This window comes from Podarcis erhardii (genome assembly GCF_964252035.2).
Source record: "Podarcis erhardii genome assembly, chromosome: 1".
NCBI lineage: Eukaryota > Metazoa > Chordata > Lepidosauria > Squamata > Lacertidae > Podarcis > Podarcis erhardii.
The window spans coordinates 105,158,970-105,230,543 of record NC_138497.1 but is presented as its reverse complement, the minus strand read 5'-3'; the positions used below and the strand labels follow the sequence as shown (position 1 = coordinate 105,230,543).

Below are 71,574 nucleotides of genomic sequence, written 5' to 3'. Positions count from 1 at the left end.
CATCACACACACACACACACATTTATGACTCCAAAAATTTGCTTGGGGGGAGCCAACATCAGTTAAATTGAATGCAAACAAGTCTCAAGCTAGTTTAAAATTGAAATTAGGCTGGCAACTAAATTCTCAAAGTTAAATGCTTTACTGCTGAGTTCCTGGATCTTTTGGATCTTCTTCACTTATCCTACTGGTCATACCTATGGCTGTCTACCTATTCATCCATGCTTAAGTTCCCAGTTCATCCTTTCCTCCCATGCCTGCCCTTTACTAAGATTTGGCCCTCTTGGTCACAATGTGTCCCTACTGTCCACGTTTTGTGCCCAGTCAGGTCCCACATGTGGTTCTTTGGCTGGTTCAGATGCAATGCCTAAACCAGGGATGGATAACCTGTGGTCCTTCAGGTGCTGTTGGATTCCAAATCCCACCAGCTTCGGCTAGCAAAAATAGAGGATTATGACAGCAGGAGTCCAACACTATCTGGAGGTTCCTCATCCCTGGCCTAAACTGTGGTTTGGCATTATTTGAATGAGTCTTCAAGGAGCTTTAGGATATAATGTTCCTTCCTCCACAGTGATTCCTTCCTCCCTTTTTTGATTTGAGGTAAACCATTCTTTGCCACAATGTTTAAACTGGGCAACTCTGGTTTGTACTTGTTCTGCAAAACAGGATTGGCCACGAGGTTTTGTTCATGATTTTTAACCAACAGGCCACATCACACCAATATTTATTTGTTATCTCTACCATCTACTACTTCATCTCTGCCGCTTGCGGCGGTTGCAGGAACAAATTGTAAGATGCCAAAGTGCAAGTTCTACAGCTATTGGAGGAGATGGTTACAGAAAGACAAACTGGTAACAAAATTATGAATGCCTGGGCTAATCTGTTGAAAGAAATTCAAAACAGCCAGCTCGGAATGGCTTAAATACCCATAGATTTGGGATGATCAAACATCTGAATAATGGCATACTTCTATGGAAGCTGGCTTGGAAAATTAATTAGAACTTGTTCCCAAATGAGGCATGCATAGGACTGTAGCCCAAGTAGAATAGGGATTTGGGACATTTGCAGCCAGCGTAATAATGAGAGTTTCACAACTTGAAACCAACATCTTTTTTAAAAAAATCTATTGGATGTTATTGTTGCATATAAAAATGTGTTGTCACAGAAAAAACAGGTAACAGAGGGGGGCTGAAAGGGAGGGAACTAAACAGTATCCAGCAACTTTGATTTAATGAAGGCCTTTAACACTGAATTGTCACTGTTGAGTAATTTTGCCAACACTGATTCACCCCACGAACACCGATTATAATATTAGTACAGGACAAGTCCCTTGCCTAGACCCCCACAAAGACTGGATGATGTAGTATGAAAAACCTTTTTCTTTTCTTTTTTTTGGCAGAAAGGTCAGGTTATTATATTCCCCCCATCTTCTTAAGTTCTTCCAACTTGGCTAATAACAACAAATTTCAGCAAATGTTTATTGCAACAAATATTCCTGAGCCAACGAATCTACGAAACTGGAAGTGGGGGATGTGATTTTTCCTGGCAGCGAGAATCATAAAGTCCATGTATTCAAAAAATGAACAGGCAGATTCCAGTATGCCCCATACCTCTCCTGTGCTTAAGGAAAATTCATTCGATTCACTTATGTATGAATTGAATACTTAAAGCGAGGAATAACACAGTGCATTTGCGAATAGAAGAACCTTGGGGTTTTGTCACTTTTGCTGGCCAGCATTTTACTCATGGCAGCCAAGGACAGAGATTTCTCTACTCCTGCTGGATGAATGAGTTTGTGCCAAGTTTGCCCTACGTTGCACGCGCGCGCGCGCGCACACACACACACATGTGATGCTGTTTGCCACCCCCCAACCTACTTCCCAGGGCACATGCCCCCTTTCATGCCTTGCCATAGTGAGCTCGTGGGACAGCAACTGTAATCTTCCCCACAACAAAGGACCTGCAATAGCTGTCCTAGTTGGAGGAAGAAATCCCTGTTAATTAGCAACTACAGCTAGATATATAGTTGCTGTTGAAGAGTTGTTATTTCACAAGAGAGACATTTGCCTGATGTTGTTTGGCTACCTACAGCAGTAAACCGCTGCGTGGTCCTCCCAGGAGACCAAATGTGCCTGGAAAGGCCCATCAGTGTCACGCTGCTCTCTTGGAACAGCGCAGGGAATGAAATAATAATTCAGCATAAAACACAGATAAACAAAACGAAGCAACAAGACAAGAGCCCCTGGTACACAACTGGTATGAAACACCCTGCGAGAATAGGAGATGGTAGAAAAGAAAGTCAGTTAACAAAAATAGTCGCATGGCAAAGATCTGAATATACATCATGTAATCTAGTAGAAAAGCTTATTAAAAGCTCAAAAGTATTGCTAGGAAGGCAATGATAATTAGGGGAAAATGATTGCTTTCCACATTTAATTTCTTTGGGCAAGTTCCTGGATGCAACACAGGGTATTTTTATTAGTATGTTCTTGTGGGTATTGTTATAATAATATTTTATTGGTGTATCATTGTTCAAAAGTCAACAAGAGAATGTAGGTTTTTCAATCTTAAAACCAAACAAACCCAAAATTATATATTTTAGAATGAACAAGCTGTTCCTGATAGTCTTCTTTGGGATTTTATTTGCAGTTGCTGCAGAAACTACAGCAGTCAGTCTTTCTGACCTGCTCCTGTGGGTGGTCTAGATCTATTGAGAGTAATCAGAAACTTCCATCTCTCTTGCTCTCTTGTAAAAATCATTTTATTGGTATGGACAGGCTTTCAGCATCTGTACTCCGCCTTCTCTCCTCAGTTTTTAAATTAAAAATCCACTGTATATACCAGAAATGGTTAAGCCATGTCCCTCCAGATGTTGTGGGACTCCAGTTCCCACCGGCTCTACTGAAAGACCAGCAACTTTTTGTTCCTTGAAATCCTTCCATTCCAGATGGTCATTACAATAACTCTGTAACCGAGAAAGTGCCTGAGTTTGCTTTTCCTCTCATTCCCACCCATCTCCTTTCCTTTTGTGCCATGCTTTTTTAGATTATAAACTTGGGGGCAGGGGCTGTCTTATTATTAACATTTGCAAACTCCTTGAGGTGCTATTTTTAGTTGAAGAGTAGGATTAAGATGTTTTGAATATTTAAAAAGCCACAATCAGTGGTCACCATTCCCATTTAAAGAGAACGAGGGTGGTGTTCAATGGTGAGTTTTGTCACCTCTTTTTCTAGAAAAATAGCACTGCCCTTGCTGTATATGATGGGGACTTTTTTTTTAAACATAATTGTTATTAAATTTTATACTTTGTCACATACCAACGAAATCATAACATCACTTACATCTTTGCTCATCCTGAGCCTCGACCTCCCCCCTCCCACTCCCTGGCTTTCATAGGTATACCTTTTCATCTTAGTATTCCTATCTCACCCGATTTACCTTCTTTTTATCCTTAAAGAAATTTACGTCCGTATTTGTAAACCAGTTCCACATATCAACATTATAAATATTTTAAGTAAGACCTGCAAACGTTTTCAAATGTTTGCAATGTTCTTTCATATATTGTATAAATTTACTCCAGTCCTTTTCAAACAGCTCGTCATGCTGGTTTTGGATCTTCCCTGTCAGCTTTGCCAGTTTTGCATATTCAATCTTTTTAGTATGCCATTCTTTCAAAGTTGGAAGTTCCTGCTGCTTCCATTTCTGTGCTAAAAGTGTCCTTGCAGCCGTAGTAGCATACAGGGGTACCTCTGGTTAAGAACTTAATTTGTTCTGGAGGTCCGTTCTTAACCTGATACGGAAGGGGGGCCCCCATATATTCTTCACCTTCTTCTTCGCTACAATATATCCATTTATTTCCAAGTCCAATTGTCAATGTCAAAAGGAACTAAAATCTATAAAATTCATAGAAAATCAACGTGCCAATTTGCTCAATTTCTCTAGGACTCCATGACACCTCCCCTGTCCTCCATAATCCCTCAAGCAAGGTTTCAAGACCCTAATCCTATCAAATCACTCTGCCAAGCAAGCCTTCCCTCCGGGCAATGCCAGGTGGCAGACTATGCGTACATGGACCATTGTCTTCTCATCACTGGTACTCAGGATGTGCTTATCTGCGCATATCTCCAGCTCTGCATATTCCCCCTCCCTCCTCCATATGTTAATCCTGTGTAACCCAACCTCTTCTTAATGTATTCATGATGTAATCTGTGTAACCCAAACTCTTCTTAATGTATTCATGATGTAACTGGGATGTATTTTGCACTGAATTCTGGGACATGGAGGGAAGTTTTAAAAGTTCATGTCACCCCTTTCTCACTGTTCAATCTCGCCTTGAACCTGTTGCGCAATAAACTTGGATCTTCTGCAGCTTGCTCCTGTCTCCGGCTGAGCTCATTTTCCTCCGCAGGGACCCGCGGACTTAGTCCGACGAGCTGGCTGGCAGAGCAGCCTCGCACCCAGATTTTACCATAACAACCTGAAACTGTTCTTAACCTGAGGTACCACTTTAGCTAATGGGGCCTCCTGCTGCTGCTGTGCCACAGCTGCGTGATTTCTGAAGAAAAGTTCTTAACCCAAGGTACTATTTCTGAGTTAGCGGAGTCTGTAACCTGACACGTCTGTAACCTGAAGCGTCTGTAACCCAAGGTACCACTGTATGTCTTTTAAAGGAATTTATTCTCCTATTATACCCAGTAAAAATGCCTCTAGTAAAAATACTCTAAAAGTATTTTTAAAGACCTTTTTCAGTTCATTATATATCATGTCCCAGAAGGCTTTAGTCTTAGTACAAGTCCATATGATGGGGACTTTGCATGCTGTGCTGATGCTCCATTTTTCTCTTCTTCCTCTGCCCTACTGAGTAATTGAGAAGATAATGAGTGTTATTTCCTTTCCTAGTAATGCACACAACAGTCTCTGCTTCTTTTCATCTCATTTCTCTAAATATTCTTGAGCCACACTTGACCCCTTTGAAAGCTCCCTAAGGACTCATAGGCCAGTTTCATTTCATGAGCATCCTTAGCTCATCAATACAGACCAGTTTCTATAACTACCCAGAGAGGTGCAGACATTGTAATGGCGGTGGACCCTTCATTGGAAGTCTTTAAGCAGAAGTTGTATGACCATCTGTCATGGATGTTTTAGCTGAGATTCTTGCATTGCCCTCTAGAATCCTTTCTATGATTTTTTGACTGTACCATGGAATTGAGTTGCATGCATTTGCATTGGAGAAATGAGGGGATTAGTGCTGACACCAAAAAGCAGGAAATCCCCCAGCTGGATGCTATTACAATAGCTGTAAAAAGCTGTCCCCTCAAATGGCAGAGGGCTCAGGAAATAATTATCCCTGGGAGTCCTGGACGAAACTCTTGTCAAATGTTCCATGCAGATCACAAGCCCATCTGTGCACTTAGAAATATTTATGCTTGCAGGAGGGAGGGCTGTGTAAATGAATTAAGGCTTGGACATTGAGTTTTTCCACAACAGAAATTTAAACCCTTATTCTATCAGGGGCACCAGAGGTGGGTAGCTCAGAAACACCACCATGGCCTTGCAGCTGGTGGGATAACACACAAAAACTGCTTGCAAAAATGTGTTTATTGGGAGAAATTCAAACTAAACTGAATTTCCATGTGGAAATGTGGAGAACGGAATTTAAGATGGGGGAAAAATGGGAATCTGAAAGACACAAAAATTGGCAGATTCAGTCATCCCAACTCAGGTCTCCCACATTTCCCCTATATCAAACAGTATCAGCAGTATCCCTTGCTTTCTATTCCACTATGTTATTGGATTAAGATGGTAGTTCCAAGGAGTATGGTATTTATTACTGCTGCTCAGCTCTGGAATAATCTGCTGGAGAAGTTATTGGTAATAAATTGCACACAGGGCATACAATATATAGTTTCTGTTCACTTTCAATTGATCCGTTTTTCAGTTAGGCTATTTTTTTTGTTTTTATTTAATTTCAATAGTGTTGATTTGCTATTTTGTTTTATTCCTGGGTCTTTGGTTTTACTTCTGCTTATCCACTTTGAGCCTTTGGAAAAAGTGAACTATAAACAACTGGAATGCATACATATACATACAGCCTGACAACCACCAGGACCCCGTGCTACATGGCCTATTCCTTTTAGTGCCAACACACTGTGTTGTTATCAGAGCAGGACTTCAGGGCAGACATCCACTAGAATGATCAGGAGGATCCTCCCCTAAGCAGCAGGGCAGAGGGATCACACTTTGAAGTATGTGGAATATTTATTAATTTGTGTAACCAAAATGCATGTACTCCTTGATAAGAGAAAAACCTCTGAGTAGTTTGCAAAAAATATAAAATAAAACATTTTTAATTAAAAAAATGAAAGCCAGTATTTGAATCATTCAAAGCATAGTTAAAATCAACAGTAGCTAAAAAGTGATAAAATACATATAACTTCTGAAGGTCTGGATAGGGTTGCCTGAACAATAACAAATATTAAGCAGTTGCCAAGAAGAATATAGGGAAGGCACCTGTCTGATGACTATAGACAAGGAGTTCAAAAGTGTAGGTGCTGCCATGCTAAATGATTGATTTATTGCAAATGTGGACAAGTCTCATGGGGCACTTGTAACAGTGCCCATTATGCAGATCAAAGCAGTCAAACGGGCACATACAAGGTAAGGCAATCTCACAAATAAACTGGTCCCAAGCTGTTAAGGCAGTGGTTTTCAACCAGTGTGCCATGGCATCCTGGGGTGCCTTGAATGATGGCCAGGGGTGCCGCAGGCAACTCTGGCCTCCGTCCCCGCCTCTAGCATCTTTGTCTCACCAAGGCTTGCACAGCTGTTAGTTGCAGCAGCCCCAGCAACAAGCTCCACAGGCAAATGGTGCTTCTGGGGCTGGCCAGGGAGTGCTAGTTACCTGAAGTTACCTGGTGGCCTCGGAGAAAGCAAGCAAGCAGGCAAGGGAGCCCAGCCAGCCAGCCAGTCCACCAGCCCTTGCTGTTGGGCATGGAAGGACAAGTGGGAGACCAGGCAGGTAGGCAGGCACTGCACTGGCCTTTCTTGTGCTTGCTGTGAGCAAGGCCTGCCTGGGAGCCCAGTGCTGAAGGGGAGCCTTTCCGCCATGCAGGCCCTGCAGTACCCACTGCTGCCACTGCTACCTCCCAAGGTAAGGTGCTGGCCTCACATTCACCTTTGGTAAGTTTCCGTTGGGCCACTACGGCTGGGCGCATCCTCTTCCCAATCCCCTGTGGGGCAGTGTGAGGACGTGCTTCTCTTTGGGGCAGGGGGAGGCAGCTCAGAGAACAGGGGCAGTGGTGCCAGCTGCCCAGAGGACTCCCAAGGAGAGGGGAGAGGAGATTAAGCTGAAGGAACACTCCAAAAGGGAGAGCGTTCGGAAAAGGGTGAGAGGCTGCCAGCTCTGCAGGCAAGAGGTGACATAAGTGGGCTCCTGAGCCCCACAGGGGTGCCGCAGGAAGAATACAGTTGGTCAAGGGAGCCATGGACTTAAAAAGGTTGAAAACCGCTGTGTTAAGGGATTTATAGGCTCATAGTAACATACTGAACTTGGCCTAGAAGCAAATGGGACAACCAGTGCAGATCTCTGAGCAGCTTTAAACGTATGGTGTGGATGTCACCTCAGGAAAAAGAATGTGTTAACCCCAGCTAAAATACAATGCAGTTTGACTTCAAAGAAAATGCTGATTTTTCACACAATGCAACTGCTACCCTCAAGAAAGATGTTTGACTCTTGCAAAACTAAGAAATAGGAACTTTGCCTCCCTGCAGTGCCAAGCCTAAGCACAGCACAAAGTTTCATTGTGACCCTGGTTGACAGCATGGTAAAGCCGCACATGCTGTGTTCTCAATTAACACATCCCTTCCTCGGTGCCTGTAATTAAATAAAGCCGGAGTCGCCAATGCGGTACCCAACAGATGTTGTGGACCACAGCTCCCTGCATCCCACTGACCATTCCATCACGCAGGCTGAGGCTGATGGAAACTGTAAGCTAAAGCATCTGGAGGGCGGCACCATGTTGGCCACCCCTGAAATAAAGAGTAAACTGCAATGCGAATTCACAACCAGCATCGTGTGTAGTTAAGGCCTCTATATTGGTTTGTGCACTGGGAATGTATTGTTTCACTCAAGTGTTTTATTGCGCCTTCCTCATCCCCCTGCCGCATTTACAATTCATGAGTAAGATACTCTGACATTCAGGATTTTTCTGCAATCCTCTGACTATATTTCCATCACATATTAGGCGAGGTGTGCTGACTTAAAAACACAGGGCACCTCTCGTGATCCATATTCTGAGCCCTTAAGACACCCTGGTCTATAGTCTGAGCTTTCCCCTTCTCCAAGTACTGACACAGGCACACAGGGAACTATCCTGCAAGTACTCTGTTCCTGCTAGCTCCCCCACAGTAGTGTGCACTGACGTTCAGCTTCCAATGCTGCATATTGATTTCGTTGGGGTTTCAGCATGTCTTTGTTCCTTTGCATACTGCCCAGTATTGTTAGGACCTAGGTATTACTCTACTAGTGTTTCTGAAAGGGCTAGCTAATTTTATGTTAAACATCTAGACACCATAAACAATCAAAAGTTGGTTTGGATAAAAGCAAATGTCACTTCCTGACATCCTGGAGAGCTGCCACCCATTAATGTAGGCAGGGGTTGGGGAACCTATGGCCCTTCTGTTTTCGTTGGGACTACAGATCCCATCATCCCTGGCCATTGAGCATGGGAGTTGGAGTCCAGCAATATTTGGAAGGCTACAGGGTCCTCATTCCTGGTGTACACAGTCCTGAGCTAGATGGAGAAGTGGTCTAACAGGTAGGTCAAAGATAGCTTAAATATGATCTCTGTGCCTTAAGTCCATAATCCACCCACATGTCATGCATGTATTTCTGGGAAGTGGTTTCCAGCAAGTCCAAATGTGCTTCTTAGAATGGTCTTAATCAGGAATGGATTGCGTTCCACTGAAATGCAAGTAACGGAAAGGCTTAATGATCTGCTCTTTAACAAAAACCCCAAAGGGCAAAGAATGGATCTGTCGTGGTCTTGGGTTGTAACACTTAGTGCTCTTTCTTGATCATAAGCTCCTTTGAACTGAGCTGGGCTGAGCGCCGCGCTGGCAAGTTCTAAACATACCCAGGTCATGTACCTGAATGTGTTTTCCACCTCCTCAGACATCACATTTGAAGCACACAGTGTAATACTTGAACCAGCCTCGTAGTTTGACCTTCCTGCACCTTAGCCGGGGGGGGGGGGGACATTTCTTGTAGAACAGCTGTGTTTAAATGGACAAGACTGCCTTTGTTGTTTCATTTGTAAGTAATATCTTGGCCACATGAGACTTTTTCTAGGGTTTCTATGTCAGCTGCCAGAGAATTTACCCGGCTGTGTGCTTCATGGCTAAGAATGCAGCCCTGAGGTCACTATTGGGGCAGCATTTTATTTTGTGGCAAAAAAGATTTCTGCATTGCAGGGGGTTGGACTAGATGACCCTTGGGGGTATCTGCAATTCTATTATTCTGTGCCAGTATAAAGTGGAACTAGATGTTATAGAAGACACAGAGCTATTATTGACAATACTCCACCCCCCTTCTCAAGTTCTCTCCATCCCAATTCTCTATCCATTTCTGGTTCTGCCAAGAGAGACCATTACTGAGATACTGAACAGGCTCCAATCTTTATTTTCCTAAGTAAGATTCAGCTGTTCCGAAATAAGAGGGAAGGCAGGAGGATGCTAGAATAAGTAAGACATAAGAAAGTCAAAAGACAGCAGAACAAAAATGGGATACAGAGAACGGGGAAGTACAACTGCTCTGAAATGTTTTTTAAAACCACTTCGTTCACAATGTATATTTCCCAAAATATCTGTATATGAAGCATCAAGGAATTTCATATATGTACAAGGCAAAGGCTGATATGTATCTTGCACAGCTGTTTCTGTTTAGTTCTCTCTTTCTCTTGCTCTCTCTCTCACACACATTCTCTAGAGGTTTAGCTTTCCATTCATCTCAAGCTTCCAGATAATATCATTCTCCCAGCTCATATTTCTAGGCATTCTTTTTCACAAATGAAATGTCTGCACCACTTTTTTTTAAAAAAGTAAAATAAAGAACATTAAGCCAAAACAATGCAAATGAATTCTTGTTCGGCTGCAGCAAGATGCTGCCTTTAAATCAATGGGACGTGACAACTGAAGCAGTGATTTGGAAAATGTTGTGGGTATCCCTGAAGCCAAGGCTTTGCAAATGGAAACAAATGAACAAACAAAACAAATAAATGAAAAACCTCTTACCTAGCCAGATAGAGTTATGTAGAACTCCGTCCTTGAACCCCCAGCCAGCAGCTGTATCCCACAGCAAGGCAAAGAGAAAAATCAACACAATCATATCTTCTGTTAAGAGTATTTTGCAGTCACTGTTGAAGCGGGTCTGGAAAGACTCCTTCTAGCAGCTGCTGACTTTCTAGTGGAACATCTGGCTGCCAGATCTTATATAGTGTTTTCATCTGTGAGGTCAGCAAGCCTGCTCCAATTGAACATGCTGTAGTATTGCTCACACATTAAAACTTCCCTGATTTTTTTGTAAGTCTGACTCATTTTACGTTTCCCTTACATGAGTCTCCAAAGTCTACAGCATCCAAGTAAAGGTTTAATTCCTCGTTTGCCAAAGCAAGCATATTATTTTCGAACAGTTAAATATCTCTCTTTTTTTTGAACCTCCTTCTTTTGACACTGAAACGGCGATCTGCTTCACACAATTTTGCTCTTTTTACTGTATTTTTTTTAACCTGTTAACTATCTTCTTTCCCTCCCATAACCATCGTCACTTATTTTGATACTCAGACAGCAAGCTGCTCTACACAATTTCGCCTTTGTAAAAGCATAACAACTGAATCCTTTGCAGGATAATTTGACTGTAGGTTCTGTCTGTCGCAGATACGCTTTCATGGAGTGGAAAAGCTTCTAACCCTGAGTAGAGAACCAGAGTGAGAACTTCGCTGCTCTGGCCCGCCATCCAGGTTCCTCGTGCTTGGTGCCCCCTGATAGGGAAGTTAAAACATTTGGCTTGATGGGCTTTCCACCATACAATACAGCTGGTCCGGGGCACTTAAAATGGCCAGCCGCTGGGACATGACTCCTCGCTGCACCTGGAATGGAGGGCATGCCGCAAGGGGCTGCAACTGCCGCCCACCCTGACTGTAGGGTAAGTGGTCATTTTGGAATAACCAAGATGTAGGAATCTACAGCTATTGCTTTCATTTTTAGACACCTTCAGATCACTAATTTTAGGATAATAAATTCATTTTTTAACCCCACTAACTTTTAAGTTAGAAAGAGATACAAAGCACACAACGAATTGAGGGAGTTCCTCCATGGCTTTTGTGTTCCAACATGCCTCTTTTGTACTCAGAGTTTCTAACATAAGGCACAGCTATAATATGGCATTGAGGAACCCACTCTTCCAACCAAAAGTTGACGATATTGGCTGTGGAGACCCACTGTGGGCTTTATGTCTGCACATGGAAGGATTTCCCATAGGGCAGAAGCATCTAGGTCTCTTGTCCTCAGCGCTCTCCAAAAGCCACACCCCTCACCTGGCCCACCCCTCTCACCAGCCCTGCTCTGTGCCCTCATTTGTGAGTGCCTTTCCCTAGATGGAATGTGTTTTGAACTGTGTTTTAATGCTTCTTGTCTATGTCTCAAGCAAGATGGAAGCTTAAAAGCTCTTTTTGGGCCAAATATGTGAGGGGTTACCCAGCACAAAAGGAGCTTTTAAACTCTCCGGCTTGCTTGCCAGGCAAGGCATGAGACAGCCCTAGAAGGCTGTGGGAGGCTCTTATGAGATCTTGTGGGGCCATGCACGTTCCCACAGGTTCTTGTGTAAGCATCCCTAGCCTTCCAAAGCTGGCCTGCTGGGTGGGCCTTGCCTCCCAATCAAAGCAGAGACCTTAAAGGCTCCTATCATGCTAGGCAACTCAAGCAAAACCAGCGCAAAAAGAGCTTTTACCCTCTCCACTTTGCTTGCTAGTCAAGTCCTTCTCAGCACACCAGTTCTGGGGTGCTGAGGATGCTCTCTTCCCCAGCTCACCCACTAGTGACGGGGTGGCTCCAAGGGTTAGACTAAACATGGAACCCTTGGCTCCAAACCACTGCATGAGATGTGGGATTACTGTACGTAACTACAGTGAAGAACACACATACAGCACCTCTAGTTGTGGGGTGTAAAGTTCATCTTGCCTTCCCCCAACCCTGCCCTCGTCCCATCTGAGTCATGGTATGACAGATGTCTACTGCTCCTCTCTTGTGGCTTCTGGGAGAGTTGCTGCCTCAGCAGCTGTTTTGGTGGTAGGTGGGTCTAGGGAAGTGAAGTGAACAGAAGTTGGCCTAGAAACATCTCTTCTACCACCACCCTCCCCACCCTCTGAAATATTCTTACAGATGTGAAGGTGGAGTCCGTTTCCTTGATTGCACAAGGGACTTCAGAAAACCATTTATGCAATATCCCTGGGAGAGTGTTAAGGCAATGTAGGAAAACAATTTAGAATGTAGTGACTTGGCCTAACTTGACATAACATGGTAACAAGAACAACAAAAACAAAGTAAATCAAAGCCAAGGAGCTCAGATTCTGTCTCCGTGTTCCTTGCCCTTTGGGTGTGTTGAAGGAGCAAAAGGCAGGCGCAAACAATTACAGTGGTACCTTCCTGTATTGGCAGGAAGGAAGCTAATGACCTATAACATCACAGAACATTGGTCGGAACTCTCAAGAGCAGAAAGAAGCGCCACCTGTTTTTTTAAAAAATAGAGAATCTCAAGCTCCTGAATGAAATAAAGAACAGAGGTAGGCTTCCTGTGAATTTAACCGAGTTAAACAACCAAGCTGCAGCGTACCAAATAACCTGTTTGATCATTTCTGTTGATTAGAAGAACAATTGTCTCCACATTTTATTTTATCTTTTATAATTAAGCTTAAATGTATGAAGCATTGCTCCTTTTAAAAACAGTTTCACGGACAGGTATATGTGTTTGTGTGTTCTATTACTGAAAATTTTTAATTAGAAGGGCATCTCCACAATATCCCCTTGCTCAGTAAGATGAGAGTTCATGGAGTACCCAATAAATATATGGGGAACCGAATGTCTGGGTTTTCTCTGAGAGGATCTATTGACAACAGTTCCATAGGAGGAAGAACACTATGGCTGCAGCTGTCCAGCCAAATGACGTGACCATTTGGCTGGATGTGCTAAGAAAAATCTGGGCTGAGTGGCTCTGTGTGGGCATGGCAAGTGGTTCTGCAACATGCTAAGTTCACATTTATCACAACACTCCTCAGTCTCTTTGTGGCGGTGAAAATACAGGCCATATTATGAACTCGGTGCTTGAATTACTACTTCACTTCACTACAACTCCCATCAGCCTCAGGCAACATATCCAATGGTCAGGGATGATGGGAACTGTAGTCCAGCAACATTTGGAGGGCACTGCATTGGCTACCCCTGTGAATTTCCCCTGCTTCCTATTGGATTCAAACAAGACTTTGTTCTTTTATAGGATAGTAGTGCAGAGTTGTTGGGAGTTGCGTGGGACCAGCTCCTGGTACATATTTATAGTACAGCTGGTGATGCTACATATTGATAGTAGGGCAACTGCAGTGTTCGGGGGTCTCTTTTTTTAATTCCCTGGACCTAGAGGACTTTACCTCGTTGCAAAGCTATTTACCTGCAAGCTATCTTTATGCACAGTTGGTGGTTTTAAAATGAGTGATCCGAAGTCTGAAGGCATGTTCTTCTTTGCAAGAACCAAGAATTGACTCAGACTGCCATTTCCGTATTGCCCCCACTTGTATTGGCAGTACAAGCCGTCCTTGCTCCCTCGTTCTGCACAGTTCTTCACACATGTTCAGCATTCACAAGTGTCTTGGAAGGTGGTTGCTCCACCACAAAGCACACCGAACAATTGGGCTCCTTATCCAGTTCAGAAAGCGCTGGATCATTTCGTTAAATTGCTGCATTCTGGTCCACGCTTATAAAAACTTGTTGGAACCCATTCCTGTTTGTGCAGTGCCCTTAGAACTATTGAGTTCATGGTTTCGCAATTGCTTATTTAATTACCAAAATCTGTGAAGCGAATGGCACATTGTTGGGGGAGAAAATCCAGACATGATTAAATTTATATTTATGTTGGAAAACACCCTTGTGGCATTGGACAAACTGTTTTCTGACCTGGGGTAGCTTGGATTCATCCTGTGTAAAGGTTTTGGCACCTCTTTCTCTATCCACCCCTACATACATATTCAAAGCCCTCCCTCCGATTTGACACTGCCATCAATAAAATGCTTTTTTCTTAGGAAGAGAAGAGTTTCAAGTCACCCCCCCCTGCCCTGAGATGGACTTTGGAGGTTGGGCACAGGAGGAGAAAGAGCTCCATGGGAACAAGGACAACTGAGTCTCTTCGCCCCCCACCTCCAGCAATGATGGCGGCCATAGTAAATCCCCTCAGGGAGAATAAGGGTAATGGATAGGTTTTGATGATAGGGTGTGGAAGGGATAGAGTTTTGTCATGAAATTTCTGTATAAATAACCTGTACATTCTTTATTTGTTTTTGTTTGGTAATTTTTGCCTCAGTAATGGAAGGGTTCCTTCACCCCCACCCCTTCTTGTTTTCAAGACACTCTGGAGTAGACGAGCTACAGGTTTACCAGACATGGCTGGAAAAATACATTTTAATAAAATGCCTGCACTTCAGTTGCAACGACAGGATGTGATGTCACCCCCAACCACAAATTGCCACGATTCCTAGCAAATTTTCACAAACATAATCTAGAGCGACAGTGGAAGGGAAACTTGTATTAGGTGTGTGACATTGATCCTAATTAGTCTTAATATAAGGGAAAGTCAACAGAGACGAATAGTATCTGCTTTGCAGACAGAATCTTAGAAGCCAGGGGCAGGACAAGATGGTGTCCGCTCATCGTTCCATGGTGACCGGAGCAACAGTTGAATCTTTCAACCCTGGCAACGAGACAACAATCTCCACAACAGCTTAGGGAAGCAGGCTCACTGAAGGGGGACAGGCCAGACTACATGGCACACACAGTTCTGCCGTTCAACACCACACCACACCACTGCTAATTGCCCTTGAAGAATCTGCCACCTGAGGCAGCCACCTTATCTGCCTAATGATAGGTCTGTTCCTGATAGAAACAGAGGGTTACAAGGACTTTCGCTACATAAAAAAAAACCCTCTATCAAAAGATTATTACAGCTCCAACTCTATGGATGTGCATTCTTGTACCAAAGCTGAAAGTTATTAATATGCTTTGTCGCAAATCATTTTTCCACATGAAGTGAATCCACATTTATTAATTGATCCCAACAAATGCGTAACCTGCTCCGAAATCCTCTACATGAAGATTTCATCATATCCACGGATAAACTTTCCAGGTTCCTTCATTATTCATGTGATTGGTTCTGCTTCATGCCCAGGCTTAATGTTTTGAATTTCTGCCCATTATTTCTTAGTATCCCCAAAACAGGAAGACAGAACAACTGACCATTGTCCTCTTTCCCCCCTCCTCCTGAAGACTAATTTGGCTCCCTACAACCATCTCTTCTCCAAGCTAAACAAACACAATTTCTTCTATCTTTCTTCGAATGCAAAATTTTCCATACCCACTATTAGTATATTTTTCTTGCTCTTCTTGGAATTCTTTCCAGCTTCTTCATGCCTTGTTTAAAATGGGGAGACCAAAACTGGGCAAAGTACTCCTTCATTATGGCTATGTCTGCAAGAGGGACATGTGTGCTGTACATTCTGTTTCTATCGGTGGGGATAGGATGGATATGGAGGTCACACTCCTAGGAGAAGGGAAGGACCAAACCTTTGCACAAATTCAGCACAGCCAAAAAAATGGCACAGCAGAAAGGAAATGCCAATTTTGGTGAGGGGAACTGGGGGCTACTTCTGGAATTATACCACTTTGGCAAAAACATGGGAGGAAGAAGAGGTGCTCACATACAGGTACATAAACACCAGTTTGTGTGCATGAATGATGAAAGCACAACAAGATGTCCAGGCATGGAGACGAGGCAAGGAAACCAGCCAGGTAATGCTCATTGGGTTACGACATCCCTGCCCAGTTTCTACTCACATGCAGCAGATTTCAATACATATCAAACCATGCTGATGCATACAGCGGAGTGGAAACAGGATTGGAAGCGCAGCAAGAAAAAGCAACCTCGCTTTGTTTTAAGCCAGTATTGTGTAAGGTAAAGGGACCCCTGACCATTAGGTCCAGTCGTGGCCAACTCTGGGGTTGTGGCGCTCATCTCGCTTTATTGGCCAAGGGAGCCGGCGTACAGCTTCTGGGTCTTGTGGCAAATGGGGGGTCCCCCCCCACAACCTCAGTCTGCCCTTAGCCAGTCCCTCACCTGCCTGCCTTCTTAACAACTGGTATGGGGAGATAGCACTGCCTGCCAGCTCCCTTCGTCTCAGTCTCAGCCAACTGATTTCATGCTCTGAGTATGACTAATGATAGCAGCATCCTTGTTTTTTTCATCCTTTATTTTAGGACCAGGGTGGAGAACCTCTAGCCTGTGGGCCAAACTGTCCAGGCCACACTGTCTGGACTCTCAGGATTCTCCCCAGTTGCCTCACCTCTCTAGTTAAGCAAGAATCATGATCACAGTGGAAGGAAGCAAACCAAACAAGCAGAAGCACCCTCCTCTTTTAATACACACCAGCACCACCATGTTCATTCAGGCTGCATTAAACTCAATGGATAAATTTGCTGATCCAGATGAGGATGTATGTTCTCATCTGGTAACTCTGCTCATGCCCAGCACCCATGAAGCAATATGGATCAGGGACAAATATTGTTGCTGGGATAAAGGTTAGTTCTTATAAATGTACATACCTGGTCAGGCTCATGCCAGTTCGCAAACCACCCACTGCAATGATTTCCAAGAGAAACCCACTGGGAATGAGGTTACATTAAATGGAATCACACTGTTTTCACTAATAAGAACTTCCACATATATTCCAGTTGATGAGATGTCTCACATCTGTCCCATATTTATTTAACACATGTTTTGCTGTTTATTTTCCTATCAACACAAGCCAGCAATTATTTCTCTGTAAACCCTAGGACATAAAATTTGTGCTTTGGGTTTTCTTAGGAAAAGAGGGCATATTCTAGTTGAGAGTGCTATTGTCCTCAGGCTTCCCACCGACATCAGGTTGGCCACTGTGAGAACAGGATGCTGGACTAGATGGGCCTGATCCAGAAGGCTTTGTTATGTATTGGAGGACTGCTATCCCATTTAGAATCACCAGTTTGGGAACAGAATATTTTCTCCTATCAGTGAAAGAAGCAGACTTGAAGTAGGGCGGCGGCATGCACAGGATGGACATATGGTTCTGCATCATACACATGGGGATCTCTGGATTGGGACCCTTCCATCTCTTTCATATAACACAGGAATGGTCAATGACTACATTCCTGGAGGGCCACTCTGTTCTCAAAAGACAAAATCCCTTTTGCTGCAAACAGATTAAATTGCAAGTGACTGGGCTGCATAACAAAGCACCCCATCTTCATGTTTGCTTGGGCTCTATTGCTTTGTTGCGCCTTCTGACAGCACACTCAGTGCTGAAGGGACTGGAGCCAAAATGGGGCCACTGAGAAAGAAGGGGAAAGTATCAGCATGTTCAGAGGGATCCTGAGGTGTGCAGAAGTGCAGAATCCAATCTATCTATCTATCTATCTATCTATCTATCTATCTATCTATCTATCTATCTCTATTACCCTATAGAGCAAACTTCTCCCCAAACACTTCAATGAGCTCTAAGAGCTATGGAATGCTGAATGTTAGCTAGAAAAGAAAATAGATGTGGGGGCCATAGATTGGCCTGTCTGAGTCTCTGACACCTTAAAAGGTTATGGTTATGGTTGGCTGCAAGAAATAAGGACTCATTGTTACAGGTCCCAATTGCCTAGTGCTAACGGTTTCCCGGTTAAGAAGCCCATGGTCTCATACAATCAAATAAACATGAGCAAACTGTGGTCAAACTTTTAACCAGATCTTGATTAAAAGCAGGAAGTAAGTTCCCATCATTGCAGCATTACAAAGGAAAACAAAGTGACTTCTGAGAAAATACAGACTTGTATTTCATACGAGATGCTTTGGGATTATGAGGGATATTTAGGGACATACTTCCCATAAATTAGATTAGATTAGATTAGATTAGATAAATTTATTGTCATTGTCCGTATATACACAGTATACACAACAACGAAAATCAAACACCCAAGACCGGATTCACATACACATTTGCACGTATCTCCAACACTCTCATCCTATTCAGACATAATCTATTAAAACATACATAATCCAGAATATAACACAACCTATTAGAAGCATAGCAATCACAGGGAAGTTTGCATAGGACTGTAGCCTTAGAGCCAGTGTGGTGTAGTGGTTAAGAGTGGTAGACTAGTAATCTGGTAAACAGGGGTTCGCTTCCCCGCTCCTCCACATGCAGCTGCTGGGTGACCTTGGGCTAGTCACACTTCTCTGAAGTCTCTCAGCCCCACTCACCTCACTGAGTCTTTGTTGTGGGGGAGGAAGGGAAAGGAGACTATTAGCTACTTTGAGACTCCTTAGGGTAGTGATAAAGTGGGATATCAAATCCAAACTCTTCTTCTTCTCTTCTTAGTAGACTCGGATGCTGAACATTGGTCAAATAAATATGCCTCTGATGATTCTAAAAAGGAGGGCATTTGTGAATAAAAGAGATGGACGGCAGTTATTAACTGCTAAATCTTTTCTGCTATCACGATGTCTTTTCCCCCCATTTAACAATCTCAAGCACAGCAAAAGAATTAAAATGTGGGTTATGTTAATACATTTTTTAGAGCAGAATAACTGAAATGCAACAGAACTTGGTCTAAGTTTTGGGCTCCCCCCGCTTTTTTTGCAACCATGCAAACCATATAAATGTCAAAACACATTTCCAAACTGTTACAAAATCAAATTTATGGTCATAACCCAGAAGGCTTACAGTAAGCTTATAAAGCAGCAAGAGCTACAAAATAAATATATATCACAAAGGCACTGGTGGCAAAGGTTTCTCTCCACCCCTCTGCTGCCCCTGTTTTATGGGAAAGTTCTCAAATGGAAAGCTATGGAAGCTCAAACTCACAAAGATAAGAGTGCTTTGAATGTATGGTGTGGACTGCAAAGTAATCACTAAAGATAAATCACACTCTGGCTGGCTAACTCGTGTAGCCATGCCATTTCCATAGAAGATGCCAGTTGACTGGCTAATTGGTTTAGCCCCTTCTGTTACCTGCACACAGGATAGACAACATGAGTTGGATGAGGTGGGTGGGTTAAATGCCTGGGCCCCCTTCTAATTCTTGGAATATCCAGGCTTAGCTTCCTGGTGAGATGGTAGCCAAGGTAATTGGACCATTAAGAGAACAAAGGAACTGGATCTGTGCCAGATAACAAATGGGTTGGCCTCCCTCATTGCTCACCTGGCTGCTTGAATTCTATTTGAATGCAAGGCTGCAGCTATGGGAGAAGGAAGGCCTTCCTGGGGTGAGTACACTGTGAACCTCTCCATCAGGTTGTATGTTTGTATAAATAAACCATATAGCACAAAGACATTGCAGTCTTCGCTGTGCCTCATTCTGAAGGAAGCATGAACCCTGAGTTCATGTTTGGAAACCCTGGAATCTCGCACCACTCAGGGATTGGGGTGACATGCAACACTATCATAACAATATTGAAAAGCAGTATCAGGCTTGAAATGCAGAATTCTGTCATGGATGTGCATACTAAGCTTTCTTATTCTAAGGGAGACTTTTTAAACAATATGTTTAACTTTTAAATTTCTTATTACAAGTAAAAAAATAACAGTCATTTCCAAACCAAAAGTAATCACAAGGTGTTCTACATCCCATCCTCCTCTGAAAGCAGATGGAAGTTTATGGCTAGTCTTCAAAAAGCAAGGTGCAAAATAATGTCCTGAATTAATTTTATGTTTTAACGCTGGTCTACCTTATAGGGATGTCGCTATAATGATGCAAAATGCAAGTGAAGGACTTTGAGGTCATAGGTAAAAAGCACTATGTAACTATTTGTTTCTGATAATGCTGTTACTCATGTTGAAAGTTAGACGGGCCTCACTCTGCTCAGCCTACAATCTTAAAATAATACTCCTTTCACCCAAATAAAAACCAAAGCTGGGTATTGCTGGTATGTCACAATCCCACAGCAGACATTCAAGGTAAGACCTACATAATACATAGAAGCCCAAAAATCAGGCTAAGAAGAAATAATTAATTCCCTTCTTCCCCGCAGTAGTCAACTAATTATAATCGATTACAACAAAGTTTATGAGGAGTCAAACTCAAGATGAAAACCACCATCCAGTTGTGACAAACATCTGTACTTGGAGAATACTAAGCCTAGAAGTCACACCATTTAAGGCAACCTTGTTAAAATGTGTGAGTCTCATAAATACTTTCCCCCTTTATATTTTCGAAACATTCATCACCATTAGTCATGATCACAAGGAACAGAATATCCCAATCGGGGCATAATTGTTATTTCAGACTTGTAAAAATCATTTTATTGCCTCCAAAGAAAGTAATTTTACAAGGATCAAGTTAAACGCTCCAAGCAATAAGCGACTGCATAAGCCTTCAGACAAACACACGAATACCTGACTGTTTGTCTGTTAAATCTTGTGTGTTTTAGGGTAGGGGTGGCTAATCTGCAGCCTTCCAGATGTTCCTGAACTAATCTGATTCCCATCACCTCAGACTATTGATTATGCTGGCTGGTATGTACCATTTGGAGAGGTACGGGTTAGCTACCCCTGTTTTAGGGTACATGTTTCCCCAAGCCATTCTAGGCCATCCAGAGCGCTGCTGGAGCAGCCTCCTGTAGATCCTTTAAAATCACACAGTGAGGTCTAGACGGTGACCCACAGAGGAAACCTGTTTTACTCACACACAACATTTGAAACGCAGCTCACAAACTTGTCTAGCGCCTCACTAATCACCTGCTGAAGCGATCCCTCACTAATCACCTGCTGAAGCGATCCCTCTAATCACTTGCGAAATTTGCGAAAGGGTTCTAGCTTGAACGCCAAACAGGAGGAATGTCTTTCAACACAGTCTCTTTTAACTTTACTGAAGATCAACCCCCCCCCCCTGTGGATATAGGGGAATCCATGGGAAGTAGGATTACAGGCAGGGGAAGGAGTGGAGAAGAGAGAGAGATGGAAGAAACATCTGTGGAGACAGTTGAAATCAGTCTTGTGAAGATTGTGCAGAGTATATGGGTAGAAAGCTGTAAAACAACGTATTCAGAACCACTGTGCTTAAATGCATAAGCTGTAACTGAATCCCTTTCGTTTGCTTAGCGTTGCAGAAGTCTCTTGTTGGACTCTCATATAATTAACATCTGTTAACCATATTGTAAACACCGCTAACAGTGTACACAAAATACTTGTGGCACTTAGTGAAAGAATAGGTAAAGCTATGCATAAATGAACCACATAAACAACAGAGCCTAGGGTCTGCTGATCAGAAGGTCGGCAGTTTGAATACCCGTGACAGGGTGAGCTCCCATTGTTCAGTCCCAGCTCCTGCCCACCTAGCAGTTTGAAAGCACGTCAAAGTACGAGTAGATAAATAGGTACCACTCCGGCGGGAAGGTAAACGGTGTTTCCGTGTGCTGCTCTGGTTCGCCAGAAACGGCTTAGTCATGCTGGCCCCATGACCTGGAAGCTGTCTGCAGACAAACGCCAGCTCCCTCGGCCTCTAGAGCGAGATGAGCACGCAACCCCAGAGTCATCTGCAACTGGACCTAACGGTCAGGGATACCTTTTCCTTTACATTTGATGCATAAATACTTGGTGTTGTCATTTGCAGTGTGTATGTGCTGGTATTAGAATTCTCTGGATCAGGGTACATAGAAATCAACCCGGGGAAGGGGGTGGAATCCAGTACAACCTACAGCGAGTATAAACCCACTTTGTTTTTTTGTTTTTTAAATCAATTTCTGTTTAATAGCATCTTTTCCTGCCCTCCAAACACAGTCATTCATTTCTTGTCTTAGGGTGCAAGCCAAGCCCACTTTATACTGGACTGGGAAGAATTTCCACCTGCAATGAGTTCCTGTTCCACCCACAAAACATGTGGATAAGTGGATGTGTTTGGCGCAGCCAGCAAATGGAGGAGTCTGGGGCAGGGAGGCATTGAGCTGGCCCAGGACCTACTGGATCCTGAGCTGTGACAGAATCAGACTTGATGTGGGTCTGATTAGTGAGCTAGCTCCATGCTGACACAGAGATTTGCCAGCCTTCTCACCCTTCTGCACTGGCTGTCCTACATGGCAGGGCTGTGGGTGCTGCAGTGAACCTGAAAATCCATTAAGCCCTGGTGGGCAGCACCTACTATTTGGAATACGGCTTCAGACTTCTTGACTTGAATCCTAAGTCTTGATGGTCCTCAGCAGTGACAGAAAATGATCTTTCATCCATCACCGACAAGGAGATGTGCCAGCTGAGCTGTCCCTATACTAGGAATTTGTGCAACTCCCGACAGAGATATAAAAACCATTTTTCAGATTTTATGGAGAAGCATGCATGATGAATCATGTGATCACCCTTTCATCTTTGGATCTACATCGTCTAAAGTTGTTTTTGCATGTTCACTCATATGGATGCGTATATACAAACACAGAAATTGGAAAGGACACAAAATCCTGTATGTATGTTGCAGTCTTCAGTATTTTAAAACACTTTTTGTTTAAATCTCCCCTCTTTGAACGCCAGATATCCAGAAATGGTTCTAAACTGAGGGAAAGACTGGTGCTTTAGTTTAGCTGTCTCGGTTACCATTAAGGGGACTGTCATGGAAAGTGGTTATGACCTTTCAAAGGATAGGGATGGGGAAACGGGTCAGTTCAGTTTGTCTTAAGTTCCTCACTTTTCCACAGAAGTTCTGTTCTTCATGCTACCACATCACAGCACAAATTATTTTAAACAAGCCCTCAGGAAATTTCAGAAGCATTTTAGTTTGGATTTTTCCTGATACACACATTGTTCTATGTAATTTTGCCTGGTGTACACATTTTTGCAAAATATGCATTTTGATGTACTCTTTATCCTGGTACAAGCATTTCTGTGCAATTACTTGGCTGGGGAACTGCACTGCAAAATTCAGGGAAGTGTCAATTGAATTTCTTCCCCATACTTATCAAAGGCTCAGGGAATCATTAGTGTCTTTTTAAATAACCCACAAGACTTGGAAATCTCTCTTCTTGTATTTGGAATGTGACAACCTTCAACTAGTAGGAAGGTCACAGAAACCTTGAGCATCAGTTTGGATTTGGACACAGGGAGAGTGTCAGAGACCTGAGAGTTTTTAGCTGGTGATAAAACCCGCCTTGATGTACAGTTGGAAACGACTGCAGTATTTTGCCATCTGTGTCAGGAGCTCATTTGCTCCCAAAAGGAATCTTAACATTAACAAATGTTACAAGAATACGCAAGGTCTCCAGTACTTTCTTGCATCCCAGAGGAACAAAACCCTATAGTGCTGTTTCTGGACATCCTTTACTGTTTGGAAAACCAAAGAATGCCTAACATTACACTCCTTTTCTACTGGTGTAATTGTTTCCAGCAAAGATACTGGTGCAGAATTCAGTTGAGAATAACATTTCCCCCACTATTATCTGGAGTTGTGTTCCTTTCTTTCACCGCAGCAAATACATAGCAGGGGAAGAGTGTCTGGCTAAAGAAGCAGTGCGTAAGCCTAATGAGGTGTGCCAGCCCTCTCTGCTTGGTCCATCAGGCCGTGCCCACCTGTCCATCACTTGACATCATATGAGCCCACCCCTTGCAACCGGGGCTTTACCTTTGACACTGTTTGAGATCAGATGCACTTGGAAGCTGTCACCCTTGGCACTGTTTGACTATGGCATCTTATGTCTCCTCTTCAGTATGGGGTCTACTCTTTAGTATGGCCTAGTTGGGTGTTTATTCTTTGGTTGCTATTTTTTTCTTTGGTTAACAAAGAATAAAGAATTATTGGTGTTTTATTCTTTGGTTAACAGCCTTTCATATTAGTCTACTCTTGGTTCCTCATTCACTTTATCTGGTCACAGAAAGTTCATTCTTCCCATACATAATGACTCACAGGGGCTGATAAAGCTTAAATTAATACGTCACCACGAACGCATTGTATGTGGTGCAGTAAATCCAACAGACAGCTGATGTTATCCACTGCAGATAATATCTCTCAATTTCTTCCTAACCCATTTGTTTTTCTCTCTGTCCTCTCAAAGCAATTCCCAGCACTCATAACAAACAGGTTTCCAGAATTCTTTGAGGAAATGCATGTGGTGGAGACTAAGTCAGTCTACACATTATCCCAACTGCATGGAAGCTGCCAGTGGGAATACTCAGCTTCCTTACTGTAGAGGCTCCGTAAGAGGATACAAGGAAGGCCACTGGTGCTGGCTCAGTCTCACTGGTCATTTGAATATTTCTCCAATTTCCTCGACTCCAGTTACTCTCATATTGGAGCAACCAGAGTGGTGTAATGGTTTGAGTGTCGGGTGAGGACCTGGAAGATCAGGGTTCAAATATCCACTTCGCTCCCAGGAAGCTCACTGAGTGACCTTGGTCCAGCTTTTAGAAAAGGACAATGGAAATTATATGTGAATGCCTTTCTCATAATCCAAGCCATAATGCAATCAAACCATCCAAAAACGCATTCTGAAGTTGTCCATTCACAACAAGCCCCTGATCAAGACCTTTGTGTGGCGGGGGTAAATGACTGTCCCTGCCACTATACTGATCTGACTGGGTGCCACTGAAAGTTTTCCTCCCATTATAAATACAGTGGTACCTTGGGTTAAGTACTTAATTCATTCTGGAGGCCCGTACCTAACCTGAAACTGTTCTTAACCTGAAGCACCACTTTAGCTAATGGGGCCTTCTGCCGCAGCCACGCCGCCGGAGCATGATTTCTGTTCTCATCCTGAAGCAAAGTTCTTAACCCGAGGTACTATTTCTGGGTTAGCGGAGTCTGTAACCTGAAGCGTATGTAACCTGAAGCGTCTGTACCACTGTAGCAGGGAGAGGGAAGGAGGCAATCCTCATGGGGACTGTGGCATGGCAAAGAGGCAATGCCTCCCTCTCTCACACCATATTTCAGCTCCACCTCACATACCCTGCCTATTGGTTGAAAAACCATCAGACATGCAGATACAAACCCATATGAGAAGCATCATGTCTAGGATAGCCATGAACTCATTAATTATCTGATGTTCCTTTTACCACTCTGATTCCACACTTTGAGGTTTAATGCTCCTTTGGGACTGCAAACAGAGGATGTAGAGAGATAAAACAAACCGGAAAGCATGGACTGATTCATTCTTCTAGGATAGCTAAACTCCCTACACAACTTATTCACTAAACTGTCTAGCCGATCAGCTGAGTCAAGGCTACTATTTCCAGTACCCCCGAGTTTATAAAGCCACCAATGATTCAAACTATTGCATGCTTGAATATTTGCCATGAGGAACACCTCCCTGACATGGAACACAAGTATGGGGCATAGCCCTGCACAGGGGTTCTGTCTGAACGTGGATTAACAGCATAGTAGGGGGCCACACGCACCAGCCCTGCCCTCAACACCCCCTCTGCTCCATCCCGACTTTGCCATGTTAAGGTGAAAGGGCTGGAGGGTGAATCTATAATAATAATAATTTATTATTTATATCCTGCCCATCTGGGCTGGGTTTCCCCAGCCATTCTGGGGAAGCACATTCCAAGCACATTCAGCTGATCATGTTTGGGGCATCCTCTCTAGACTTTTAGTATTTTGTAGCAGTGATTCAACCGAATACCATAACTGCAAGTTTGCACAATTAAAGTGCTCTATTCACTTTAAAGGCCTTTTGTGGGTTGGAAAGTGATGGGGAATTGCACTGAAAAGTGTGGGGCCGAACTTTTCTTTCTTTCTTTGGAGATCACTTGTAGCCGAGTAAGATTGTCTTCCATAAACATGGTTTTTACAATGAGTCCGTAAGTGACTGTGGAGGCCAATTCTGGACCCACACATCCTTCCACAGTGGGGACATTGGTTTCCGGACAGGAGGTGATCACGGTGTGGATTTGCCAAGTGTGCCTTCCTCTTAGCACATTTCTTCCTCGCGTCCTGAGTTCAAGTGTCTTCAAAGTCCATGACACCTTTGGTAAAGGCTGTTCTCCAACTGGAGCGCTCGCAGGCCAATGTTTCCCAGTTGTCAGTGTTTATACTACATTTTTTTAGATTTGCTTGAGACAGTCTTTAAACCTCTTTTGTTGACCACCAGCATTACGCTTTCCATTTTTAAGTTCGGAATAGAGTAGTTGCTTTGGAAGACGATCATCAGGCATCCGCACAACATGACCAGTCCAACGAAGCTGATGTTGAAGAATCATTGCTTCAGCACTGGTGATCTTTGCTTCTTCCAGTACACTGATATTAGTGGGACCGAACACACTGGCAGGAGCACCATATTGGCTCAGCAGGTGAGCATCGCCCCTCCGCCTGCAGATAAGCAGCAACTCACATGCCAGCAGGTTAAGTTAGTACCTCTGCCACACCACACTGCCCCCTACTGGAAGACAGGCAAACACCACACAACATATACAATTTGATCTTATTTGTAGGGCGCTCTGTTTTTGTTTTTACGTTCCAGTTTTGTTTTGTCCCATGGGAAAAAAAGAAGAGAGCAAGGCAGGCAAGTCAACTTAATGTTTTATGTAACTTACTTGTTTTAGTATTTTAGAATTGTAGGCTGCCTTGGCAGAAAGGCAGTATATGCATTCAGTCTATCCATCACTCAGTACTGGAGCCATGGAAAGTCCGGTGGAAGCGGGATGAAGCTATGGGAATCTAGAGCTTCCTTATAAGATTTTGATGTCTGTTCTTGCAGTCAACAAGATAAGCCTTTCCAGTTGAAGGAATCCTTGCTGCAGCCTTAGAGGATCTTTTTTTTAAAAGAGAAGTTTTGAGTTTTGCATTGGACCATATTAAAAAGACAGTCATGGTTTTTATAATGATTTAGCCACATGTGGAAAGAACAATTCACATGCCTGTTTTTCTACAGCCTGCAAAATTGCATAATGCTTTTATCATGTGTCATGCATCTTGGGTGTTTCCACACATTTATCGTCCAATTTCCTTCCCATTCACAAATTCTTGATACAGAAGTAAGGTCTATGTTCCTAGATTCCATTACACGTTTACCCCTGAATTGAAGCTCACATCTGCGAATAGGCTGGTTGCATAATAAACTGTTCACTGCAATGGTGTGGTTGGTTTTTGGTTTTTTTTTTTTTTAAAGCATCCAGTACATTTAACTTTTTGGTTGAAATTGTTGTTTTGGATCTGTCAATAGGAAATACACTTTGTAAATGTTATCCTGCAGGTTGTGGACTCTCCTTCCTTGAAGGTTTTTAAGCAGAGGTTGGATGGCCATCTGTCATGGATGCTTTAGCTGAGATTCCTGCATTGCAGGGGGTTGGAATAGAGGACCCTCAGAATCCCTTCCAACTCTGCAATTCTATGATTCTATGAAAAATATGTTGCCTTGGAGCACGATTCTATGCACGTTGACTCAGAAGTAAACTCACTGTATGATAGGGCCTTTGTTGTCAGTTAGTTTCGTAATTTTTTTTAAAAATATATACTTTTACAAAAACAAAACCCACAAACACAAAAAGCACAAAGATTAATTAGAGTAGCAAAGAAGGTTTTGGGTGGGAAATTGCAATTAAGACCAGATAAACAATTGAGAGGGGAGGAACCCAGTGGTGGTGGTAGCAAATTGCCCCAAGATTTGATATCTGTGTTGAAGTAGAACAGTCACTTCTCTTGCAGATAACCGTTTACAGCCAGAGATGGCCGGACTGAAATTTTAATAGCTCAAGTAGTGAAGGAGGGTAGAATGATCAGCTTTAAACAACACATTTTAAAATCAAGAACTTTATGAAGAGTATTGCACAAGACACCATATATATCAGCATCAGAAAAGGGGTGGGGAATGGGGAGGTGATGTGTCACTTATTTCCAGTGACAAATGGGCTAACTATAGCTGTTGACACACAACTGCATTCTGAATTTCTACTGAAAATGATGCACTAGCTGGTTGGTAAAGCTTATTGACTTAGCAACAAAACACTGGAATGTTGGGAAATGTGGGTCCCCTGCAACATGAGCAATTCTTTTGGGACATGGTCTGGATCCTGTGCAACAACTACTAACGGTGCATCTTTCTATTTTTGGAAGCTGCCTTATGCCTAGCCAGATTATTGGTTCATCTTCCATTTTCTACTGATTGGCATCTAGGGTCTCTAGGGTCTCAGGAGGAGATCTTCCAAGTCTTGCTATCAACCTGAGATCCTTTTAATTGGAAATGTTAACTTGGAATTGAGGGATTCAGTTGTTGGTTTCAGTGGTGTTTGCTGACCTGTAGCCTGAAAAACTTTTTAAATATACTTACTTAGGTTGCAATCCTATACGTGCTTACCTGGGAGTAAGACCCACTGACCGCAATAGGGCTTACTTTTCAGTAGATGGATGTAAGATCGCAGAGTTAGCATTTCTGGGCATAATGCAATGCAACGAGAAGCTGACTGCTTACATATAACAGCTACTAGGTAGAGGCCACTTTGGATTACTTGACTGTGAAGCAGGTTTAAGAACAATTCTATAGACACAAAGGCCCAGTTTGCACTCCTCCTTTCTACCATGCAAAGTAGCATTTGAAATGGATATACAATGGTACCTCGGGTTAAGAACTTAATTCGTTCTGGACGTCCGTTTTTAACCTGAAACTGTTCTTAACCTGAGGTACCACTTTAGCTAATGGGGCCTCCCGCTGACGCTGTGCCGCCACCGCACGATTCCTGTTCTCATCCTGAAGCAAAGTTCTCAACCCAAGGTACTATTTCTGGGTTAGCGGAGTCTGTAACCTGAAGCGTATGTAACCTGAAGTGTCTGTAACCCGAGGTACCACTGTATCACACAGATGTCTGATTAAGCTTAACACCCAATTCATGAAATCTCTCCCTCTTAGCCCGATTGTTCTGATTGGCAGCAATTCACCAAAGTCTCAGGTGTGCAAGGTCTTTCCCATCACATAGTACCTGATACTTTTAAAAACTGGAGATGCCAAGCTTTGGATTTAGGATCATCAGCCCAAAAAGCAAGGGCTCAACTACTGAGCTACACAGTTTCTCCTCGTAACATGATGCTGTCATTACAAAAACAACAACCACAGCCCACACCTTCTTTTAATTTATTGTCTTCTATCATGGAACCCAAGGCGACGGCCTTGTGGTTCCCAGGCAGTCATCATTTCATCCAAGCCCTGACCAAACCCAGATCCATCCTGGTGTGCCTTCAGATCATCAAACATGATAAAGGCAGAAGCCAATGGTTTGTATTACTATAAGGCAGATTCCTATGTAGAATTTCTGTTAGGGAAGGGGAGAGGGTGTTAAAAGTTTTCAGTTTAATGTACGTAAAATGCTGTGTTTGAATGCACTGTAGTTAAAATGCTGTAAAGGGAGGCTTACCTTAGACAAAAGGTTCCACTATGGCAAAAGCGTCCGAGAAGGCTGGTATTTCTCCATTTCTGGAAACGTGAGCTGCAGAACTCTCACAGGAGGAAACTGGAACTTGAGAAGCCTTGGGGGTGCTTTTTGGAGATGACTGGTGGTAGTAGCCTTAGCAGGAGCGGTTACAGAGCAGCTCTGCAATGATACACAAGCTTAGGAACTTCCTCTGAGGCCACAGAGAGAGAAAAGTTTATGCATAAAGGACCGAACCCCATTGCTCTTTTGCAATGTGTTGTCACATTTATCAATTCTTGTTCTGCAGTAAAGCTTTGAGACTCATTCCTGTGGTGGGGAGAATTCCTTTCTACACATGGGCCAAAGAAAGGATTCCTAAGAAGCTAATAATCCTATTTGAGTGTGCTTCTGTGTATTTGAACATCGCATAATGGGAAGTCAGGTAAGCACATTCCTTATGTGAATGTCGGGGGGGGGGGCGGCGAGGAGAGAGACCATCTCCCATGCTCTACCTAACAGCTAACACCTCCACCAGTAGAGAAATAAAACCACCACTAATCCAATCTCCCATTTCCTCTGATACGAAAGTCATCGCCTCCGCGACTTATCCCCGCCCTCCCTGCACGTGACTTCCAGTCAAGGGGCTGCAGCTTTCTGCTTTCGTTTCCTGGCGATCCTCCCTTTGCAGCTGGGGATGCAAAGTTCAGCTCCTGTAAGTTGTGTGTCTGTGTGCGAGGAGAAACTTTTGGGACAAGAGCCTGCCGCGTTGTCCCCCGCCCTCCCCATCGCGCCCTGTTTCCTGTAACCCTACCAAGCAAACCCGCTTCGCGGAACTCTTGGTGGTGGTTTGCTTTTTTTACAAAGCGAAACTAAAAGTGGTTTCCTCTCGCAGCAGGACGGTGGGTGCTTCCGGCTTTTTGTTGGTCGATCTCGGGAAATATCTTCAAAATTTGAGAGGTTCCAAGTGCATTTCCCTGTTCTAATTTTACTCGTCTTAACTTTTTTTGGGGGGGGGGGGTCGCTTTCTGCGCTTGAAAGCAACGCAGCTGATCCACAACCCTGGCTGGTGAGGTGGAATCCAAATCCAGCAACTGATCTCTCCTCCCTTCCCGAGCTTTGCAGTAGAGACTAGAAAAGAGGGAGAGGGGGGATCCCCAGACTGGGGCCCCCAATCCTGGAGTGCCGCCTCCGCTGCTGAGCGGGGGGGGGGGCAGGAAAAGCGTGCAAGCGTGGAAAGGTCCTGTAATGAGTAAGAATTATTACCTTGAAACATTTGTTTCCCGCGGGAATGACACACGGTATTCTCAATTTCTACAGTTGGGAAGGTTTTGCAGTAACTATAAAATTATTTTTTGCTACACATAGTACTGTTGTTGTTTTTACGGTAATCTCGGTTTGCTTACAAGAGTGGCTTGGGAAATCCTGCCAGATGGGCGGGGTATAAATGTTGTTGTTGTTGTTATTATTTTTTCATCATCATTATTAACCATGTAAAGGAAGGTGTTATTGCTGCAGGAAAACAAAATGGAGAGAACGACTTGCCTTCCAAAATCACCTACCTAAAGGTTTCAGGGTTGGCAGTGACAATATAGTCATAGAATTAAAAGTTTATGCAATTCAGACAAAAACAAGAAAAGTGACTTGATGATGATGATGATAATTTATTATTTATATGCCGCCCATCTGACTGGGTGGTCCCAGCCACTCTGGGCAGCTCCCAACAAAAAATTGTAAAAGCACAATACAATATCGCATTCTAAAAACTACCCTTCAGATGATGATGAGATATTGCCTCCTATATTAGAGGGCTTCACTCAAGCATCTCATATGTTAAATTCATATGTGAGGGGAGTTTGGGGTTTTTTTTTATGTTGCCCTACCCACACCAGCCATGCCATCACCACACTCCTACTGCTGGCCACACTTTTATTAGCCATGTGAAGGGGCTGTTTACACAGAACAATATTTATTTGAAAGCTTTAAGCTGCATTGTAAATCATTTATGCAGAATAAGCTCTCTGACACACATCTGCACAATTTATTCGGGTTGCAGAATTGGTATTATTCAGGGAGCAGAATTTCTGTTACCTTGTTCAGTATTTGGATTTTCTTCATGTACGGCGCATTCCCAATGAAAGTCTTGCTTTGGCAGATACGGTATATATTTTGGTAAAGGCGGCTCCTCTGAAACACTTTCCAACCTGCAACTGCCTAGCTCTTTCGCCATCCAATTAGCTGTATGGCTGGAATTCACCTCAGGCTCAACTGAGTGGATCACTAATTCCCATGGGTGTACAAAATAAAAATATGCATGATTCTCCCCTCACATGGAGGAGTCCTCTGTGGCTACATCAGTAATCCAATTTAAATAAAAAAAATCATTGATTTTTAGCCACTCTGTCTAATAGCTATGTAAGTACATGTACATTTACAGTCTGCAAATCTCATATTGACCCAGGTTGCATGTGAAGCAGCTAGCTAGATTGATTGTTGCAAGTTAGCCATCTTGCAAGCTAAGGAGTCTCTAAACTCCAGGACTCCCCACCTAAGGAGGCCTGTTTATTCCTTTTGTTGGTCTTTCACAGGGAGCTGAAGGCCTTCTGTAGATGAGCCTTCAGCGATTTGTCTTCAGTCATGCTGATTTCTTATTGGATGATTTTTTAAAAAACAGCAACAAATAAATGCAAACCAGTGCAGATTAATCACAACTCTGTTGGTAGGAAGGGAAACTGGTTGCTACGGTAACTGCTAACGGCGCCTGTTTTTATTTATTAACTTTTTCATATCTGTTTTTGTATTTTTTAATATCGTTATTGTTAGTGAAAGGTGGAACTTATATTGGATTAATAAATAAATAAACACAACATAGCTCTGTGGTATGGGAACATAAACAAATGTGACTGGTAAAGAATATCAGGTGCTTTGACTGAATTGCTATTAAATATTCCGATAGGATGTGTCTTGTTAAAATAAACTTCATGTTCCAGTGGATTTAACACGTCAGACCTGCTCAAATGACAATTGCACTATGAATATGCACTGATGATGTCATCATCCTTGCTATTTAAAAAGTTTTATTTTCAGATGTAGTCTCTCCTCATATTCTTTACATTTATTCTAAAACAAATGTTTGCTTAAGTGTCATGTAGTAGTGGAAGGTGTTTTGAAAAAGGCTGGACAGAGCTTTGGAAATTATTCTGAATGTCCTTAACCGTTACTTACAAGGCAACAGACAGATTACCTCATGAACTTTTCCTGTCTAGGTTTTAATGATTCATATTGAATGAAAATCTATTAATGAATATAGAGAAGGTCTTTTCTCAGCAGATTTGTGTCACTAATCTGTGTTGGTCTCATGTGGATAAGAGCTTTTCAGTATGAATTCAGTACTTAAGATATCCTGAATTAGGGCTACTATAAGAAAAATGTCCACTGAAGGTTATTTTGTCAGAAAAGTGCATAACGAAGTAAAAATTGTGTCAGGGAAAAGGTAGTTTTTAATGTTCTTTTTTAGATGACCAGGGTGCTGCTGGGTTCTGTTCTGGGCCCATTGTTTCTCAGCACCTTTATAAATGACTTGGATGAATGGTATTGAGGGGATGCTTATCAAATTTGCAGATGACATCAAACTTGGAGGGTTTGCCATTACTGTTGAAGACAAAATCAGGTTTGAATATAACCTTAACAGATTGGAGAACTGAGCTCGAACTAACAAAATGAATTTCAGTTGTGACTAATGTAAGGTTCTGCACTTAGGCCAGAATAATCAGCTGCACAGATATAAAATGGAGGACACCTGGATTGCCAGTAATACATATGGAAAGGATCTAGGAGTCTTAGTATACCACAAGCTTAACATCAGTATGATGCAGCAGCAAAAAAAAAAAAAAGTGAATGGGATGCCCAATGTATGTCAAGGAAGTAAGAACATACACTAATGAATTGTCTAGGATTGGTTCTTCAGAAGCAAACTACAATATTTATTTAACTTCTGGCATTCATTGTAATACACAGGCATCCCTTTATTGAGTAGTCTTCTAGTTAAAAGGTTAAGGTTTGCCCCACCCTTTTCCATAATATGTATTTCTGACTGTGTTTGTAGAATATGGAGGAAAGTGAGATTACAGGAGCACTTGTAAATGAGACGGAGAATGTTAAAGAACCAGATAAATTAAAGGTAAGTTCTTGAAGTGCCAATGCAGTTCCATTTAAATAGCTTAAAGCTTGCAGCCCAGATATTTACAGAGGGTATAATTGTGTATTTGTACCGTTTCACAGAGTATGGAGAATGGTGAGCCTCCAGGCGCACTTGGGAATGAAACAAAGCACCTTGGAGAACAGGAAAAAGACAAAGTAAGTTCTGTCGCTGGTCCTTGTGCAGTTCCATTAAATAAAGATTATAGTTTTAATTTGTAGGTGTCTCCCACTGGATGGAAGTGAGAATTAAACCGGACTTATTGCTTTAATGGATGGATAGATTTGGTTCTGATTATCTTTTGTTTTGTAGACTACTGAGGAAGGCCAAGTTGAAGACCAGCGTGTCACAGAGGCGGAAAGGGAACGGCAAGAATGGGAGGTAAATCTCTGTAGGTTTTTGTGCCATTCAAAGATGGCAGCATGAACCTAATGCATAGGCTATGTGGAACCCTTTTCCAGCCCTTGGGTTGGGTTTCATTTCCATGTGAAGAGCCAGGGGCTGCATGTCACTGGTGGGAGGAGCTGTAAGCAAAAATGGGCAAGACCTGGGGCAAAAATGGGCGGAGCAATAGGTGTGACTCTTGCCTTTGTAGAGCAGGCTACATTCCAGCCCCACAGAAGCCAGAGGGTTCTATTCACCTCCATTCTTCTTCTAGGCAAGCAAAGAGTCATTACAATACTATAATAATATATTCCAGCCAGGCAAAAGCATTCAAGGAGGGTGAAGAGCAGAGCCCTATGACAGGTATGGCCCATGGCCAAAGGCTGGATAGAGAGCCCTGGAGGACGAGGGACCCAGCCCCCCCAGACCTGAGGTTCCCCACCTTTGCTGCCTGCGGCAAGCAACCACATTTGTTTACAAAGCCTTCCGCTGAAACCGTCTTGACTTCTCTTGCATTGCAAAGGAGAAGGTTGCCAAAGCTGAAAAGGAAAAGGCCGAAGCGCTTCTTTCAAAACTTGCTGCTGATGAGAAGAGGTCCCGCTGCCAAGAGGAGTTCACAAAGCTAAAGGATCAGGAAAACGAGGCACTGAGGGAAAGAATGATGGTGAAGGAGAAGCATCAGGTAATATAGATTTGTATTAGTTAGCTGCGTTTTTGCATCCCTATCCTGAGGTGGTGGTGTTAGTGTTAGACAAAATGTTGCAGTGGGGAGTGCTTCCTGCTGTGGATTAAAGCAGGTCAGCAGCAAATGTTACAAATTCAAAATATAGCAGAGTGAAAGATAGAGGCGGCTGCTCACATCGTCATTTTGGCCCCTTCCCATCAAGTAACGAGAGAGCCTATTTGTACTGCCACTATTTTAAGCAAATAGCCAAATAGTCGATATGGGGAGCCTCAATCCTGCAGCTTTCTGTGGCTTGAAAGCCCAGCATTTGGGGGCTGGTTCTGGCTAGTTTGCAGTGAAGGAAAGTTACTCTGCACATGCTTAGGAGTACAGTGGTACTTTGGGTTACAGATGCTTCAGGTTACAGATGCTTCAGGTTACAGACTCTGCTAACCCAGAAATAGTTAAGAACTTTGCTTCAGGATGAGAACAGAAATTGTGCTCCGGCGGTGTGGCAGCAGCAGGAGGCCCCATTAGCTAAAGTGGTACCTCAGGTTAAGAACAGTTTCAGGTTAAGAACGGACCTCCAGAACGAATTAAGTTCTTAATCTTGTAGCCTTTTCCCCTTCTGAGCGTTGCCCCAGGGTGAGATGATAGAGGAGTCAATGAACACCAGGATAAGGTTTCACAGAGAAAGAGTTTATTCAACTCTGCGCAGAGGCAGCCAGCGGAATCACTTCCAAAGGCTGGCAGGCCTTACAGCATGTTGGCAAGCCATTTTTATACCCTTCTCATCACCCCATACATCGTCATCCCTTTCCTTATCCGCCATAATGCACAATTCAACTCATTCGCCCTGTTAGCCCTTGTTCATTGGTCCCTGACCCCACCCTCTCTGAACATATGCACTTGCCTAGCTTGCATAGCAAATTCTATATAATCTGTTTAAGGCAGGCACCGCCCATACATGCTTCCGCCCAGGCCATTTTCCTTATCTTCTCTTTGCATGTTCCAAGGAGTGCTCCTGACCTTTATTTCACATTCTTGTGTTCTTCAATCTGAGGTACCACTGTACTCAACTTCGTAAAACTCTTGTTCATGTCCCAAGAGAGGTATTTAAACAGATTTGAGAGCTAATCAAGATCTAGATTAAAAAGAAAACGAAAAGAAAAAGATTTGGGAGTAACATTTTCACTCTCATTAAGATCTGAGTGTTTGTTGTGCGCTGGAATACTTTTTGATTGAGACACAAACTATTTTTAACAAGGACAGAACAACTAAATACAGCAAAAATCAAGCAACAGGGATATTACGACCCATTCATACATTATGGCCACCATGTGGACATTGCTGGAAGTGCTTCCACATGGGTTCTGTAGAGCAGCAACAGAAACAATTGTAATATCTGACTATGACATTTAAAAGGCCTCTATAGTGTTAATTTGGAACAGCCAGCCTCTGTAGTGCTTGGTTTCCTAAAGTTTAAATATAATCAAGGTTTGTCTGTTTGGGCTAGAGCAGTCTTCTCTGTCTTGGTACAATCCAGATGTGGTTGGCTACAATTCTTATCAGCCCCATCCAGCACAATGAATGGTCAGAGGTTATGAGGCTTGTAGTTCAAAACATCTGGAAGGCACCAGATAGGGGAGGCTGCGTTCGGACCTATTCTTGGGGGTGGACAAGAGTCTAGGAAATTAAATCAAGGGAAACTTTTATAGTAAATACTAAGCAATATTTTGCTTACTCTAACTGCTTGGTTGTTGTTGGCATTCAGTAAAACGATTACCTTTGAAAAACCATTTCTACCTCCCAGCATCAGCTACCTCCCACTGACAGATATTTAAATCTTCTCTCACATTCTGCAGGAAGAACTTTCCTTAATAAATTCAAAGAATACTGAGCTGAAAAGGGAAATTCAGATCCTTAAAGCTAGGCTTGCAGAAGAGAAAGCCAAATGTGGAGAGCTTGCACAGAGATATCGGGTAATACTTATATTTCATTGTTTAACCTCCAAAGGGACGTAGTTGTATTCAGGACTGTGGGTGAGATGTTGCTGGAACTGGGCTGCTAAGGCATAAGGGACAATATTTTAAACTATTCCGATTTCAATTTTTCCTGCTTCCTTGGGCAGGCTTTGCAACTCCTCCTTGTATTTCTGAATTTGTAGTTTACTACAAGTTTACTACACCCTCATTACTCCCCCCCCTTGCAACTTCGTTAGGAACAATTACTACTTATGTACTTAAAATTGCCTAACTTTTTACCAGTGCATTGTACAAGTGTGGCCAGTGAGCAAAAGAGCCCAGCTATATCAGACCAAAGGGTTATCTAGCTCAGCATCCTTTTTGCAAAGTGACCAAGCAGATACCTATTGGAAGCCTGCAAGCTGAACAAGACTAGCCACTGGCCAATGTTTCCCGGTCCTGTTAGAAACTTTAGGAATAATAATAATAATAATAAATTTTATTTATATCCCGCCCTTCCCAGCTGAAGCCGGGCTCAGGGCGGCTAACAACAATAAAACAGTACAACAGTACAACACAACACAACACAACACTCTAAAATCATTCATTATAAAATTAATTCAAATCAAACCAATGGCAACCATTGGGCCAGAGCTCCGCGAAGATTGCTGAAGGAGGGAGTCAGGCTGTGCCCTGGCCAAAGGCCTGGTGGAACAACTCTGTCTTGCAGGCCCTTGCAGGAAAGATGTCAAGTCCCGCAGGGCCCTAGTCTCTTGTGACGGAGTGTTCCACCAGATTGGAGCCACAGCCGAAAAAGCCCTGGCTCTAGTTGAGGCTGAACAAGCAGGCACTATGGGGCCTACACGCCTAGTGAAACCTTTCATCCAATAAGTATAGGATTTTGGGTTTTGCTGTGTTTTTAGGAACAACGTCATAAATTGTTTTTATCTTGTCATCTTCTGTTTGGTTTCTAAAATGCCAGCTCAAAAACGACATACCTGAGAAGAAGATGAAGTTTATGCGGCTGGAGAATATCAAGGATGAGAGCATGTATATGAACATAACCTGTCTTTTTCACATAGCGACAAAAATCCCATTCAGGCTAAGCCAAGGAGAAGCTCTCATCACGTTTGAAGAGGAATGTGGTAGGAAATGTGCATTCATATATATGAATGCTAAAAAATTTTTGGATTAAGCAAGCACTTTCATTCTTCTGGCAGGAAAAGCTTAGGACTAATTAATATGTTACCAGTCTGCTACTTATTTCTTCCTTTATGTCAGCCAAGTCCGGGCCAAGACATTGAGCAAACTGACCACATGACCCTGCTGTGAAGATATAACAGTAACCGACACTTGGATGCCATTTAATGGTGCCCCAAATCTGCCACCTTAGGCAGCTGCTTCACTCTTCTTTATAGGGCCAGCAGGATATTCATAGTGTAATGGCTAAGCTTTATGTCAGAACCAGATAAAAAAGCATTGACCTATAAAGTGGTCTGTAAAATTATTTAAAATCAGTACAGTCAAACCTCGGTTCCCAGACGCCTCTGTTTTGGAAAGTTTTGGCTCCCAAATACATGGAAGTAAGTGTTCCGGTTTTCAAATGTTTTTCGGAAGCTCCTGCAGCCAGTCAGAAGCCACGCCTTGGTTGTCAAACGGGAATCTGGAACGGATTACATTCACCTTTTGACATCATGGCATCTCAGCTAGGGACCAACAGGAGGAGTCAATAATTATTTAATAATTGTTTAAATGATATATTTTGCAGAGGGGGGTGGGTGGGGCAGAAAATCTCCTTAGGGGTTGGATATGACCCATAGCCAGCCCTGCCTTTCACACAAACTTCTGTGGCATAGTGCAAGCTAATTCCTCACAATTTTTGATTTCTTGACTCCCGTGAGCTTTTAAAACCAAATGTATATATGGCCAATTTTTATGTATGAATTTGTTCCTTAGTTTTATACTTGGTCATGGAAAGCTATTAACATGTTATCCTTCAGTTGCCCAGGGACTGATCCAAAAACACTGCCATAATGTGAACTTTGAAAGTAAGATGATAGCTATGAAAGCTTTGCCTGTTATCCTGGAGAGGGGAGTAACATTTGAGGTAAGTCAGTGACCGTGGTTTTTAAGTGTTATGTGTTGGTGAGTTGAACTCTGAAACAAAAGTTTTGTTAGTGGTTGCAATTCTATACAGTTACTAAGGGGTAAATCTTTTTGAACTTGGACTTTCAGAAATATGAAGGCCTGAGGAAAACAGGAACATTAATGAGAAATGTCTGGTTCCCCCCCCCTTTCTGTTTTTTAAATGGGAATTGTAAAATGTGTTTTTTAAAAAAAATCCCAGTGAATTTTCATTTTTTTTCTCTGCACATTTCTCAGGACTTGCTTTTGAGTAAATTTTCCACAGAATCAGGTTGTATCATATACATTGCAGACCTGTATATGACTGCTCAGAAGTAATCACAATTGAGTTCAATGTTACTTACTCACACAGAAGCAAATATAGGATTACAGCCCAAATCTTTTAACATATTTTTTTGCATAGTAATACTCTAGTGAAGCAAAATATTGGACCTATTTACTTACAGCCTTCTTAGCTTGATATGTGAGAAATGTATTTAACGCCTGATAGTCACAATGATGTTTGGTAACAAGTATAAGTTCTGCAACCTTCTGCCACTCATAATGTAGCTGATAGGGAGTGTGTTCTTGCCAATGAAACCCATGCTATGGTCATGATATGTTTTGGCCTTTTTGCTGCTATAAATGAACATGGCTACAGTTCTGGATTTTATTTCACACCTGTAATTTTGGATTGTTTTGCAGCTACATGCTAAGATCTCTCGAAAGCAGGTTAATGTTTCTAACATCCCATACCTAAACATCCCTCCGGAATGGATGAGAGATAAGTTGGAACTGAATTTGTACAAAGCTAAACTGGGAGGAGAAGTGCAGAATGTGACCTATGACCAGCAGTCCCAGATGGCCCTCGTTACATTTCTCCAGCCAATAGGTGATTTCTGAAGCATTGTGCAAGTTAACTTTACAAAATCTGATCCCCTTTTAAGTGCATTGCTTTTACTTCGACATTGTTCAGTTGACTGCAGATTTGAGCATCATTTGATTGTTGCAAAACTGATCTAAGATGAATTGACACCAAGTACTATCTCCTGTGTCCCCCCACTGGTAGACTTATAACACAGCCTATTGCAGGATTACTTAGAAGTAGCCCTATTTAGTTCAACTGATATTCCCTACCACATTCATATAGAATTGCAGCCTTAAGAATAAAAAGGATATCTAGCAATGTTACCTGAAATGCATTCAGTTCCAAACCACATTCTTCTGCACTGGTGAATGTTTTTTATTCATCCTAGAAAAGAAAAAGCAGATGTGCATTCCATTTTACATCTTTCTTATTCAGTAGTGCAGCTGTACACATTTTTAACCTCTGCCCTAGCAGTAACCATGTAAAAAATGAAATAAAAAAATTCCTTCCAGTAGCACCTTAAAGACCAACTAAGTTAGTTCTTGGTATGAGCTTTTGTGTGCATGCACACTTCTTCAGATACACTGAAACAGAAGTCACCAGACCCTTCTATATAGTGAGAAGGTGGGGAGGGGTATTACTCAGAAGGGTGGTGGGAATGAGTGATTGGCAGATAGCTGTGATGAGCCTGTTGACGACTCTTAACGACTGCAATAGGTCTTACAGGAAAAAGCAAGGGTTGAGAAGGTGAAAAATGGCTTTGACATGTATAATGAGATAAGAATCCAATGTCTTTGTTCAGACCAGGTCTCTCCATGGTTTTAAGTTTGGTAATAAGTTGCAATTCAGCAGCTTCTCTTTCCAGTCTATTTTTGAAATTCCTTTGTAATAGAACAGCTACTTTGAGATCTTGTATAGAATGTCCTGGGAGATTGAAGTGTTCTCCTACTGGTTTCTCTGTCTTGTGATTCCTGATGTCAGATTTATGTCCGTTTATTCTTTGGCGTAAGGTTTGGCCTGTTTGTCCAATATAGAGAGCTGAAGGACACTGTTGGCATTTGATGGCATACACAATGTTAGACGATGAGCAATTAAATAGTCGAGCAATTAAATAGATGAGCAATTTCAATCTCCCAGGACATTCTGTACAAGATCTCAAAGTAGCTGTTCTATTACAAAGGAATTTCAGAAATAGACTGGAAAGAGAAGCTGCTGAATTGCAACTTATTACCAAACTTAAAACCATGGAGAGACCTGGTCTGAACAAAGACATTGGATTCTTATCTCATTATACATGACAAAGCCATTTTTCACCTTCTCAACCCTTGCTTTTTCCTGTAAGACCTATTGCAGTCGTTAAGAGTCGTCAACAGGCTCATCACAGCTATCTGCCAATCACCCACTCCCACCACCCTTCTGAGTAATACCCCTCCCCACCTTCTCACTATATAGAAGGGTCTGGTGACTTCTGTTTCAGTGTATCTGAAGAAGTGTGCATGCACACGAAAGCTCATACCAAGAACTAACTTAGTTGGTCTTTAAGGTGCTACTGGAAGGATTTTTTTTATTTTGCTTTGACTATGGCAGACCAACACGGCTACCTATCTGTAACATGTAAAAATTATGCTTGGTTTTTATATCACTGTAAACAAGGGGGGGGTGTTTATACCCCAGATATGCTAGAAACTGTTAGAAATGAATAATAAAAAGATATATGTTCACTCAGAAGTAAGTCTTGGTGTGTTTATAGAGCGCTGTATGAATTGTTGTGTCCTTCTTGGGCATATTTCCTAGCAGGGTGGCCAAATAATATATGGAGATAAGTGCTCCTGCATCTTTAATAATGGTGTAGAAGCAGGAATGTCAGCAGTTATCGCTTGTCCCTGAATATCTTCATGATATTTGTTATTCTACACAACTGTTAGTGTAGCATCACTCTCTGGCTACCCTTGTTCCTTCTGATTTCAGGCTGCAGTCGTATTCACACTGAACCTAAGATGAAGTCCCATTGAATTTAGGGGCCTACTTTTGAGTAGACATGACTAAGAGTTCGCTAATGGTGCCTCGTAATGGGACATTTAATCATTATGTTTACCTTACAGTCTTCGTATGCTCAATCCCAGGTAAATATACATAGGGTTACAATATTAGTCACCAATACTGGTTCCGTACAAATAAACAATTGCCCAATTAAAGTACATATTAAAATATTAATTTGGGATTTTATTCTGTATGAAAACAATAGGGTTTTCTCCCCCTCCCCCTGAAGTTCAGTACTTGGGATAAACTGTATTTCTTCATTACATTTCTACTGTTTTTCTCTCCTAGCTGCTAACAACATTGTGAGATATGGAAAATGCCCTTTCCGTACAGGTGAAAGGACTCATTTTGTCCTGGTTTCTCCTATCATAGAGAAGACTCTGAATAGATTTCAGGTAAATGGATCATACCCATGGGGCTGATTGCAGTTAGTAAATGAACGGAGACTTGCAAGCATTGCAAGTATTGTGCCACGATCCCAGTCTTTACTGGCAAGTAAGTCCTACTCAGTTCAGTGGCACTTACTTCCAGGTAACTGTGATTTGTAATTATAATCATAATAGTTAAAGCCTACTTGTCTCACTTTCCAGAGAATCCTTTTCTTCACAGAACTTAACACAAAGAGGCTGTGGTGTCAAGTAATGGGGAGTGAGAATTAAGAGCTTAGAAGCGTTCTGAGAAACAAAGCATAGGTTTGAGACCCTTGGATTTTAGCAACGTTGCCACGCCATGTTTGAGATCCTCAACATCACATGTGCGAATATAAGGAAGTATATATGACACGCCATCCAGAACCTAAAAGGCACTTTCATGATTCTTGGGCTGGCACATTTTTTTTTCTCTTCTGCTTTTAGTGATTTCACCGAGGCCCCACTTGATTTTTCCTAACAGAATTAGGTTGCCATTTTTAACAAGCAGCCAAAATGTGTAAGTACATTTTATTCTGGCTACTTAGCAACCCTACAGGACAACAATTGGTTTACCTTTAAAGTTAGACACAGGCATTACTTGCAGCACTCAAAAAAGACAAAAGAATTTATTATTATTTTTTGCATCAATGGGTACTTGCCTCCCAGTCCAAATAGCTTCAGAAGAATGATTTTTGTCTGGACCAAAGCAGGTGGAGGGGGGAGGGTTAAACCTACTAAATAAACACTCCCACAGAGGCACTACTTACATTTTAAAACATATGAAAGGATGCTTAGAGCAAAGAGCATCTAAAGTGACTATCTTGGCTCTTAAGGACTAAAGCCTAAAGGTTTTGCCTGCATAAGTGGGATTAAATGGGACTGACTTCTGAGCAGACATGGTTAGGATTGTAGCCAAAAGTACAGGTTTATAGTTTGTTTTAAAACATCAAAAAAAAAAAAAAAAAAAGGAAGGAAGGAAGGAACACATGACCTTCTAATACCAGTATTTTCACTCCACCAATTTATATATTCCTTAAATAAATTTGTAGTCACAAGATGTGGTGTGTTTTTCTTTTGTCAGATATATTCAGGGATTTCCAGGAGAACCATACTGCTAACAGGAATCAAGGCAGAAGATGATGATGATGATGAAAGTGTACAAGATATGATTGCGATCCACTTTCAGAAACCTAGAAATGGTGGTGGTGAAGTGGAAAATGTCAAATTCGTTTCACAAGGAGCCAAAGTCGCTTACTTTGAGAATGATGCAGAGAACGTTATATGACAGAGGATGAAGTTGAACTCGACTTTCCATTCTGCGAAGGGCTTCATAGAACAATAAACATGCTCTGTATTTTATTTTATTACACTGGATGGTGTGCCTGCTTTTTTTCTAAATCAAAAGTCATTTTTCACAGATAGGAAGGTTCTCCTCTGATCCAGCAAAAGTAATGACAAACAGTGCAATCCTATCTATGCATGTTTACTTAGAAGTAACTCTCACTGTTTTAAATGGGGTTTACTCTGAAATAAGTGTGCATTGGTTTGCTGCCTATGTTCATCAGACTGTAAAGAAGACATCACTAGGCAAGCACTGATTGATCTTAGCGCCACAATAGGAAACAAGCCCCAACAGAGATGATGGCTGATATAAGATGACCACGAGTCCTTTACAATCTCAGGAAATTCATTATATACTAAGTCTTTAGAGTCGAAGGTTCGTTGCAGATAGCTAATATTGGATCCTAGATTGCTGTTATGGTCAATACAATATAAGTGCTCATAATAAATTGGTGTGTTTCGAATAGATGCCTAGTGTTTTCTTTCTTCCTAGAATCTAATTAATGAACTTGGGACTGGATTAAATTATTTATTTCTCTCTCTGTGTGTGTGTGTGTATGCACATATGATATATGTGATATGATAAGATGTGTGTGTCAAATACATTATCTGTAATAGGATACATGTAGAAAGCAGAATCCAATTAAATTACAAATCATTGTCAGAATAACTTTCATTAGCAAAGGAGAATCCAAACAGCCAAAGTCTGAGTAAAGCCCAACTGAGGTATAAAATTATAAAGGAATAAGTCAACCTGGCCGCCACTGCCTTCCAATGTTTTTAGCCAATCCAAATTTTGATTGATGTGTGAGTTCCTTGGGCCCCAGACTATAGGAACTCCTGGGGTCCTAAAGAACTGTTTCTCTCTCCCCTTTAGTGCACTTTTTCTGCTTCCTTCATTTTTCTAGTCCTTAAAATCCCTTCCTTTCATCTTACCAACCAATACACATCTTTCCTCTGGTAGTTTTTGCCTGAGAGAAGGTACTTCCTACAAGTTATGTTCTGCAAATGCTACTATACAATAAAGGTTATCATCCACACTTTTCCTTGAGCCGTGTTTTGATCGCATTGTGTGCTGAATAATTCCCCAGGGTCTGAGAGCATTTCCTGTCTTTCTGGGGCTGTTCCTTGCTGCTGATGTCTATTTTGTTAACATTTAAAATCTCCAAGGAGCTTGAGGTGATGTCAATAGTTCTCCCCCTGCCCATTTTACCTTTTCAACAACCCTGTGAGGTAGGTTAGGCTGAGTTTGTGCGTGAGGGAAACTGGTTTGATAGACTCAGTCCTGGGACTTCTTGTGGAGAATGAAGGAGTTTTGGATGCAGGGGGTCCACTACACACACACCCATCCTGTGTCTGCTGGAATAAGGAGCTTCTTGTGGGCATACTGGGGTCTTCTACGATGAGGAGACCCTTCTGTCAAATCTAGCCCTGCCCCAGCCAGCAGACCTACAGATTAGAATTGCGCTCTCAAAACATTGCTCCAATTCACCTCTTAATACTTAATGTTTAATACCTCTTGCTTAACATTCCCACAGTTATTCCTATTCCAGTTTTGCATTAAAAAAAGTATTTCCAGAGGAACAAACCTTTGAAGCTTTTATTAAATAACATTTGAAGTGGAGCACACACAGATTTAAGGGACGCGGGTGGCACTGGGTTAAACCACAGAGACTAGGGCTTGCTGATCAGAAGGTTGGTGGTTTGAATCCCCACGATGGGGTGAGCTTCCGTTGCTCAGTCCCTGCTCCTGCCAACCTAGCAGTTCGAAAGCACATCAAAGTGCAAGCAGATAAATAGGTACCGCTCCGGCGGGCTGGTAAACAGCCTTTCCGTGTGCTGCTCTGGTTCACCAGAAGCGGCTTAAGTCATGTTGGCCATATGACCAGCTGTGCACCAGCTCCCTTGGCCAATAAAGTGAGATGAGTGCCACAACCCCAGAGTCGTCCACGACTGGACCTAATGGTCAGGGGTCCCTTTACCTTTACCGAGAGAATTACTGGGATATGTTAAACTGATGTCCATCTCCAACTTCGAATTAAAAGATGTGGAACAGAAATGGCTCATGCAGCAAAGTATTTTAACAACTTTTCTGTGCATGCAGTAATGGAAAAAGCTTGGCTGCTTGGATTTCTTCCTGACAGACTAGACGAGACTGCAAAAGTACCCTAGAATTGCAGAGTTGGAAGAGATCAACACAGGATCTTCGATCCAACCCCCTGCAATGCAGGAATATGCAGCTGTACCATATGGGGACAGAAATCTGCATCCTTGTGTGTTATCAGCAGCATGAGCTAACCAGCTCTTGGAAGATTAAATGAGAATTAAATGACGTTTATTCATTCATTCACATTTATAAATCAAAAGAAGACGCCGATAGGCAACGAATGCTTCCCTCGTCTCTTCTTTTCCTTTCAACGAAAATACAAGACCCCTCAGTTCCCTCATTTAATACAAAAAAGCGAGCGAGGGCTTTTCGACGCCTCTCTGCCCCGCCTGGACAAAGTTGCGTAATGCCTCTCTCGCCTAACTGGAACGAACTACACTTCCCAGCATGCACTCTGCCAGCCCGCCTTCCAGGTTTTCAGGGAAACACTCGGCAGAAACGAAAGCAAATGTTTTAGCGTCGCATCTTCCAGGAGGAACGCTTCGCGAGGCGAGATCTGCGCGACTATGGCAAGTGATTGAGCGTTGCCTTTTTATATCTGCCTTGCTGACGGGGACTCGTGGAGCAAATGCTGGGTCTTCTGAAGCTCCCTAGAAGATGGCTCTTTGGAAAGACGCCGAACCAGGAGCGTTTCCCCGGGGTGGAGTAGTCGCGTCTCTAGCGCCCTCCGATATTTCCCTTCCTCTGTAGCTACACCAAATTGCCAAACAGGTTCTGTGCCCGTGTTTCCCAATTTTCGGTGTTTATACTACATTTTTTTAAAGATTTGCCTTGAGAGAGCCTTTAAACCTCTTTTGTTGACCACCAGCATTACGCTGTCTATTTTTAAGTTCGGAATAGAGTAGTTGCTTTGGAAGACGATAATCGGGCATCCGCACAACATGACCCATCCAACGAAGTGGATGTTGAAGAATTGTTGCTTCGACACTGGTGATCTTTGCTTCTTCCATTACACTGGCATTAGTTCGCCAGTGGGAGATCTCCAGCAAATGCTTAGCAATTTGCAATCTTAGCAAATGCTTGGGTTGGGTTTTTTTAATCACACCTTAGACGCAGATCAGTAGAATGATAATCTGCATCTGCATAAACTAATTTTAAACCTAGATTGTTAAGAAATTTAAGTTAATTTTTCCAGGAGCTCTTGAGCTCCATGTTTTTATGACGTGCACTCAGGAAACTTTGTTTAATGGGCCTCTTTTGGTTTCATGCATTGCCTCTGGTAATTTGATAGGCGCCTTTAGGTACCTTAGCAACTGTTTGTGATCAGTATCGCTTGGTTTTGCACTAGCATGATGAATCAAAAGATCATTGCATATATTTCTGTCCTTGGCTTATACAAAAAGGTTCCATCCCCAGTACCAGGTTAGCTTGGAAAGCACTGCAATAAAACTATGGACATAAGATGAGGGCCCTTTGAGCAGGAGCGCGCACAAGCTAGATAAGGATCTGCAGGGCTTTTCACTAGATTGGTTTCTGACTCCCAATTGTTTAACAATAGCAACAAAAGAAGAAGCCGTTTTTTCACCAGTGGGCATTCTCAGACACATATCAGCAAATTCAAGGCTGCACTGTTAAGAGTTGGAAAAACTGGACAGTTTGCAATAAGGTAATAGATGGGGAAATAGGTGATGTGTGGTAACAGTTGCTTGGGACATGCAGGTATAGAGCGGTAAACAAATTTTATTAATAATATTGATCATAATAGCTTGATGCAACATCTTACCTCTCTGCAAACAAGTCAGCTGACATAATCTAACCTCCTTTCAAATTTTAGTCATCCGGATCAGGTTGAATGGTAAATAAGCACATCCGGAAGTGACCTAAATTAAGAGAGTTGAAATGAATCATGGGCAACCTGGCCGCCTTACCTCCCCCTTTCTGTCTCTGATGGATGGCAATAAAGGATGCAGTAAACAATTTTCCTTCATCGCTGATGAACTTTAGACTAATGGCGACGGTGACAAGTTACCGTATTTTTTGCCCTATAACACGCACCTGACCATAACACGCACATAGTTTTTAGAGGAGGAAAACAAGAAAAAAAATATTCTAAACAAAACAGTGGATGTATGATTTTTGTGGTTCATGCTGTGGCCACAGACGTGATCTGACGGTGAGTTTGGGGTAACCCAATGCAAAAATCCTGAGGATCCATGTGGATCCATGCTTTGTAACCACGTTTTTGCTTCATTGCGCAAGTGGGGAGGGAAGGAAAGGCATTCAAGGCGCTGTTGCTGGCTACACGGTGCTTTTTCCAGCTCGCTATGGCTCCCGTCTGTCCCTCCTCCCGTGTAAGCAGCCGCTGCCCGCTTTGCTGCCATGGCTCTCCTTCCCTCCCTCCTCCTTGGCTCCTCCCTCTCCTCCTGGCTGTAAAGCAAGCAAAGCTAGAGCCGCGCAAAGCGGGACAGAAGCCCTGCATGCGTCTCCTGCTTTGCTTGACTGACAGCAGCCATGGCTCTGGTCGAGTGCATTCGCTCCGTAACATGCACAGGCATTTTCCCTTACTTTCTAGGAGCAAAAAAGTGTGTGTTTTGGAGCGAAAATTACGGTAATGATCACATTTGAATCTCACACTTTCTCCAACTAACTCAAGAGTGGTGTTGTAGCCCCACAGCCACACTGTGTAGTAGGTTAGGTTGAGAGATGGTACATTGGCCAAAGAAATTCAGTGAGTTTAATTGCTGACTGGAGTTTTGAACCTGGGTTTCCAGCAGCCAGTCCCAGCAAGCTAACCACTGCATCCCAGTTGCTACTAGCTTCCCTTCATCATTACCTTGCTTTCAGTGGGAAAGGATTCTCACAGTGGCTTGCATATGTAAGAGCAATAACCAACAAGGCAGTTTGTTGCAGTCCTTTGTTTTCGGGGTTGCCCCTGGTTGCCTTCTCCAGCTCTGCATGCTTTTCCTGTACATATATGATTCCTATTCTCAGGCCCCTCACTGACCCACTGGGCAGTCATTAAAAAAAACCAAATATATATGTAGTTGTGTTTCTGCATTTTTGCATACTTAGGTAACGGTTCTGCAATGTGCTTCCTCACCTTCCCCCTAAAAGGTGTGCAGGTATACTCCAGTTCTGATAACCAAGAAGTATCTGGAGTGTGAGAGCGAAATAAATTTCTATTGTTAGGGATTGGGAAAAAAATTCTGGGCAAGGAATCTTGGAATGATAACCAAGATGAAGGACATTGTGGAATGTCAAGACTTCTGTTGCATGCAGTGTTAGAAACTGAGATATGAAATGGCACCTTAAACCTAAGTTACGGGCACAACAACAGAATATATAATAATAAGAATAATAGTAATAATAATAGTTTATTATTTATACCCCGCCCATCTGGCTGAGTTTCCCCAGCCACTCTGGGCGGCTCCCAATCAAGTGTTAAAAACAATCCAGCATTAAATATTAAAAACTTCCCTGAACAGGGCTGCCTTCAGATGTCTTTTGAAAATAGGATAGCTGCTTATTTCCTTCACATCTGAAGGGAGGGTGTTCCACAGGGTGGGCGCCACTACCGAGAAGGCCCTCTGTTTGGTTCCCTGTAACCTCACTTCTTGCAATGAGGGAACTGCCAGAAGGCCCTCAGCGCTGGATCTCAGTGTCCAGGCTGAACGATGAGGTGGAGACGCTCCTTCAGGTATACAGAATGTCTAGGCATACAAGAATACAAAGCTGAAAATGAATCAACTGCAGCTAAAATATTGTGTTCATTTTTCACAAGGTCTAGTCCTTTCACTGCCCACTCCTCTAATTTCCTAAGAGGGTCTCTTCTCCAGTCTTCAGAGAATAGCTGGAAGTGGGGAGGCAGAAAAAAGTCCTCCTTTCCTTTCACTATGCAGTTTTAATCTGAAATCTTAGGCACAGTACTGCACCCAGAGCTCAGAAACTGCTTGCGCTAATGAAATTCCCTGTTGCAAAACATGTCTAGAACAATGGGAGTTTCGAACACTGGTTGCATGGGAGTTAATTCCTGGTCATTGAGGTACTTTTCCACTAAAGGTGAGTCGGATGCAAGTGGGGAAAGGATGTAGGATGATGTGTGAACTGTACAAACTACTTGTGGTACTTATGGGTACAGATCACATGAAGCACAGCTAATGCAGATGTATACTTGGAGAGAGCGCAAACCAGCAATCAGTCTTAAAAGTTTCCAGCATATTGGATCAAACTCTACAGAGAGTAGATTATTTGCATTCTCCAGCTGTGTTAGTAACCCAAAGGACAAACTGCATGGCAGTGCTAATACTAATTTTACTGCGTGACTGTCGGCTACAGATAACTGCTACTGCTTATGCCTCTTTATAAGATTAGAGCTGCCACATGGGAAGTTTGGAGGGCGCAGTATATGGTAAGCAGGGCATTTCATTCCACCTAGAATATCTCATTGAAGAGCTATTGCACTTCATTTACATTGCCTCAAGAAAGCTCCCAAAACTTTCCTTCTGTGTTTCTCATCACTCTTTAACTTGTTTGCATTCTTTCTTCAGTTCATGGATTCATCAATTTTAGGAGGGTATCCAGTGGTGGTTTTTTTGTTTGTTTTTTAAATATACTTTTTTAAAGTATAAGCATAGTAATAGGAAGAGAGGAGTTGACACATAGATCCAGTCTGGCTGTAGATTTGACTTTTTAGTTTCATTTTGCCTCAAATGTGCCCTGGCTTATTTTTTGGCTTTTCATATATATTCCTGCACTTGTGTGGGTTTTGATGGTTAGCGGCAGTAAATCTTGTCAGAGTTTGCACTGGAATGTATGTGCACTCCGTTGCAGAGTTTTGCTTATTGGAGAGAGAGTGGATAAGTTGGGTATGTCAAGCCTGAAGGTTAGTTTTCCCTATCTCTTTGGCTTCTATGACTTTTAAGGATTGCCAGGGCTGAGTATGGCTGACCCGAGTCCTCTGGTATGATCCGAAGGGGTTCCGTCCTTCCGTCTGTTCGTCTGTCCGCCCTTCCTTCCTTCCTTCCTTCCTTTTACCTTTCATCATTCCCAAGGTAAGGGATGGGGCCAGAGATGCAGAGAACATGTCATTGAGCCATCTGGGCCCCTGCATGGAGGTGGAGGGTCAAGGATGTGTTGGGAGGGAGGGAGGGAGGGAGGGAGTTTGCTGGTCTTGGTATTAGACTTTTTGTGCTCAACCTGTGCACCCAATCACATGAGCTGAGATGAGAAAGGAATCTTTCTGCCAGCTTTTTCCCCGCACAGGCATGAAGACTGGCAATAGAAGGCAATAGAAAGCCAGTAAAAGGCTGGAAGACCCCTGGAGTTCTGCATGCCAGGCATCAATATATTGCAGGACAAACGAACCTATGTGTGGAATATGCTAGCTTTATTTGAAAACCCAGAGTATGTGGGTAGGGGGTAGTACCTCTTGTAGGGGCAGCTGGTCCGACCACTTTTGGTCCTCACCCTGCACTCAGCTCTCACCTGTGGCCCCAGGTAGGTCACTTTGAAGCTGCTAACACAGTGGCTTGACTTCACCCCAGGAAGCGCACTTCATTGTCTCTTGAGACAGATGGATGGCAACAACAGCAATTGATTACAGCCATTTCTAGCATTCACCTTGGCCTCCCTCCCCACACCTTGATTTTCTGACTGGCATAAATATATTTCTCAGAGAGGGAAAAATCAAAAGCAGCCTAATTTTATTCTGTCAGCTGCCAGACAACAGCAGTGGGGGAGGAGGGAAAGCTATTTTTCTAGGAGGGGGTTTTAGGGTATGGAAAGGAAATGCCCATAAAAATCTGTGATTTTAAAAAAAATCTGCTTCCTTTCCCAGCACTTCTAATACTGGGTAGCTTTAGCATACTCTGGAATCAAAAGTTTTGTGTCCCTTTTGTAGGAAATGCATACTTTTTTGTGCATTCTGCAGTTTCCATTCTGCAAGCACACAATAAGGAAGATTCAGTTCTTTCTGCAGTCCTTTAGGAGAAAGGAATATTTAGCATGAAGTGTGTTAAAAATAGTCCTTGCGTCGTCTTGGATTAAAAGTTTGCGGATAAGGTTGCTGAGCTGTCTGTTTGAGTCGTGTTTCTTCACTCCTTTTAGAAATAGGAGACAGTGATGGTAATCATAGTTCTGATTTCTTGTCATTTTATAATGTATTTTTTTTTTAAAAAAAGAGCCCTCCTACAGCAGTGCTTGCAGGCTGTAGCACAACTGCGCTGCCCTGTCTCCTTTCTGAAGCAGTAACCCAAGGAATAGACATTAAGTGCATTGTACAGAGATTTGATGCAAAGCTAGCTTAGGTTGCAAGATGTCAGCAATTATTGACAGTTCTTCCTATCATCGTCTCAACACTGGCACACCAAATTATGTGCAAAATGATGTGCTACTCCATACATACTAAAGCCATGTCACTCCTGATGGGGAATGGTGAGTAAGGCCTATAGTGTTGCCTAGGCTGTGAAACTCCACACCCAACGTTAGAGATCTTCATCACCATAGTTTTATCATCATCATCATCATCATCATCATCTCTAAAGACTGTTTTATTTCATGATGGTTTTCAATTGGTTTGTTTGATGCCTTTGGGTAGAAAAGCTGCCAGTAGGTACACATTTTAGAAAAGTAGCCAGGGATTAGTTCATTCGGTGTTGAAACTATGTGCTACTCTTGCAGAGTGAGACCATTCTGTTTCATGGCTATAATAATAATAATAATAATAATAATTTATTACTTATACCCCGCTTGCCTGGCTGGGTTTCCCCAGCCACCCTGGGTGGCTTCCAAGAGAAGATTAAAAAGATATTAAAACATCAGTCATTTTTTTTTTTAAAAAAACTTCCCTAAACTGGGCTGCCTTCAAATGTCTTCTAAACATCTGATGGGAGGGCGTTCCACAGGGCAGGAGCCACTACTGAGAAGGCCCTCTGCCTGTTTCCTTGAAACTTCACTTCTCGCAGTGAGGGAACCGCCAGAAGGCCCTCGGCGCTGGACCTTAGTCCTATGGGCTGTTTTTTTTGGGGAACTGATGAGAACAATTTTTTTTTCCCTGAATAGGAATTAGGCTAAAAGGCAGTTCTGAGGAAAATTTTATGTGTGCAGAACAGTCAGACTCTTGTGTTTCGGTATTTCATGGAATGAAGTCTATAGCAGGAGTGAGTGTTAATTATTTTGTTTTATTTTATGTTTCGTTGAAGCACAACATCCTTTTCATGTCAACAATACGAGCAATACAATTTCCTCAGCAGTTTCTGTATTAAAAGGCCTGTAAAAATCCCCTCTTTTTTAAAAAATTAAGTACTATGGCATCACAAATTTACAAGCATCGCTATGCCACTTTACAGAGGTGGGGGCTGAATTGAATCAAATGAATAATAAGAGTACACTTGCTGTTTATACAGCATTCATCGTGATTTCTTTGGATGGAGGTTATATGCCTTCTCATCCATCGTTATCCCACACTTTCTAGAACAGCTGTTTGTCGCTTCCCTTATTGCATGTAGTCCCCCCTAGTTCCATTAATGAAAGCCCGGATGAGGACTCCTGATAGCACAATAAGACTCCCATCCTCATCCCACAGTCTCCCCCAAATCTGCTTGGGGGTTCAGGAGAACCTGCAGACCAGCATGTGATGGAGTGATTGTTCAGTCAAGCAAGCTTGCACCAACAGAGCAACCTCCTTAGCCCTATGTTGAATCCCACCCTTTGTGTTCGAGTGTGTTTGTTGCACCACACCACTTCCATCCACTTTAATTGGGCAAACCTAAATTTGGCAGTGGATGCGACTGAACCCCTCCTTAGGGACAGCCTGAAGGGGGGTGGGGTGCGGACCTGGCGCTTTCAGTGTCCCTTGTGTTTCTTCACAGGCCACCGCACAAGCTGCCAAGCCAAAAAGAACCATTGTGGTCTGCGGTGTTCCAGATGGCCTCCTAAGTGACGACGTCATGGCCGACATATTAATGATTCATTTTCAAAAGGGAAAGAATAAGGGTGGCGATGTGGAGGACGTTGCCTACCCGACCTCAACAAAAGGAGTGGCATATGTAACGTTTGAAGATGAACGAGGTAATGTCAGAGGAAGGAAATTAGAATTTTGGGTCCTTAACCATAAAGCGGAATTCTTGCTCTGTAAAACTCCTGCGTTCTTGACGTCCTGGCGCGGCGTACTCTGGGTTTGAAACCTCTCACAGTGTATAAGGTGGCCTGCCATTCGTCAGACACATAAATGCAGCGAGGCTTTAGAGAGAGAGCATTTGCGTGGGTGTTTTAAACTACTCGCACAAGAATGGAACGTATAGTACGCTGCCTGGCAGATGAAAAAATTGCAGCTAAACCTCGGGGGGAGTAAAATTGCTGCCAATTAATCTTCTAAAGAGACAGGCTGCCGTCATTCTCCTCGGAACAATTTTTGCGCGGTGCAAAAAAAGTATCAGGAGAGAAGTATCGAACACTGGGGGCGGGGGAAGGAATCCCGGAGGAAAACTACCAATGGGAGGGACCCCCCCTTCCTCCCCCAAAATCGAGGTATTCCGGGAATTGGGTTTGGCAACAAAGCATTCTAACTTTTACTTCTTTCTACAAGACAAAATCTGAATTCCTTCTCAGATGCAGAAAATGTTCTCAGGAAAGGCGACCACTGCCTAGAGGACAAGAGGCTGCCTGTGGGTTATCCCTTGAAAGTGTCGTCATATGGAAAAAGTGTAAGTTACCCCAGCTCGACTTTTCTTCTTCTTCTTAGAATCTCCAGCCTTGCAGTTGTTTATTTTATTTATTTGTGAAACTTGTTAGTCACGTCTCACTTGAAGGTCTCCAACTGACTTAACGCTAAATAAAAACATGTACATACATAATTATATGCACATACATAGAGAGAGAGAGAAATGGGGGCGTGGGGGAAGTTGTGAAGTGGCAGGTGTCACCAAGGAGCTCTTTTTTGTCAGGACTGTCGCTCTTTGTTAAATTTCAGCTGAGATAACAATACAGCACAGTGAATGTCCATGTCATTGTGTAAATAATGATAACAGTAGATCTCTTCTCCATAGAGCTTACAGTCTAATGTTTCACAGAGAAGGGGCAACTGAGGAGTTGAGCAATGGGAGTGATGAGTAGATTATCAATGGCTACTGACCGTAATGGCTATGTTCTACCTCCCGATGTCAGGCAGTGTGTGTCCCTGAATGCCTGGGAACCACAAGTGGGTAGAGTGTTGTAGCACTTAGGTTCTTGTTTTGGGCTTCCCATGACATCTAGTTGGGCACTGTGAGAACAGTGCTTCTGGACTAGATAGGGCAGTCATCCGATCCAGCAGGGCTCGTCTTAAGTGTAATAAGGCATCAGTGTAAAGAAACGCACACAGGTGCCTGTAACCTAAAAGTCTAGTGTTGCCTTTCAGTTATGATCTCTCTCTCTCTCTCTCTCTCTCTCTCTCTCTCTCTCTAGATTTTTACCTGCGTGACATGCATCCTTAATTTGTCCCCATTTGGAGAGAAATACAACTTGGAAAGTGTGGTGCAAGACTTCAAGAAGAAGTTCCCAAATTTGAGCTTTGGGCCATTACAATCTAACGGGCTAATAAGTGTACAGGGTCCATTTTTAGCCATCAGTGCCCTCCAAAAGAATATCTTATTAAACATAAAGCATTCCCTTTCAGAACAACATGTTGCAAGAAATCTGAAAGCATCAGATCACAGGCCTGGTACAAGACAGGCAAACAGCGGATTATCCTCAGAGTTGAAAAATAATTTTGTGCAAAATGAAATCAAGGAGGAGGGACTAACTGTTGCCCTTGACACCGATACATATCTCTACATGATAACATTTAGAGACGAGTTTTACCAAAGGATTCTAAAAGAATCTGGTGTTACTAGTTATGCAGCTGAAGATGGGGAGGTCACCACCATATATCTAAAGAATGACAAAACAAAACCAGGTTCCAGACCGTTAAGATGTGCAAAAGATAGGGTTGAAGGCTTGTTGGCAGAATTATATGGCTTTCTGCGTAAAGAAAGATTGTCACATGAAATGTCCAACAACTCTGAGAAGCGGAGATGTGAGCGTGCATGTGAGATGTTAAGGAGCCAGTATCCAAACGTTCTGGTTCTACTATACCCAACTTACATTGATATTATAGGATCCTCCTCAGACATTTATGAGTTTGCAAGACAAGTAAATAAAATGATGGGAAATGTCCCCAGAGAACCTTGGAGATAGGCAGCTGGTTATTTTGATCTCTTGAGGGCAGACCTAGATTTTCTGTTCGGCACAGGAGCTGCCACCAAAAATGGCAACCTTCTGTCGTGTTTTCTGCTTGTAACATTTTATGCACACTTGGTAGTGTTGTGGTGTTGTTGTATTGTCCGTTTCCCGACCTTCACCACATCAGTGGTCAACAGAAGTGGTAAAATGGCACAGGGCAAGTGGCAATAAGGAAAAGTGAAAGCTTTACACAAGGCTTGTTTTTTGGCAGAAGTACTATGTTGACCATAATGGCTAGTTCTACACTGACAATAAAGTGAGCTGAAACATATTGACAAGGAACAGTGAAAGGACAGCTGCTGACTAATGGTAAAGCTGAAAGTAGAACAGTTTAGCAGTTTGTGGGTTTTTTAGTCTATAGATGTGACCTTTTCAGTGTTTCCCTCAGGATTTCAACACACTACTTAATAGAGCGGTTTTGCTTTCTGAAAGTTTTTGTTTCCTCCTAGCCTTTTTCTCTGGTCAAAACGACCCATCATTCTCAGCAAGTTCCTGCTCACTTGAGAGCTAGCTTTCTTCAATGGTCCTGTTATATAGAAGGTGATGTCATAGTTTAGTGTGGACAGCTGAAGCTGTTTCCTGTGTTTGACAATGAGACCTGGAAACGAGATTTCTTCATGATGTATATAGTTCAATATCACCGGATTAAAACTGGCTCTGTTGGTCAATATGTTTCACGTTAGTCCTTTTTGTACATCGACAATTAAGCAAAACTGGAGCTGTATCTCTCATACCATGAGTTTTATAGTGCAGGGGTGGTTAGCCCATGGACCCCTCTCCCTTGTTGCTGAGCTTACAGCTCCTACCATCCTGACTATTGGCCATGTTCGCAGGTAGTGATGGGAGTCTCAACAACATAAGTAGCTGTCTCGGTGTCTGATCATTGGTTCATGCAGGTCAGAGTTATCAAAAGGAAGGCTTTTGTTCTTACCCCTTCCCTTTTCCTGACTGCTAATCCAGAGCTGAAAGAAATGTGGCGGGAGGTGCTGTTTTACTAAAGGGATTTGCTGGGAGGTCACTTCAAGGGAGATAGTTGAGGAGCTGAATATGGGTCTCCACCCAGCCACCCTGCTTCTCGTTTAGAGTAGGTCTCCAGAAAAAAAATGAATATATAGTTTCTGATTTGAAATTTAGGCACTCAAAATATGTGATGATGATGAATTGCATGTGTGAATTAGTTCCAAACAAGATTCCAGTTGAAAAGGAATGCAACTGTTGGAAATGGGACATTGGAGTTTGCAGGGTGTTTTAGATCCCCAACAGAAATAATAAATATTTTTTTTATTATTTGTACCCCACCCATTTGGCTGGGTTGCCCCAGCCACTCTGAGCAGCTCCCAACAAATATAAAAGCATAATAAAACATCAAACATTAAAAACCTCCCTATACAGGGCAGTCTTCAGATGTCAAATGTTCTCCACTGGCCTGATTTGCAATTAACCAGTACAATAAAATCAAAAGGCCCAGAGCATTTGCAGGGACTTAAATATGATGGGGATTTTCCCCCCAGGAAGAAAATGCATCTTCTCTCAACTGCCTGCATCTGTTCATATTACTAATGATGCCATTGGAAAAGGTGTACAGGGATTCCCAGACCTCTCTAGAGCTGTTAAGGGCCCTGGAATAGACAAAACTGCATTAGTCCCCTGCTATGACTCTGTATGACTATGAGAAACACCATGATTTTTAGTCTGCTTTGAGAAACTACCAGGAAAATCTATATGGAGAATTAGTCTGTATTGATACATGGCTCGTGATGCTCTTTTACACCAAGGGTGAATTTGACTCTTCTTTTCTCTGCCGTTCACTAAAGAAGCATATAGCCATCTGGCAAAGGAACACAAGGAAGGAAGGCTGGGACACTGCAAGTGTCATAAAAACAAAAAGCACAAGAGGGAGCCAAATACCGTCCAGCTCACAAAAATTTTCCCAGCTTGCAAAACCCGAATCCCTATACAGTAGATGTTCAGCTAAATCCTTGTACATTTGGAAGATCATTTCTCCTCTGGAGCTGCCGCTATATAAAGTGCCGAAGAGGGAAATTGTGTATATACTGTAATTAAAAGTGGCTTCCAATGGAGACAGTATTATCCAATCAAAAAGATCTTGTCTTTTTATGAATGTTATATCTACGTGTTAGAAAGGTGAAAGACATCAGCGCCTTCCAAGATTGTATTTGGTTCTCCTTGTATTTGCAGAGGGGAATTGCCACGAGCACACATACTCTCTGGAAAAGGTTACGCTCAGAAATTCAGGCAGTGATCCTAAACGCACCTAATGAATTACGTTGAACCTGGGGCTTATTTCTGAGCAAACATACTTCATATTGCACTGTTTGCAACAACCCCTGTGAGATACTTGTGAAACTGGATTGTAAGAGATTCCTGCACACGTAATAGCACGCAAACACTACGAAGAGAGGAAAGGTCCTATAAAAAGACCTCCTTTCTCCAATGCTCTATTATGTTAGGTGCCTGTGTTTTTGATAGTTGTACTGCACAATCCTCATGTCTGTTTAGGAGCAAGTTCTATTGAACTCAGTAGGGCTTACTCCCTGGTGGTACATGCAACTCCATTCTCCGTGTTGCAAGAGATCTCGGGGATGCTGGTTCCTTAGAATGAAGGTTGACAGAGACTGGTGTCTTGAGGACATACGGGGGTTATTTTACACATGTAGACAACTGGAACATAAGATGGAAGGGCCCACAGCATTAACGCCTGGGCAGATCTTCCTTCTCCATTAGTCATAGCTTTGGTTTCCAGCTTGCTCACACACAACTCTCTGACTTTTGTTCTCCTACCTAGCAGTTAGCTGGGAGGGAGGGGAGGGAGGACCACCCATTTTTATGACACCGAGCAACTTTTGTGGTTATGTTGATTATGGTTCTTAACTAGTCAGCCAATGCCATTGCCTAGACAAAGGGACGAGTTTGGCAAGCTTGCTCTCGTACATTCTACGTCTACAGATAGAGGATTCCAAGAGCTGGAAGGGACTCAGGACATCATCTAGAATGACCTCGCCCAATTCATAACACAGGCAAGTGGGGTTAGGATTGCAGTCGTACCCAACCATGCAGGAAGTATTTTGCATTTGCTCTTCTGGTAGAGAGAAATTATTTCATTGTGTGTATTGTTTAGTTAGTTAGAAGGAGTTGTTGTTGTTTCCCTGCCCTAGGCAGTTTTATGAAGGGTAAGCTAAAAATATTTTAAATAAATAACAACCTGGGTGGGCTGCTGCCTGGCAATGTTAATGACAGCGAGCAACACTTTTGGTACCAACATCTACAGTTATAGGCTGAGGTTGCTCAGAACGAGAATGAGCTCCAATCATGAACATTATGTTTATACAGTAAATGCTTAGAGAATAACCCCATATGCTTTGCACAGTTGTAATCCGTCCTCTGTGGCTGCCCATTTTTTGTTTTACTTTTTTAAAACCCGGGACTGCTCTGTGCGTGTGACAAATGGACTTTCCAAATGCAATGTCAACAGCCAAAGGCTTGCTTAGGCTGCAGTGCTATGCATGTGTAACCTGTGAGCAAGTCCGACTGATATACATAGGATTGCACTGTTAATGTTGGCTGAGCAGTGGTATGGAAAATAAGAACTATAAATTATTTCTTTGTCAGCAGGAGATATTGCAGTGTGTGTGTGTGGGGGGGGGTGACTGTCAGGAAATTTCGATGTGGGAAAGCATTAAACCCTCCCACCTGTGCCATGGTTCAGATCTGGGTTGACCACCAGTGCAACTCATTTTTCTAAATAAAAAGATGCCAGTTCTAAGCATGTTAATTAGCCATGCTTTTAATGTACTGTATCACGGTCTGGTTTTCAGGTGAGCCGTTTACAAGTTCTCCATCCAAGTAGGTTAGCACTATAACAAGCAGTGAGTGACTTTGACTGGCAGCCAAAGAGAATGTCCAGAGAAGGCTGGCAGACATTCCCTCTGTGATGTTTCTGTTTTATGATCTGCCTCTGCCTTGCTTTTAAAAAAACAACAACAACTAGCTGGGGTTGTGTTGCCACTTTGCATGGAAAAAGGAGCCCCTGCAAGAGTTTCACGTGGTACACCTTAAGAATGCAAAATAAGTCCTTTTTCAAGTGCTCCCCTATGATGGCAAATGTTATTTTTGTTAACAGGAGGAGGAATGACTTTGCACTGAATTAAATTAACTCTGGAAAGCAGCTGAACTGTTTGCTCTTCCTCCTCATTCAGAGGGTGTGCACTCCTACAACTGCTCTAAACTTAGATGTACTTCTCAAACAGATACATACCACAGGTGGTTGGCTTCTGACAAGGGAAACTTGAGCAGTTGCTCGGGAAGAATGGATTGCACGCTGCAGGATGTGTGAGCCGGCTTCCTACACTCTGCCTGATTTGGACAGAGGAGATGCATTCCAATCAGACTCTCTCTGGGAGGCCTGTCATTTATTACATGGGCAGCTCTGCTGGAAAAAATAGCGCAGAACCCCACAGTGCTAACGGTGATACAGTCATGAATAAAACTGCGTACTGGTACATCTAGTAAAATAATAACTGATGAACACGGGAGCACATGGGATTGATTTCATGACATGTGGAATCAGTAAACATTGGGGAAAAATAGCAACCCCTTTACTGCTTGCTGGACTGGTAAAATTCACACAATACCTATCATGAATGTAATGGCCAGAACAACAAATAACTGCATTTCATTTTCTAACTAGGATGCTTATAACAGCAAGAACCGGTCTAATAGTAAATGCATGGACCCTTCAAGTCCCAGCAGGGGTTCGGTGAATATAGAATATCTGTTTACCCATTTGCATGGTGCTAGGTGCAGAATTGCCTCCTAAAAGCAAAACTTGTTCACCGTACGGGCAGGATCTGTATCCTGAGGGAGGTGGAGAAAGCCAGTCTGGTCGCTGCACGGAGGAACTGGTAGGCATGACCTGAAGTTTGTGTTGCAGCCATCTTGTGAAACGAGAGCAGGTCTAGCTATGGTCAGTGGCTAGATGAGAGACCACCCGAGAACCCATGAATGCTGCTTTGAGCTCTGTGATAGAAGGAAGGCAGGATATTAATGTGGTTAAATACAAGGTGTGACCAGAAAGTTCAGTGAATGGTCACAGAAATCGGATAGCGAGAAATATTCGAACATACAATTGGCATCGGAAACCCATGAAATGCTCACAGTTGTGTATGGAAAGACAGTGTATGAGTGGTTTAAGTGTTTCCGTTAAGGGCGGCAAACCATCGAAGATGACCCTGGTCTGGCAGACTGTCGACGAGCAGAACGGCGGCAAATGTCAATAGAGTTCATGAGTTATTGATGTGGGATCGGCGTTTGTCCATCCAAATGATGGCGGAAGAATTGCATATTCCACGTGAAATCGTTACTGAGGTTACTGAGTTGTCCCACCTTCCATAGTCTCCCAATCTGGCCCCACCAGATTTCTTTCTTTTTCCAAAACTGAAATCTGCACTGAAATGGCACAGATTTTTCCAACATTTCACATGTCCAAGCTGCTGTGACAAGGGAACTGAATGCAGTATGAAAAGAGGACTTCTCCAGATGTTTCCAACAGTTCTACAAACGTTGTCAAAGGTGCAGAGAGGGCCTACTTTGAAGGCCTGCAAGGTATGTATGTTTGAATATTTCTCGCTGTTCGATTTCTGTGACCATCCACCGAACTTTCCGGTCACACCTTGTAAATAATACTAGCTGCTGGCCACCTCATCACCACTTGCAGGTGTGCCTTGCTTTAAAGATTTGCCAGACTGAGGCTGGGTCTATACTCTTTAAAATGTTCTTGGAATACTGTTTTTGATATAGTTCTAAAATATGAAGACGCAGGTGGCGCTGTGGGTTAAACCACAGAGCCTAGGACCTGCCGATCGAAAGGTCGGCGGTCCGAATCCCCGCGGCGGGGTGAGCTCCCGTTGTTCGGTCCCAGCTCCTGCCTACCTAGCAGTTCGAAAGCACCCCTAAGTGCAAGTAGATAAATAGGGAACGCTTTCTAGTGGAAAGGTAAACGGCGTTTCCGTATGCTGTGCTGGTGCTGGCTCGCCAGATGCAGCTTAGTCACGCTGGCCATGTGACCCGGAAGTATCTTCGGACAGCGCTCCCGGCCTCTTGAGCGAGATGAGCGAGCAACCCTAGAGTCAGACACAACTGGCCCTGATGGGCAGGGGTACCTTTACCTTTATCTTAAAATATGAAGGCATTTGATTTTGCTTTCGCTTTCTTTTCTACACGGTCTACCTACTTATTTCATGGGGAGAACTCCATGTCCTCTGGTGTCACATTTTAATAAAACATTATTGATGTTTTAAAATAATGTTCTATGGCTATATGAACATCAAAACCCTTTAAAAACTCATTTTTACCGTTAGAAACCACAAGTGTAGATGAGTCCTAAGTAAAGGCATTACATGGCAATTGTATACAATAGCAGTGAGCACTGGTAACTAGGAAGAGGAGGAGACACAGGTCTGGTACTACTCAAGGGTTTTCTTGACTTTGCCCTTTGCCAGGAGTTTCATCTGGGAGCATTCACATATTTTTTGCTTCAAGTGTAACTGGAAACTGAATTAGAGTTGCAAGGCGGATGAGATAGACCACTCAAGCTTGAGAGAAGAAGGTTGTGCCACCACAATTAACTTTCCTCTGGTACACATCATTGCAAGTGGTACACAACCAGCCTTACCAACTTTGTGATGATGGGGTGACTATAGGGGTGCATGTTTGGAACCTGTTCATAAGATTTGCTTTTGCGTAGATTCAGCATAGCAATTCAGCGTTTCTCTGATGTGAATAGGGATGTCCTATTTCATAATAATAACAAAAATAATGTTATTATTTATACCCCACCAATCGGACTGGGTTGCCCTAGCCACTTTGGGCAGCTTCCAACATATATAAAAGCATAATAAAACATTAAATATATAAAAGAACTTCCCTATACAGTCATACCTCAGGTTAAGAACTTAATTCGTTCCGGAGGTCCATTCTTAACCTGAGGCACCACTTTAGCTAATGGGGCCTCCCGCTGCCGCCGTGCCACTGCCACACAATTTCTGTTCTCATCCTGAAGCAAAGTTCTTAACCCGAGGTACTATTTCTGGGTTAGCGGAGTCTGTAATCTGAAGCGTATGTAACCTGAAGCATCTGTAACCTGAGGTACCACTGTACAGGGCTGCCTTCAGATGTCTTCTAAAGGTTGTATAGTTACTTATCTCCTTGGCTTGGGGGTTGCCATATCCTCCAACATTTCTCCAGTGAAAATAGTGACATCCTAAGGAAAAGCAAGACATTCCGAGATCAAATCAGAAACCGGGACATGCTTCTGCATATTACAGTACATTGCTTATGGTTCTGGAGCACTTCGGTGCTGGGCCAGTGCTTGAGCAAAGGATCTTAGCAACTGGAAGTGTCTTTTGCCTTTTGGCTCTCTCTTAACTTTTACATACTAAGGAGTGAGCCCCAACATGGGACATTTGCCATTTACACTTTAAGTGGTAATTAACCCTGTTGCATTTTCCAAGCTAGTGTTATATCAAAAAGGCTCCCATTTGCCTTGCGAAAACAGCTTTGTGCTGCTAATGAGCCAGAGAGAGAAAGAGAGAGAGAGAGAGAGAGAGAGAGAGAGAGAAATGTCCCAACCACTTGCAGTAGCTGTTGCAGTTTGGCAGAGGGAAATAAAATGGCACCACTTGGCACTCCTTTAGAGGTTTCCATAGTTCCCACCGTCTTCACGCCAATTTTGTATCGCAGCTCTTTGTCAGGCGCCATGGTTGTTCCATCTTAAAATGTTTATAAACAGTGATTGTTAATCCAGTTACGTAGCCCGCGCCCAGTTAGGACTCGGGTGAGCTGGTGCACACGAAACAAAGCAAATGCAAGCAAAGAATGAGAATGCTGGATTCTTAAAAACAAACAAACAAACAAAGAACAATGCATTTTTCAATTGTGATGTCTAGTTTTGCTTGTCAAGTCATTTAGGTTTGTTTGTTAGAAAACAAAGCCAGCTGACAATGATCTGTGTCGAATCTCTCACATCCTGTCTGTGGACTTTGGCATTCCATCTGGAAATAGGAAGGACATATTAACTCCTGTGTCATTCTGCGTCATATTGACTTCTGCATTGCTGTATCATTTATTCACTAAAATTTATGGATCCACTGGCTGAACATTATGGATAAGTGAGATAACAGGGAAGGTCATATTGGCTCAGACACTTGCCTGCTGGATTTGCATTCCTTCCTTCTGATTGCTTAGCCGCAGTGATTAAGTGACTAAGCAACCTTAGCATCAGCAGTGCCTCTCTATCTGCCTAATAAGCCATAGAACACTGCCTCCACGTGTTGCTTTCTGACTTTCTTTATCAATGCCTGTTTGACTTTAAAATAATGAAAGCTAACATTCTGGGGCCTTGCAGGTAGGGAGGGGTGTGTGGCAGGAATGAACATGAACCAGAAGGAATTGTTTAAAGTTCTGCCCCCAAATTATCTTAATTCACCTTTAGTTCACCTGACATTTGTAGGAACTACTTTCAGGTGTAGTTCAGAGATTTTGAAATAGTTCAGTGAACTCCGTTCAGCTGAACTGATTTATTCCAAAAAGATGAAGAGTATCATTGCATGTGCAAGACATACCTCTTCAATGCTAAACTGTGCACTAGCCCAGCAGCCAAGCATTCAACATCAATGCAAAAGAGGATTTGCACCCATGTGCAGGACTCCTCTATGGGAACAGGAATTTTGATTGGCCATGCCCCTACATATAGGTTCACTTTCATATTGATGCTGAATGCACAGCTACTTGTGGGTGTGACCAACAGCCATGACATCATGGAGCCTTATGGCTGATGCGTGAGAACATTTGCCTGATCAGCTCTAGTTATTAACTTCATGGGGTTTCTGTGAGGATGAACACAATTAAAATTTAAAACACGCTAATAGAACTGTGATCAGGACTGTTAATATACAAGGCTGCGATGCCGGTTAATGTTTTAATTAGTTCACTTGGTCCTATGCTTGATATGTTTTCAGTGCAATTGGCAGGAAGCCAGGTTTTAATTAGAGTTAAAGCTTAGCTCTTAACTGTAATATAAACAGTTCAACTATAACATTACTATACTATGAAATCAAACTTGACACACGTACCACAATTAAGCAGGCTATTCTACATGCCAAAGAGACTTCTGTGTGGGGAACCCCTGTTGAACTGGACCATGAAATGCAAATAAAAGATCACCCATGCAGTTTCTTGGTTGAATCTTATATTCATGATCTGCTTTATATTAGGACAGTATACTTCAAATTGGGCACTAGTAGAAAAGCAGCATTTTAAAATATCAGCTTAATGCCTTATGGATATGATTATTGAGTTTTAATTCCCCTCTACTCACACCAGACCAGGGTTCTTAGTTTTGTTAGAAATTTAAATTGACTATGTATTACTTCGTTATGCATTGATTACTCACCTCATATATATATAGATCCATCAACTGCTAACTTTGGGTGACAAATAGAGTGTTACATATTCCTTGACCAATGAAGAAGAACTCTTGGAGGTCAAAATGCATTTGACTTCTAGTTATGGTTTGGCACACATCATTAGTCATGTCTACTTATTTCTGTGGGTCTACTCTAAGCAAAGCTCAGTTTGGATATAACCCAATATTCTGCTGTGTTGATGTTCCTGATATTCGAAGTGTTTGACATGCTTACAATAGACTTAAATGTCCCAAGCCAGAGAAGATCAATGGTCTAGCTAATGTAATACCACGAGAAGAGTAAATATGAACAGCCCACACCCTGCAACAATTCTTAGTTTAAGTTCAGTGTGATACAAGAGACCACTCACTTCTGATTAATGGACTAACCTGTACATTCATTAAGTGCTGATACAGTTCCAGCCAAGCACTTGTCTCTGTATAAATCAGGTATTGAGTTTGTTTTAGAACAACATTATAAAAAATGAAATCTATAGGTTTGCAGAGTGATGGATTCAAAAATATAATCTGCACATTGAGGGCATATGTGAGAATGATATGGTACTCAAAGAATAAACCTGTTAGTAAACTTGGCATAAATAATAAAGAATTATTTCTTTGCATCTGCCCAAGTTTGCAGGCAAGATGAATCCTTGAAAATTACAGAGCAGGCTTCCTCAACCTCGGCCCTCCAGAGACTACAATTCCCATCATCCCTGACCACTGGTCCTGCTAGCTAGGGATCATGGGAGTTGTAGGCCAAAAACATCTGGAGGGGTGAGGTTGAGGAAGCCTATTACAGAGGATTGCACACATTTGGGCCTTGGAGCCTTCTTTGGGCACAAAAGGGAATAAGGATGAATAGTATTGGCCACGTCCCTATGATTGGCAGTCAGTATGAACCCTTTGGATTGGCCTGGCCTGGCCAGGCCAATATAATAGGAGCTTGCACTTATTTCCTCAGCTGATCAATCCAGCTGCAGCAGTATTCTACCTATATATCTCATCAGATTTCAATGTTATCTCTTAGACTGTCTGACATGGAGGCACTTTTGAGCCTTGTTGAAATTAAGCAGGCCTAAATCTGGTCAGTACCTCAGTGAAAAAGGTGAGATATAATAGTAACTAACTAGTAACTAACAGACAGAGGGCCTTCTTGGTAGTGGCACCTGCCCTGTGGAATGCCCTCCCATCAGATTTCAAGCAAAATAAACAACTATCTGATTTTTAGAAGACACCTGAAGGCAGCCCTATTTAGGGAAGTTTTAAAGGATTGATGTTTTATCGTGGTTTTAATGCCTTGAATGCAAGGGTTCTAGACGAGAAAACTCCTACTCCAAGTCTTGAGTTGCAGATATGGTTGACCATGGATTATGGTAATTCCAGATACGAGTGCCTATGGCTCTAACTTGACCTTCATAAATAGTACTAGGCAGGGAACCTAAGACTAGATTACAACTCCCATCAAGCTACGATGGAGGAGCACTTATGTACCTCTCCATCTTTTTCCAGGCTTCTTGAAAACAACATTATTTCCTTCTCATTTTTCCTACTAATTAAACCAGTTCTGGGGTTGGCGTAATTTTCTCTCTGTCTTGGAGGCATGCTGAGGAATTGGGTAGGTTGTTGACCCTTCAGATCCATGGCCTCCTGGGTCCTCACTGGGCACGCTTCCAAGCCACCCCCAGCCCTACTGATGCCAGAGCTCTGATGTGGGTCAGGCAAAGACCACGAACATTTGCTGCATAAGCAGATAGGGGGAATCTGGCATGAAATCTTCCTCCCCAAGGCCTGATCTCTCCCCCCCACCCAACCTGCCACCTTGGAGCAGGAGATCTGTTGTATCCTATGGACCATGGAGCAGTCTTCTAGGAGCTACAGGACTGAAGGATTGGGCTTGTTGTTTTTGAATGCCATATCCTCCAGGCTGGAGAAGAGCCTTATCAATGCTAACACTGCACTGAAAATGATTCAGATTGGGCTTTGGCTACTGTTATGTACTGAGTTGAATAGGATCCGAAATGCAGCAGTCTGATTGGTCCTAGAACAATGGGATCCAAAATGCAGCAGTCTGATTGGTCCTAGAACAATGCAGCAGTATGATTGGTCTGCAGGAGCCACCCAATCCAGCTCCAGATGGAAGTGAATCTACAACCTGATTGGCCTACAGGAGAATTCCGGAATTAGCCAATCACGTGCAGTCCATTGTGTAAATAATGTATATAAAGCAGATACTTTGGGGGAACTTTCATTCCTCCTCCCACTGTGAGCTGAATAAAGAGCGTGAAATCCACTCTCGACTCTGAGTATATTTCAACTACCCTTCCCCCCGACTTACTCTCAACTCCTTTGTTCTGTCAAGCAAATCTCCTGTGATTTGCATGCATCCTCCGAGTATTTATTTAATCCCTATTTCAAGTCTGCAGTAGGCACAATAAGTGCACCTAAGCATGCTGTGGCCATTACTGCAAGTGTTTGGTCCATGGGAGATTTGCTGCAGTGTATAAACATTACAAGCAGAAAATAAATTGTGGTTTGTTTGTTTTCATTGTTTCATTATTGGGGGAGGGGAGGAGTCCCACCTTTTGCAGCTAATACATTTAATGTAGATTTCAACTCTCGCCTCTGGCACTTGTGTTCAGACAAGGACTTAATTCAAATCATATACTTGGCAACAAATGTAATTTTCCCTACCCCCCCCCAAAAAAAGTTCATTTAGTCTGGATCTAGAGAGCAGTTCCAATTTAATGAACCACAAAACATGCACACTTGTTAATGAAGTTAATTTGCCTAATAGAGTTAGAACGAGGTGTGCCACAATCTCCCCTCACAAGTGTCAAGCCCTGCTTAATGTCAGACGCAACATTTTGTTTGACACTTTGCCCAGTCCTGCAACTCACCGCTTGGCCTTTGCAGGGCATCGGGAGAAGGCTGGGGAAATGGAGAGGAAAAACTGGAACCTATCCATTTTCCAGTCCTTCAACCCAGTGACAGCCAATTCTTCAGTAATTGCTATGCCTGCAACTTTCCACTTTAGGGGAAACACATTTTACTTGGCTGTGGCTCAGAATGGTAGAGAAGCAAGGGTCTGTTAGCCCCCTGCAAACACCCACCCAAAGACAGGCCTGTTTTACAAGGCTTTATAAATACAAAAGAGAAGTGGGCTGCCACCTTGCTTCTTACTCCCCCCAAATCAATGGAGCACTTTAGTGTTTCAAGCATTGAGAGTGCCTACTCAAAAGGCCTGATTCCCTCTACCACCTTGCATGGTTATTCTCTGGTCATTGGCGCTCAAAGGTATTAACACCACTCACAAGATTTCCCCTGCAGCAATTGCGTGTAAAAGCAGTAATGTCTAAAAGCTTCTTGCCATGGGTGGATAGAGTGTGCTCAAGGCCAACAGATGCTTCTGTCTGGAATTCTAAGGGGTGTTCAGATACAATGAGAACTGAGCTAAAGCTATTATCCGGTATTATAGGTGGGGCAAGGTAAAATCACAGATGAAGTCTGTTGGGCGGACTAAGGCAGGGAACAGCAACAATTTTTGTGTGAGTGAAGTGCGCATGCAGCAAGAGGTACTGTTTTGGGCATTTTGACTGCAACTGATTGCCTGGCTGAACAGGGGAAGTGACTTTAAATGGAAGCTAGCTTTCCCATTCTTCCAAGGATCACCTGCGGCAAAAACTTCCATATTTTTTTTGGGGGGGGGGCAGTATGAAAGCTGGAAAAAAATATTTAGATATCAAGAGCAACAACCAGATCCTTTTATTTATTTAATTCCCCTCCATGTTTTTCAGTCGAAAAGGCTCCCAGAAGAGCTTATGACTCATATCTATATCCATATGTATGTGTGTTTGCATAAATGCAGTCCCTTTCAATTTAAAATCCCACTAGAAATGCTCCAATGGCATTTCTTTTTATTAGTTTGCAAACATACAGTGGTACCTTGGGTTACATATGCTTCAGGTTACAGACTCTGCTAACCCAGAAACAGTACCTCGGGTTAAGAACTTTGCTTTAGGGTGAGAACAGAAATCGTGCTCCGGCAGCACAGCAGCAGCAGCAGGAGTCCCCATTAGCTAAAGTGGTGCTTCAGGTTAAGAACAGTTTCAGGTTAAGAACGGACCTCCGGAACGAATTAAGTACGTAACCAGAGGTACCACTGTATATATTAAGGAAGCACTCCTGTTTCAGAGATATTTCAGGCCCCAGCCTTTAAGCCAAATGCATTGCTGAATTGAAAGTTCAAAGGTTTCCCATGTGAATGTGATTTGAAGTGTTCTCTGAAAGATATCAGTGCGAGTGTCCACAGGACAGTGCTCATGATGTAAAGAAATAGGAAACATGCCCCCCTTTTCAATTCCCACATCATGGTTTTGATCCAGACACCCAGCACTTGGCCTGCAAAGGGAATATTCACATGGAAGCAGTAAAAATTCCCTCGTCTCAAGGCAAACTGAACCATTCTACCCCACAAGTGCCCTGTTTTAAGCAGGATATCCCAGATCACAGAAGCCAATTCTGGCTTCTATTTGGATCCCAGATTGTCCCATTTTTTGGTCTGGTGCTCTGTCACTTGTCAGCAGGGTCACACCAGAGCACCTTCCTCCCAACGCTCTGGGACGATCCTGCAGATGATCACCAGGCTGCTGGACCGGAAGGCGTGCCCCTCCTGACGCCCCAATTTTGGGGATGAAAATGTTGGGAGGCACGCACCATACATCTAAAGGACATGACCTAACAATTCTGGGTGCTGTAGTTTGTTAAGGGCGTTGGGAATTGTGAATCTATCAGGGGTAAACCACACTTCCCAGGATCTTTGTGTGGGGGGGAAGCCATGTGCTTTAAATGTTTGGTGTGGATGCAACAGAAGTGTGAGGAAATCCACTTTTCAGTTTCACCCATGGTAGGCTATTTCGTGATCATTTGCCTTAAGACGTTGGTAGGATTTGCTGCGTGTCTTCCCATGAATAGCCACCAGATGCTCCTTTGTCCTAGTGTCATTTTTCGTGACTGCATTCTAAACAGACTAATCTTGCCTTTTGCTTTGTTTATCCAAATCTCCCCTAGACCGGCGACCCTTCCCGGGGCATGATGTGTGGCCTCTTGTCATTTACTCATCTAGATCTATTCTGGGAAGTAGCTTGTAGGATATCCTGGAGCTCCTTCCTGGAATAACACTTCCTTCCATCAGAGGCCAAACAACATCCTGAATTGCAGTGGTTTTGAAGTCGTGTCCTGTATGACAGAAGATATTATTCTGAAGCACTCCAAGCTGGCATAGGAACCAGGACTTTTCTGTCTGTCAATACTTGCTATTAACGTTCTCCAGGAGCGACGTGATTGAAACACCCAAATTCCTTTTCTCTGTGTGGCCTGCATTTCTTTTTCATAATCACTGCTGCAAAGGGATATCTAGCTTCTACGCTCCCCTCTCTCTCCTGACACAGGAAACCATGGCAACGCTGTGTTCAGAGCATGTGTAAGCAATTTAATTCGCCTTAAACATTTTACAAGCAGTATTTTGCCCATTCCTTTTTCATACATATATTTGTTCATTAAAAAAAAGTAGTGTTTTATTGACCCTCCACAATATGCCATTCCTTTTAAAAAAAGAATTCTCTGGAGCTTTATATAGGTATCAGTAGAATTCTCTCCCCACATCAGCCAAGGGCTGGTGGAAATACCTAACAGTTTCATTGGGGTTTCGCAAAACTTGCTTAGCACCTCTGATTTAAGCTAAGAGAACTCAATATAGCATTGGACTAGGGGCCTCAATCTTTTAATTTCTCAGAGGATTGGTTTACATGAAGGCAGATACAAGCTCTCACAGTGCTTGAATTTTGCTGCGTAAAATGACATGGGATATCATCCAAAGGGCCTCCAAGCAGCAAATTTCAGTCAGCCACAATAGTCTGCTGCATGTGCCTACCTCCCAGGAAAAAAATAAAACATAAATAGACATTTTTTGCTCAAAAATATTTTGTTGCCATTGCTGCGTAAAGAGTCCGTTGCCACTGACTACTTTTTTTGTAGTAAGCAGCTTCTGTTAAGAACATTGTTATGGCCCAGTTCAGCAATGAAAGAT

General features: G+C 42.7%; 3 protein-coding genes and 1 long non-coding RNA gene across 6 annotated transcripts in view; 2 read left to right on the top strand and 2 right to left on the bottom strand.

The window, feature by feature from the left end:
• TNFAIP6 (TNF alpha induced protein 6) overlaps positions 1-10,470 on the bottom strand; it is a 20,625-nt gene extending 10,155 nt beyond the window's left edge. Inside the window, exon 1 of the mRNA XM_081873513.1 lies at positions 10,291-10,470. Within this exon, the coding sequence (XP_081729639.1) occupies positions 10,291-10,384 (94 nt within the window). The 5' untranslated portion in view covers positions 10,385-10,470. The remainder of the gene's footprint in view (positions 1-10,290) is intronic.
• A 19,183-nt stretch (positions 10,471-29,653) lies between these two features.
• Positions 29,654-32,367, bottom strand: LOC309349001. The gene is made up of 2 exons (XR_014159609.1): positions 31,740-32,367; positions 29,654-29,831 (listed from the first exon to the last, which is right to left on the bottom strand). It is a non-coding gene; the product is annotated as an uncharacterized lncRNA (long non-coding RNA).
• Positions 30,282-44,105, top strand: NMI (N-myc and STAT interactor). Of its 3 annotated transcripts, none has more exons than XM_081873174.1 (11): positions 30,282-30,363; positions 33,754-33,828; positions 33,930-34,004; positions 34,159-34,227; positions 34,754-34,912; positions 36,760-36,876; positions 37,841-38,003; positions 38,859-38,965; positions 39,688-39,874; positions 42,179-42,285; positions 43,382-44,105. In XM_081873174.1, exons 1-11 carry the CDS (start codon positions 30,346-30,348, stop codon positions 43,583-43,585), a joined length of 1,281 nt encoding a protein of 426 aa, XP_081729300.1. In that variant the 5' UTR covers positions 30,282-30,345; the 3' UTR covers positions 43,586-44,105. The 3 variants fall into 3 exon arrangements, with proteins under 3 accessions (XP_081729300.1, XP_081729302.1, XP_081729301.1); XM_081873175.1 differs by lacking the exon at positions 30,282-30,363 and adding an exon at positions 32,483-33,318; XM_081873176.1 differs by lacking the exon at positions 33,754-33,828 and having other exon boundaries at positions 30,297-30,363.
• Positions 44,106-46,215: 2,110 nt separating this feature from the next.
• On the top strand, positions 46,216-56,673 carry RBM43 (RNA binding motif protein 43). The gene is made up of 4 exons (XM_081873276.1): positions 46,216-46,317; positions 53,617-53,815; positions 54,356-54,450; positions 55,190-56,673. Exons 1-4 carry the CDS (start codon positions 46,315-46,317, stop codon positions 55,958-55,960), a joined length of 1,068 nt encoding a protein of 355 aa, XP_081729402.1. The 5' UTR covers positions 46,216-46,314; the 3' UTR covers positions 55,961-56,673.
• Positions 56,674-71,574: the final 14,901 nt, after the last annotated feature.

Excerpts from the sequence above, each read along its gene's own strand:
- RBM43 (XM_081873276.1), top strand. Across the intron at positions 53,816-54,355 it reads AACGTTTGAAGATGAACGAG|ATGCAGAAAATGTTCTCAGG; the intron begins GTAATGTCAGAG and ends ATTCCTTCTCAG. Across the intron at positions 54,451-55,189 it reads TGTCGTCATATGGAAAAAGT|ATTTTTACCTGCGTGACATG; the intron begins GTAAGTTACCCC and ends CTCTCTCTCTAG.
- NMI (XM_081873174.1), top strand. Across the intron at positions 36,877-37,840 it reads AGCTTGCACAGAGATATCGG|CTCAAAAACGACATACCTGA; the intron begins GTAATACTTATA and ends CTAAAATGCCAG. Across the intron at positions 42,286-43,381 it reads AGACTCTGAATAGATTTCAG|ATATATTCAGGGATTTCCAG; the intron begins GTAAATGGATCA and ends TTCTTTTGTCAG.